General features: G+C 48.3%; 1 protein-coding gene across 2 annotated transcripts; it reads left to right on the plus strand.

Moving 5' to 3' along the window:
- Positions 1-23483: 23483 nt before the first annotated feature.
- TSKU (tsukushi, small leucine rich proteoglycan) lies at positions 23484-57379 on the plus strand. Of its 2 annotated transcripts, none has more exons than XM_081860641.1 (2): positions 23484-23883; positions 56190-57379. In XM_081860641.1, exon 2 carries the CDS (start codon positions 56199-56201, stop codon positions 57258-57260), a length of 1062 nt encoding a protein of 353 aa, XP_081716767.1. In that variant the 5' UTR covers positions 23484-23883; positions 56190-56198; the 3' UTR covers positions 57261-57379. The 2 variants fall into 2 exon arrangements, with proteins under 2 accessions (XP_081716767.1, XP_081716768.1); XM_081860642.1 differs by lacking the exon at positions 23484-23883 and adding an exon at positions 23977-24113.
- The last annotated feature ends 14058 nt before the right edge of the window (positions 57380-71437 follow it).

Consider the following 71437-nt stretch of genomic DNA (forward strand, 5'->3'; position numbering starts at 1 on the left):
AGCGCGAAAAGAGAAAAGGTGTCATTTTCATTTCTGCTATTGTCCCCCTCCCTTTCAGCATTTTCCAAAGTGTTTGCAATTAGGAAAGTGTGTTGCGACAGAAGAGGAAGCTACCCGCTGCGGAGAGCTCTCTATACCTCTTTCTGGGTTTTTATTGTTTGAGTCAGCATCTTCATTCCAGCTGCAAGCTTTTATTATTCCAAGAATTATTGTCCTTTGGCTCAGGTTCCTTGCGGGCTCAAGGGGGGACAGAGACTCTGAAGTCTGCCGTGCAGATGGAGTGCAGCCCAGGGGCTGGAGAGAACTGTTTGAACCAGAACTTTATGAATTTAACTCCGAAGGGTGGGGCGGAAAACAAAAGAGGAGCTGCGCTTCTATTCCGTTTGCAACTCATTGCGTTAAAAAACATGTAAGAGGAAGGCGACATATGCTGAGTCAGCGGAGGCTGGCAAAGCAGGTCTGACTCAGCATAAGACGCCTTCCTCTTACATGTTGTTTAGTCAGACCTAAAAAGCAGAGACATCACCTTGCCAACAAAGGTCCGCATAGTTAAAGCTCTGGTTTTCCCAGTAGTGATGTACAGAAGTGAGAGCTGGACCATAAAGAAGGCTGATTGCCAAAGAATTGATGCTTTTGAATTATGGTGCTGGAGGAGACTCTTGAGAGTCCCATGGACTGCAAGAAGATCAAACCTCTTCATTCTGAAGGAACTCAGCCCTGAGTGCTCACTGGAAGGACAGATCCTGAAGCTGAGGCTCCAAGACTTTGGCCACCTCATGAGAAGAGAAGACTGCCTGGAAAAGACCCTGATGTTGGGAAAGATGGAGGGCACAAGGAGAAGGGGACGACAGAGGACGAGATGGTTGGACAGTGTTCTTGAAGCTACCAGCATGAGTTTGACCAAACTGCGGGAGGCAGTGGAAGACGTGAGGGCCTGCTCTGGTCCATGGGGTATGCTCTGGTCCATGGGGTCACGAAAGACGGACACGACTAAACAACTAAACAACAACAACAACTTCGCCAGCCTCTGCCAACCTGCTAGGCCTCTCAGATGTTTGCACAACAACCCTCCATCCATCCCAAGCAGCAGTCATAGATGTGCTGGGCCCGGGGGTAACCCGTGAAGCGCAGTCCAGGACTGGTCCAGAATCCGAAGGTTCTGCTAGGAGCCAGTCCGACAGGCCCAAGGCAGGACACGAGGCAGGAAACCAGGCAAGGACAGGTTTCCAGCTTGTCTCCCTTTCTGGGCCGGACGGTGTATAATCCTGATGCATACCTTCTAAATCTAGGCGCAACCAATATCGCAAAAACATGGAGCAGCTGAGATTATGGCTGCTGGCCTCGCCCATGGTGACTATGCATTTGATCAGACCTTCCTAATCCTGCCTGCAACCAACCTCTCCTCGGCCTTTTCATGCCTCTTCTGGTTCTGGGCGTGTCAGGGGCTGGTCTGGATCAGAAGATTGGGGAATGCAATCTCAGGGAGATCAGCTCCTAACAGAAAATGAGGGGGGAAATTGGGAGGGGGGGCCCTGCTTCCAGCTTTTCCAGAAGCAGAGAGACAGGCAGACACAGAAGCTGCACAGTGGAGAGAGGAGCTGCACAGCTACGAGATAGTAGCTAAGCAACCAGCAGGGAGGGAGCAGGTGGGCAAGACATCAATCGAAAGTGGGGAGGCACCTCCTCCCTCCTCCTGAACTCGGAGGTCTGAGTGTCTCAGAGAACAAAGGAGACGCAGGGAAGAAGGGACTTCCTGTTGGCACGCTTCTTGCTGCGGAAGTGAGGAATCACAGTCTTCTTCTTTGGCGATCACTCGTAGCTGAGTAAGATTGTCTTCCATCAACATGGTTTTAACAATGAGTTCGTAAGTGACTGTGGAGGCCAATTCTGGATCCACACATCCTTCCACAGTGGGGACATTGGTTTCTGGGTGGGAGTTGATCACAGTGTGGATTTACCAAATGTGTCTTCCTCCTTGCACATTTCTCCCTTGCGTCCTGAGTTCAAGTGTCTTCAAAGCCCCTGACACCTTTGGTAAAGGCTGTTCTCCAAGTGGAGCGCTTGCAGGCCAGTGTTTCCCAGTTTTCAGTGTTTATACTACAGTGTTTATTCCTGTTTGTGCCTGCAATGAAGCAAGGGTTTTCTGATAAACAACAGACCAATAGAGTTCAAGGGAAATCACCTTTATTTCATAACTGCTGTTATGGTCCCCAGACCAGACAGACTGAGGCCATGTATGCAGCTCAGTCCAGGCTTGTATACATTTCGAAAGGGACGCCCACATGATATAAGAGCACTTTGAACCATCTCTCTTATGATACCAGATAAGCAACAGGTCAAGAAGGTCATTACAGCATGCAGGCATGTAGTGCCAATTTCTTACATGGCTTTCCATTCTTCCCTTAGATCAGCAGTTCTCAACCTGTGGGTCCCCAGATCTTGTTGGACTACAACTCCCATCATCCCTTAGCTCTGGCCTTGCTAGCTAGGGGTGATGGGAGTTGTAGTTCAGCAACATCTGGGGACCCACAGGTTGAGAAAGGCTGCCTTAAATCTCTTGCCAAAGATAACAATTGGCCAGCTTCCTAGCTTTTCTGGGTTACACTTAGCATGCAAGCATCCTGAATCACACTGACCGAACTCTGACCTAGCTCACATGGATTCAGTCACTCACTGTTCATTCCTTACAAGTTTCTAACCTGGGTCAGGCCTCATCATGGGACTGAAACTGCCTTGGTCGCACTGGTTGATGATCTCCGGCAGCTAGGGACAAAGGTGAGAGCTGTTTCCTAGTTCTGCTGGATCTCTCAGCGGCGTTTGATACCATCGACCATAACATCCTTCTGGACCGTCTAGAGGGGCTGGGAGCTGGGGGCACTGTCATACAGTGGTTCCGCTCCTTCCTCCTGGGCCATGTTCAGAAAGTGGTGGTGGGGGATGAGTGTTCAGACCCCTGGACTCTCACTTGTGGGGTGCCTCAGGGTTCTGTCCTCTCCCCCATGCTTTTCAACATCTACATGCAGCTGCTGGGAGAGATCATCAGAGGGTGTGGGTTGGGTGTCCATCAATATGCGGATGATACCCAGCTCTACCTCTCTTTCAAATCGGAACCAATGAAGGTCCTGTGTGAGTGTCTGGAGGCGGTTGGAGGATGGATGGCGGCTTACAGATTGAGGTTGAATCCTGACAAGACAGAAGTACTGTTTTGGGGGGACAGGAGGCGGCCAGGTGTGGAAGACTCCCTGGTCCTGAATGGGGTAACTGTGCCCCTGAAGGACCAGGTGTGCAGTCATTTTGGACTCACAGCTGTCCATGGAGGCACAGATCAAATCTGCGTCCAGGGCATCTGTTTACCAGCTCCATCTGGTATGCAGGCTAAGACCCTATCTGCCTGCAAACTGCCTCGCCAGAGTGGTGCATGCTCTGGTTATCTCCCGTTTGGACTACTGCAATGCACTCTACATGGAGCTACCTATGAAGGTGACCCGGAAACTACAACTAATCCAGAACGCGGCAGCTAGACTGGTGACTGGGAGCGGCCGCCGAGACCACATAACGCCGGTCTTGAAAGACCTACATTGGCTCCCAGTACGTTTCTGAGCAGAATTCAAAGTGTTGGTGCTGACCTTGAAAGCCCTAAACAGCCTCAAAGGCCCAGTAGACATGAAGGAGCGTCTCCACCCCCATCGTTCTACTGAGGTCCAGCTCCGAGGGCCTTCTGGTGGTTCCCTCACTGCGAGAAGCCAAGTTACAGGGAACCAGGCAGAGGGCCTTCTCGGTAGTGGCACCCGCCCTGTGGAACACCCTCCCACCAGATGTCAAAGAGAACAACAACTACAGATTTTTAGAAGACATCTGAAGGCAGCCCTGTTTAGGGAAGCTTTTAATGTTTGATGTATTATGGTATTTTAATATTTTTTTGGAAGCCTCCCAGAGTGGCTGGGGAAGCCCAGCCAGATGGGCGGGGTATAAATAATAAATTATTATTATTATTATTATTATTATTATTATTATTATTATTATTACCTCTTGGTGAACAGCAAATTCCTGCAGAGGGAATGTTCCCCTTTGTTTTCAAGCTTAGGTACGTCTGTAAACTTGGTTATTTTCTACTCAATTTGGTGGTTCAAAATAAATTCTGTTTGGCTCTTCCTTCAGCAACATAACGCTGTAATAAAAGGACTGCAAATCTACCAAATGCCTGTTAATTCTTATTGGTGAGCTACCAGAAGGGAGAGGGGAATCCCCGTACTTGACAGGGAGACAAGTGGGGAGGGGAGCTTGTCACAGCAGGAGGGGGAGACCCTCAGGACTCTTCACCCAACCTGACTCATCTCTTGGCCTCATCCCACACTCCTACTTCAGTTTCTGCCTCTGGACTTTTTTGTGCCACAGACTCCTGCTGTTGCCAGGGCTGGAGTCAAACCCACATCAGCAAAAAAAGGAAGCAGATCTCCATTGTCAGTGAAGTTAACTCTTTATTCAAGGAAACAGACAGACAACTCGGCCTAGTGGTCTCAGCAATGCTTCCCAGTAAGTGTTGCCCCTGTCAAAAATATCCCTGCATCCTTCAAAACCAAACGACTTCAGATCCAGTTTTTAGGCACACCTGAAACATTGTACAGGCGCAGCTTCAAACTGTGATGTAGCGTAGACCTACAGAATTTCTGCAAAGGGATCTTTTAGGCTCAGATTGAAAGAAGTTAAAATTTCACCACTCTTGCCTTCGGTATCTGGACATTATGGGAAACCAATGGCTGCCACCTCTGGGACAAACTAGCCTCGCAACTGAAAGTGAAAGAAGTCTGCTGGGTATTCGGCAGGATCGGTGATTGAAATTCCACTGAGAAGAACGGACGGTTTTGATGTGCAAGAAAAGGAACTCTTTCTCTGATGAAAACATCATTTTTTAACAGACAAGAGAAGTTATTGGAACACTTCTTAACAGGCTCTCAAATTTATGGCCTGGGTGGAAAAATTGCAGTGTCAGGCTTTATGGCCTGTGCTATGGATTTTATAGCTGGCAGGGACTGTTATGATAATACCATCTGACCTCCTGTACAAAACAAGGCGGAGAATATTACTCAACAGAGCTTTTATGGAGCCCGTAACGTCCGACTGCTCTGGAAACTGGGCTCAAAAGTGCCTCTCAGCTGTCACATTTAATTCCTTCCCTGTTGCCATTGTGAATCATTCCTTTTTCTTAATTTTTATTTGTGTTCAATCCAAACAGCAGAGAAAGTCTCAAGAATCATTGCAGGAAACCATTACTTTCCTTGTTCTGATACCGAGTAAACATGCAGTTTTGTCGATTATTAATCTCTATACTGTATAAGGGATGTTGGAAGTTTGGGGGCAACTCTGCTTTGCCAAAAAGGGTTTGTGTGGGGGTTTAAGCAGATCGAATAAGGGACCTCCAGATTCCCAGACCTTTAACCTCTATGCCAGGGGTCAGCAAGGTTTATCTCGCCTCCATGGGCTGGAGATCCCTCCATGGGCTGGTTCGCACGTGCACCCGTGATTTCTGGCGTCTGCGTGACACGAATTCCAGCACCATAGAAGCGCGTCCCCACGCAGAGCCACACCGGTTTAGAGCAGCGTGTGAGCGGGCAGCTCAGTTCGGGGGTGGCTTGTGGGCCGGTCAAACAACCTCTGCGGGCTGCTTCTGGCTCATGGGCCTTAGGTTGCTGACCCCTGTTCTATTCTGACCTCTCTCTGTCCTTTAAAGTTTAGACTGATACTACTTAGGTTTCATCCAGTTTACAATTTCCTCCTCCTCCTCACACTTTTCCTGGACCTCAAGGTGCAAAGTCATCTTGGATGTGAAATAAAAAATTTAAGATCTCTCATATATATACACACACACACACACACACACACACACACAAAGTGGTACCTCTAGATACAAACGGGATCTGTTCTGGAGCCCCGTTCGCATCTAGAGGTAAACGTAACTAGTGACGGCGCGTCTGCGCACGCACGCGTCGCTTTTCGTCGCTTCTGCGCATGCACGTGAGGTCATTTTGAGCGTCTGCACATGTGCACATGGCAAAACCCGGAAGTAATGTGCTCCGTTACTTCCGGGTTGCTGAGGAGTGCAACTCGAACGTGCTCACCTCGAAGCATATTTAACCCGAGGTATGACTGTATATATATAATGTTCATAAATGTACCAAACAAACACATACATAAATATATAAACCACATGTCTGAAGCAGCACAGGAAAACAGCCCTGGAACCATTTTGACTCCCAAACTGACCAAATGATTTCTCTGCAAAGCCAAGGAAAATGGAAAAGCCTCCCCATTGTCTTTTCATTCGCAAATCCTGTCTGAAGGGTATGTCTGTGTATGACTAGGGTGAGCCTGTGACCTGGACTCAGGAACTAAGTATTTGTCATTACAAAAGACTGGCCAGGCTCCCCAGGCAATCCAATCAAGTAAGCATTAACAGGTAACCTGCCAGACAGGAGGTAAACAATGCACTCAGATTTCTGTTGTAGACCGCCCTTTCTGTGATGTAGGTATGATGTGTCTGGGGGGTGGTCTTAAGACACACCCCTTCTGTGATGTATGTATGATGTTTCAGGGCTGGCAATTTAAAATGTCTATATAAGGGTGGACACACCTTGGTTCTGGGTCCCTCCTCTCTCCTGCGGGTGAGGGGAGCACCCTGTTGCAACAGTTCAATAAAGATCAGGCTTACGAGTTGCTTTGCTTCTCAATATTCTCTAGTTGGCCTCTGTTATTTTCTCCAACCGATGGAGAACCTGCAAAGGACTCTATAAGGGCTCTTGTGTCCCCCATAAGGGAATAAGGGTAGATTTACGTTTATTACAGATGTGTCTTCTGAAAACAAAGGGACATTATGGCTTCTCTGTTTCTCCAGAAAATTGGTAGCTCGTTGGGACTTTAGAACTCTTCCCTATGCAGAATGTATTTCTCTAAATAGGCACACTAAGTCTGGTTCTGAATTTGTTTCGAGTGAAGCTGGTCTCTGAGCAAGGATTCGTTTCCCTAACTTAACTTCTGCTGTTGCATACAAACTCTGCAGGGTAACAATGGGAGACAGGGCTCAAGGCAGACAGATCGTGGCTTGTTGGTAGGCTATTGGCCAAACCCTGGGGAACCACAAAGTTACTGACTGTGACTGCTGGATGCTGGGATTCTTGCTGAGTCAGACAAAGGATAGACGTCTTCACATAGCATATAGTTTAACTATGGCATTTGCTTCCTCAAGATAAGCTGATGTCTACTTTGATGACTTTAAAATGGGGCAAAGCCATGGAGGATAAAAACGCCATCAGTGGCTGCAAGTTGATATTAGGGATGGGGAGGAAAATTGATAATAATAATAATATTTTTTTATTTATACCCTGCCCTCCCCAGGCAAGGCTGGGCTCAGGGCGGCTAACAAGCAATAATAAAAACAAGTTGAATGAATACAACTTAAAAACAAGATTAAAATACAACATTAAAATATTGAAACATTAAAATATTAAAATGCAGCCTCATCACAGGAGAAAAAAGAAAAAAGAAAGAGGGGGAGGAATCAAATTGGCTCCAAGCCAAAGGCCAGGCTGAACAACTCTGTCTTATAGGCCCTGAGGAAAGAAATCAGATCCTGCAGGACCCTGGTCTCATGAGGCAGAGCGTTCTACCAGGCCGGAGCCAGTGTTGAAAAGGCCCTGGCTCTGGTTGAGGCTAATCTGACTTCCTTAGGGACCTCTAAGGTGTTGCTATTTATGGACCTTAAGGTCCTCCGTGGGGCATACCAGGAGTGGCGGTCCCATAGGTACGAGGGTCCTAGGCCGTGAAGGGCTTTAAAGGTCTAAACCAGCACCTTGAACCTGACCCTGTACTCCACCGGGAGCCAGTGCAGCTGGAAAAGCACTGGGTGAATATGCTCCCATGGCAGGGACCCTGTGAGGAGCCTCGCTGCAGCATTCTGCACCCGCTGGAGTTTCTGGGACAGCTTCAAGGGCAGCCCCGCGTAGAGCGAATTACAGTAGTCAAGCCTGGGGGTGACCGTTGCATGGATCACTGTGGCCAGGTTGGGGCGGGAAAGGGAAGGAACCAACTGCTTGATGCGGCGAAGGTGGAAAAATGTTGCCTTGGCTGTTGCTGTAACCTGCTCCTCCATGGAAAGGGGAGGCGTCAAGAATTACACCCAAACTCTTAACGGAAGACAATGGCACTAATTGGGCCCCTGCACGAGAAGGGAGTTGGTCCTTCATCCCCATGCTGATCCACTGGAACCTATTTTCACACTTTGTGCAGCGATTTGCGAACCGAAAAACAGCCGTCCTTCAAAAGCTGCAGTTTTCTGAATTTTGCAAGGACAGTTCCTCTGGCCAAGCAATGTGTACAGAAACTGCACACATCGCTAGGATAAGGCGGGCACAAAAATGTTCATGTTTGTGAAATGGCATTATAAATGCATGATGCTCAGGGAAATAGCTTTGCAGAAATGCCTTTGTTGGGCAAAAACACATACAAACCTGTATATGGGGAGAAATTTGTTGATAGGTTTTCATGCGTCCTGTTTTAACAAAATTGCAGATTGGTGCGAAAATGCTGAGAATGGGAGATTTGGGTAAATCAGAAACTGATAGGAACCAAAACTGACCACTTTGTCCATCCCATAACTGGTCCCATCACCTCCTGGCAAATAGAAGGGGAAGAAATGGAGGCAGTGAGAGATTTTACTTTCTTGGGCTCCATGATCACTGCAGATGGTGACAGCAGTCACAAAATTAAAAGACGCCTGCTTCTTGGGAGAAAAGCAATGACAAACCTAGACAGCATCTTAAAAAGCAGAGACATCACCTTGCCAACAAAGGTCCGTATTGTTAAAGCTATGGTTTTCCCAGTAGTGATGTATGGAAGTGAGAGCTGGACCATAAAGAAGGCTGATCGCCAAAGAATTGATGTTTTGAATTCTGGTGCTGGAGGAGACTCTTGAGAGTCCCATGGACTGCAAGAAGATCAAACCTCTCCATTCTGAAGGAAATTAGCCCTGAGTGCTCACTGGAAGGACAGATCGTGAAGCTGAGGCTCCAATACTTTGGCCACCTCATGAGAAGAGAAGATTCCCTGGAAAAGCCCCTGATGCTGGGGAAGATGGAGGGCACAAGGAGAAGGGGACGACAGAGGATGAGATGGTTGGACAGTGTTCTCGAAGCTACCAGCATGAGTTTGACCAAACTGCGGGAGGCAGTGGAAGACAGGAGTGCCTGGCGTGCTCTGGTCCAGGGGGTCACGAAGAGTCGGACATGACTAAACGACTAAACAACAAGTTATCATAACTATGTTCTGTCTTCTAGTTCTTCATCATCGTCATAATTTATTATTGACATGCCATTCCTCTGACTCGGTTGCCCCACCAACTCTGGATGGCGTCCAACAATAAAACAGTAAAAGCACAAAACAACATCACACCCTTAAAGCTTCCCTGAACAGGGCTGCCTTCAGGTGTCTTTTAAGAATCATATAGCTGTTTATCTGTTTGATGGGAGGGCAGTCCACAGGGTGGGCGCCACCACTGAGAAGGCCCTCTGCCTAGTTCCCTGTAACCTCACTTCTTGCAGTGAGGGAACTGCCAGAAGACCCTCGGAGCTGGACCTCAGTGTCCGGGCAGAACGATGGGGGTGGAGACACTCCTTCAATCTACAGCACATGAGCTTCCCTCCTCCCAGCCCGCCCTCCTTCCTGTTTGCTATTCTTGCCAATCACTGAGAAGATCTTTGTCTGGATGAGTGGCAATGATTCCCCGGTCTCATTCCTCCTCCAAGCTCACCAGAGGGCTCGAAGGAGGACCAAGCGAGAGAACTGAGGTTTCAGTTCATTTTGCAGATTTCCTTGCAGAGGCGGCTGAGCTCAGGGACACAGAAACTGCACAGTAGATCTTGACACACCTTGCAATGAGGCTGCGCTACCCTAGCCGACAGAGCTAGGGACTTGGCGCACAAGTCTCCTTACTTCCGACAGCTGTGCTTTTCTTCCAGAGATGTTTTGATATGCTAATCGGTCCCTGTCATATCTCATAAAGGCGTTTTGCAGATGGAGATGGCCCTTTGCTTGAATGTAATCTGTCTGAGCGGCGCTCCTTTTTTTTGCCAAATCGTTTTTATCAATTTTCCAAATTTTACCAAATCAGCCACAATTTAAGGCAAATCTAATACAATTTCCCCCCAAACCGGTTTCCTGCAATCCGTTCTTGATGCGTCCAAAGTTTCCTCTTGTTGCTGCTTTATTTTCCTAATTGTTCGCATTCCGTTCGTTACAGTTAACCTTATAGTACAATGGTTCTTTGTTGTTTTTATTTATCCTTAGCCATCAGCAATCCACTTGCCAATTCTGGCACGTACAATATTTTAACATTTGCAGCATCTGCAAGTGAGTTACTCTGCAAATTATCAATCCACAATAAACCAGTACTTATCATTTCTAAAATAAATTCCTTCCCTTCCTTCTGCATGCATAAAAGCCCATTCGTTCGCTTTTACTAGATGTTTCCCCTTCTTATCTGTGCAGTCCACTCTATCCAAGATCCTGTCCAGACCTTTTGCTTGGATGTAATCTAAGCGGCACTCTTTCCCCCTCTCTTGAAGATGAAAGGATTTGGCGGTCGGTAGTTGCAACTGTGAAATGGCTGGCATGTGTCATGGGCTGGCTGGACGCAGAGGAAAGGTGGGAGGAAGCAGCTGGGGAACACCTAAGGGAAACCCCAGAGGAGGAAGGCTCAGAGTTGGGGGATTGGTGGTGGGACACTGAGGAGAGATCAGAGGGAGAAGATTGGAAGGAGGGCCTGGATGCAGCAGGGGAAACAGGGTTTAGTGAGCAGGAAGAGCCTGTGATAGGGAGCAGTTCAGACTCTGGCACTGAAGCAGAGAGGGGACTTCTGAAGAATTCAGGGAGTCTCCCTCTCCTGCTGTGACCATCTCCCCTCTGCCCCGATCTCCAAGAACTCGCAGAGTAATGAGAAGAGCAGAACAAAGGTCAGAGGTGTGCAGGCACCGTTTGAGACTGCTTGGGAAACATCCAGAAGAGGAGGAGCCTTAGAAAGGGTGGAAGGCAGGGACCTTCTACAAGTTTTTTATTACTATTATTCATTTTCACTTTTAACATTTATCATCAGGCACAAATCTTAATCATTTTACAAGTAGGATTCCCGGAATCCCTGCACTTCCCTCCAGCCCTCCGTGGTTTCCCCAAATATTCTTTCCAAACTGCATCTTCTCATATTTTCTTAAATCTCAATTTTTATCATAATTCTTGCTTCATTGCAAGTGTTTTTAAAATGCTGCCCATGTTTCCAATTGTTTACAATGTTTTTTCAAGTAACTTATAAAATTTTCCCCCGTTCTTTCTTAAATTTACTGTCCTCTTGATCTCTGATTTTCTCGGTAATTTTCAACAGTTCGGAGTAGTCCATCATCTTTATCAGCCGTTCTTCTGCTGTAGGTAAATTGTCCTCCTTCCATCTCTGGGCAAGTAGCATCCACACAGCTGTAGTGTAGACCGCCTCCTTCTGTGATGTATGTATGATGTTTTTGGGGGTGGACTTCTTGAGCTACAGGGTGGGCAATTTCAAAAGTCTAGATAAGGGCTTGCAGTTGCACACCATTGTTCTGGCTTCCTCCTCCCTCCTGAGTAAGCACCCTGTTGCAACAGCAGTAATAAAGATCAGGCTTAATAGCCACTTTGCTCCAACTTTACTGTGGTTGATCCCTGTTTCCTTCTTCCGGCTGATAGGTAACCTTTTAGGTTCTTATATGGGTTTCCCAGCAAGCCTCCTACAAGCAGGGAAACGGGTTTGCTGAATTCCATTTTCAGAAGGGACCTCAAGGGACATCTAGTCCAACCTCCTGAAATGCAGGAGTCACAGCTGAAGCATTCATGACAGATGGCCATCCATCATCTGTTTGAAAATCTCCAACAAAGGAGAGCCCAACATTTCTTGTGCCACTCTGTTCCACTGTCATACAGCTCTTGCCGTCAGAAAGTTCTTCCTGATGTTGAGTTAGAATCTCCTTTCTTGTAACTTGAAGCCACTGCTTCGGGTCCTAGCCTCTGAGCCAAGAGAAAACAAGCTTGCTCCATCTTCCATGTGGCTGCCCTTGAGATATTTGAAGATGGCTATCTCCTCTCAGTCTCCTCTTTTCCAGGCTAAACAAACCCAGCTCCTTCAACAATTCCTCAACAGGCTTGGTTTCCAGACCCTTGATCATCTTGGTTGCCCTCCTCTGCACACCTTCCAGCTTGTCAACATCCTTCTTAAATTGTGCTACCCAGAACTGGACACAGGACTCTAGGTGTGTTCTGACCAAGGCTGAATAGAGTTGTACAATTATGTACAGTGGTACCTCGGGTTACATACGCTTCAGGTTACAGACTCCGCTAACCCAGAAATAGTGCTTCAGGTTAAGAACTTTGCTTCAGGATGAGAACAGAAATCGTGCTTTGGCGGCGTGGCGGCAGCAGGAGGCCCCATTAGCTAAAGTGGTGCTTCAGGTTAAGAACAGTTTCAGGTTAAGAACGGACCTCCAGAACGAATTAAGTACTTAACCTGAGGTACCACTGTACATCTAAGATGTCTTGCCAACAAAGGTCCGTATAGTTGAAGCTATGGTTTTCCCAGTAGTTATGTATGGAAGTGAGAGCTGGACCATCAAGAAGGCTGATCGCCGAAGAATTGATGCTTTTGAATTATGGTGCTGGAGGAGACTCTTAAGAGTCCCATGGACTGCAAGAAGATCAAACCTATCCATTCTGAAGGAAATCAGCCCTGAGTGCTCACTGGAAGGACAGATCCTGAAGCTGAGGCTCCAAGACTTTGGCCACCTCATGAGAAGAGAAGACTCCCTGGAAAAGACCCTGATGTTGGGAAAGATGGAGGGCACAAGGAGAAGGGGACGACAGAGGACGAGATGGTTGGATGGTGTTCTCGAAGCTACGAACATGAGTTTGACCAAGCTGCAGGAGGCAGTAGAAGACAGGAGTGCCTGGTGTGCTCTGGTCCATGAAGAGTCGGATACGACTAAACGACTTAACAACAAAAAGAAGATGTCTTCTGTCAGGAGTATGTGCAGGAGCCAGGCCTTGTGACCAGTAGGGCTTTGCAGGACTGGAGCCTTCCTAAGTTTGTTCTGAAGAGCCAAGGTGCGGCTGCACAGGTGAGGCTGCTTGGTAACTCACAGCACCTGGTGGCAAGAGCAGGGAAGGGATATAAGGTCAGCATTTCCCTTCGGCTCTTTGCCACAGCAACACGTTTCCTGCCTTGCTGCATTTGGCTTCTTGCTTCCTGATCCTCGGACCCTTGACTTTGTGACTTCCTGCTTCTTGACCCTCGGACCCCTGGCTCCTGAACTCTTGTTCCTGCTCCCACCCCGGTCCCGATGTCCTCAGCCAGGACTTTGATCACCTGTAGACCAGACCGTGACATCTTCCTTTAAAAAAACAAAAAATGAAACAAAACTGGTTTATAGGTTAATAAATAGTGCCACCATTTCCTTTCTTCTTCAGTCTTTGAAACTGAAATTGCTATTTACACTAATGAAGGTCTGCAAGGATTGAGCAACCTTTTCTCCATCTCCCAAGTGCTCGCCTGCATTTCCCTTCATTTAATCAGAGTTTACTCTTTCAGTGGAAAACCCAGTAAAACAACTTGTCACCAACGGGCATGGAAGAGATTTAAGAGCCTCGGACGTAAGACTACTAGGTTGATGGACTAAATGGAATGGACAGTAAGGACTGACATAACCCGAGACCAGGAAAAAGGGACGTTGGATGAAAATTGGAAAGTCTATAAAGAAAAATTTTTAATTTGGGGAATTAGTGTAAAATTAATGAACATTAGGGAAAATGTTGGAATGAAACTGTCTGGCTTTAGTAGAAATGATATAAGGAGTTATGTATAAATAAGTTTTAAGTTTCAAGGTGTTTTATGGCAAGATAAGGTTAAACAAAGTAATGCAAATTTTTAGCAGTAATGTTATAGAATAAGGTAAAATTGGATTATGAATAGGTGAGAATGTAAAGTTACAATATATTAAGATAAATTATTAAGATAAAAACAAAAATGGAAAGGATTTGCTGAAATTGTTAATTGAATTTGAATACAAAAAAGGGAGGTGTGAGGAGGTCAGGGAAACAAGTAAATGAAAGACAAGACATTGAAAGATTGAAATGTTTTTATAGAATCATAGAATCATAGAGTTGGAAGAGACCACAAGGGCCATCGAGTCCAACCCCCTGCCAAGCAGGAAACACCATCAGAGCACTCCTGACATATGGTTGTCAAGTCTCTGCTTAAAGACCTCCAAAGAAGGAGACTCCACCACACTCCTTGGCAGCAAATTCCACTGTCGAACAGCTCTTACTGTCAGGAAGTTCTTCCTAATGTTTAGGTGGAATCTTCTTTCTTGTAGTTTGGAACCATTGCTCCGTGTCCGCTTCTCTGGAGCAGCAGAAAACAACCTTTCTCCCTCCTCTATGTGACATCCTTTTATATATTTGAACATGGCTATCATATCACCCCTTAACCTCCTCTTCTCCAGGCTAAACATGCCCAGCTCCCTTAGCCGTTCTTCATAAGGCATCGTTTCCAGGCCTTTGACCATTTTGGTTGCCCTCCTCTGGACACGTTCCAGTTTGTCAGTGTCCTCCTTGAACTGTGGTGCCCAGAACTGGACACAGTACTCCAGGTGAGGTCTGACCAGAGCAGAATACAGTGACACTATTACTTCCCTTGATCTAGATGCAATACTCCTATTGATGCAGCCCAGAATTGCATTGGCTTTTTTAGCTGCCGCATCACACTGTTGGCTCATGTCAAGTTTGTGGTCAACCAAGACTCCTAGATCCTTTTCACATGTACTGCTCTCAAGCCAGGTGTCACCCATCTTGTATTTGTGCCTCTCATTTTTTTGCCCAAGTGCAATACTTTACATTTCTCCCTGTTAAAATTCATCTTGTTTGTTTTGGCCCAGTTCTCTAATCTGTCAAGGTCGTTTTGAAGTGTGATCCTGTCCTCTGGGGTGTTAGCCACCCCTCCCAGTTTGGTGTCATCTGCAAATTTGATCAGGATGCCCTTGAGTCCATCATCCAAGTCGTTGATAAAGATGTTGAATAAGACCGGGCCCAAGACAGAACCCTGTGGCACCCCACTGGTCACTCTTCTCCAGGATGAAGAGGAACCATTGATGAGCACCCTTTGTGTTCGGTCAGTCAGCCAGTTACAAATCCACTGAGTGGTAGCATAGTCAAGACCGCATTTTACCAGCTTCTTTACAAGAATATCATGGGGCACCTTGTCAAATGCCTTGCTGAAATCAAGGTAGGCTACATCCACTGCGTTCCCTTCATCTACCAGGCTTGTAATTCTGTCAAAAAACGAGATCAGGTTAGTCTGACATGACTTATTTTTCAGAAATCCATGCTGACTATTGGTGATCACAGCATTCCTTTCTAGGTGCTCACAGACTGTTTGCTTAATGATCTGCTCCAGAATCTTCCCTGGTATTGATGTCAGACTGACTGGGCGGTAATTATTTGGGTCCTCTCTTTTCCCCTTTTTGAAAATAGGGACAACATTTGCCCTCCTCCAGTCTGCCGGGACTTCGCCTGTTCTCCAGGAATTCTCAAAGATGACTGCCAGTGGTTCTGAGATCACATCTGCCATACTCTTGGATGCAGTTCATCTGGCCCTGGAGACTTGAATACATCTAAACTAGCCAAGTATTCTTGTACTATCTCCTTAGTTATTCTGGGCTGTGTTTCCTCTGCTGAATCATTTGCTCCAAATTCTTCAGGTCGGGCATTGTTTTCTTTATCGGAGAAGACTGAGGCAAAGAAGGCATTGAGGAGTTCAGCCCTTTCTGTATCCCCTGTTTGCATTTCACCATCTTCTCCTCTGAGCGACCCCACTGTTTCTTTGTTCTTCCTTTTGCTACGAACATACCCATAAAAGCCTTTTTTGTTGCTTTTAACCTCTCTAGCAAGCCTGAGTTCATTCTGTGCTTTAGCTTTTCTGACTTTGTGTCTACACGTGCTGGCTATTTGTTTGAATTCCTCTTTGGTGGTTTCCCCCCTTTTCCATTTTTTGTACACATCCTTTTTTAATCTTAACTCAGTTAAAAGTTCTTTAGATAGCCACCCTGGCTTCTTTAGGCACCTTCCATGTTTCCATCTCATTGGTATTGCCTGAAGTTGTGCTTTTACTATCTCCCTCTTAACAAACTCCCAGCCATCATGAACTCCCTTTCCTTTTAGTATTACTGTCCATGGGATCTCACCCAGCACTTCCCTAAGTTTTATGAAGTCGGCTTTCTTAAAGTCAAGAAATTGAGTCCTAGTATGCTTGGCTGCTCCTTTCCGCTGTATAGTAAACTTCAGAAGAGCATGATCACTCGCGCCTAATGATCCTTCCACTTCTACCCCACTAACCAGGTCATCAACATTGGTTAGGACCAGATCTAAAATGGCTGTTCCTCTTGTTGCTTCTCCAACTTTCTGGACAATGAAGTTGTCTGCAAGGCCAGTGAGGAATCTGTTTGACCTTATGCTCTTGGCTGAGTTTGACATCCAGCAAATATCCGGGTAATTGAAGTCCCCCATTACTACTATCTCCCTTCCTTTTGCATGCTTGGCCATCTGTTCCAGGAAGGCATCATCTATGTCCTCCGTTTGGCTTGGGGATCTATAGTAAACTCCCACAAAGAGGTCCCTGTTATTCTTCTCTCCCTTAATTTTGACCCAAATGCTCTCACTTTGGCTTTGAGGTTCTAAATCTTGGATCTCTTCACAGGTATACATATCCCTGACATATAACGCCACTCCTCCTCCTTTCTTGTCTGGTCTGTTTCTCTGAAATAGATTGTATCCCTCCATTATTACATTCCAGTCGTGGTACTTATCCCACCAGGTTTCAGTGATGCCTATTATGTCATATTTAGTTTGCTGTACCAAGAGCTCAAGCTCTTTTTAATTGTTTTTATTTTTCTGTATTTTGTATTTTGTATTTTTATTTTTTGCATTTTTGTAATATTTTTGAAACTTTAATAAATATTATTTTTTAAAAAAAACTTGTCACCAACATACTGTTTAGGATATCGAACAGCATTTTTGCAGCCCCCACCTGGAAACATCCCATTTGTCTTGAATAAAGCGACAAGATTCACATGCTTACACCTAATACAGAAGAAGCCTCTTGCCACCCTGCTCATTTTGCCCCAGAGACACGGCAAACAGCTTGACGGTCCATAATAATCCAGGCTGAAAGATACCAACCTTCTATCTCACAAGTCACAGGCACCCCAGATGTTTAAACGGCATCCTGGGAACAGGGCCTTCTCAGTAGTGGTGCCCACCCTGTGGAATGCCCTCCCATCAGATGTCAAGGAAATAAACAGATATCCTATTTTAAAAAGACATCTGAAGGCAGCCCTGTTTAGGGAAGTTTTAAATATTTAACGCTGTATTGTTTTTAACACTCGATTGGGAGCCGCCCAGAGTGGCTTGGGAAACTCAGCCAGATGGGTGGGGTATATAATAATAATAATAATAATAATAATAATAATAATAATAATATTACAGGGCTACAGTTCCTAGTGCCCTTAATAAACTACAGATCCCAAGATTCTTTGGGGGAAGCACTGTGTTTAAACGGATAATGTGATGGTGAACACAGACTGTGGATTGTTAGCAGTTCAGCTGAAAATGAAACCAAACCCAATGTCCCATATCTAAAGTTGTTGTGTTTTTGTTTTTGTTTTTAATCTACCAGAAACTCCAATTGTTGATGGTGAGCTTCCTATGAACCTCGGGGAAATCTCAGAAGTTGCTCCTTGTTTTTTGAGATACCAAAAAGCAGCTAGCCCTCATGAGGAACCAGGATGCAAATGCCTTCAGGCGCTTCACCATTCAGGTCAATTTTGCCATGGCTGAATGTGTTTTGTTGTTATAATTCATGTCAGTCCAACGCAGCAAGGAGGAGGAATGTAAGCTTACATCGTCGGGTGTGCCTCAGATTACAAAATGTCTCAGTGAAGTCACCAGGGTGGGTTCATCTGCGACAGTCTGGGCTGACTAATGTAATTTTCTGTAATGACCTTTCTTGAGGCATCAGCTAACCCGCAACCAGCTTAAGCGAGGGTGCAGAGCAGATGTGTTTGTAACAATGGCAACAGCAGTGTTAATATTTGCTGCTGCAAACTTTATTACAGGGATGCCCGGGGAGACTGAAACAAACAAACTTTAGTAAATCTGGTGCAACTGTTAGTACGACTCCAGATGGCTGCTGCCTGAGGCTTCGATACTCTTGCTGGTGTGCCCCTTGCATGCTACCTATTCACAGAACACTTTGGTCCCTGCCAAAATTACAAACACATTGGCAATAGGATATGGAAGGTGTGCAGAGGAGGGCGACCAAGATGATCAAAGGTCTGGAAACCAAGCCTGATGAGGAATGGTTGAAGGAGCTAGGTATGTTTAGCCTGGAAGAAGAGGAGATAGCCATCTTCAAATATCTCAAGGGCAGTCTCATGGAGGATGGCGCAAGCTTGTTCTCTCCTGCTCTGGATGGTAGAACTCGAACCCAGGGTCGTGTTTCCGTTGGGAATTCAGGCACATTGGAGACTGCTTATTTTACACATGGGTCTCGGTGGAGGAAGAGAATTTGCAGCATTACACCTTGACTCCCTCAGCACTGGAGTCCAAGACATCCTGCACACCATTTCTATGTCTCTCTCCCAGCCTGGCAAGATGGTTCTGCCCCCAAAAAGCCTATGCCATCTGTTCTGTTCTGGTCTATGGGCTATCCAAGTCCCAGCTAAGGACGTCGGGACCATAGGCAAGATGGCGGGGTGGGAGCAGGAACGAGAGTGCAGAAGCCACGGGTCCAAGGGTCAGGAAGCAAAGAGTCACAAAGTCAAGGGTCCGAGGGTCAAGAAGCAAGGAGTCAAGGTCCAAGGATCAGGAAGCAAGGAGCCAAACGCAGCAAGGCAGGAAACGTGTTGCTGTGGCAAAGCGTCGAAGGGAAATGCTGATCTTATATCCAGTGGTGTAGCGTGGGGGGTGCAGGGGGGCCGGCCGCACCGGGTGCAACATCGGGGGGGGCGCGCTCGCCGCCTCCGGAGTCGCCGAAGAGCCTCGGGCGCAGGCTGTAGCAGAGCCCCATGTCTCGCGGAACCGATGAGCTGTGCGCGCGTCCGGGCTGAAGGCGTACGGCAGGCAGCGGCTCTCAGCGCTCGCCGCGGTCCCTGCGCGTCAGGGCCGCAGAGGGCGCGCCAGGCAGCCCCTCCTCACAGCCCGCCGCCGTCGCCGCTGCTGCAGCTGCTGGGCCATGTTGCATTTTCCTCGCCTCTCTGCCCTCCTCCTCCGGGCAAGCGGCGTCGTTTGGGCGGCAGCGCCAGCGGCAACTCGCCTCAGATCACCTGACACGGACCCGCCGCCGTCGCCGTGGCTACCTTACCGTAAATACCCCAGCCCAGGCAGCAGCAAGAAGAAGCTGGCAGCGGCGGCAGGTTAGGGGTTAGGGGCGCAAATTACTTGCCTTGCCCTGGGTTAGGGGGCGCAAATTACTTGCCTTGCCCCGGGTGCTGACAACCCACACTACGCCGCTGCTTATATCCCTTCCCGGCTCTTGCCACCAGGTGCTGTGAGTTACCAATCGGCCTCACCTGTGCAGCCGCGCCTTGCCTCTCCAGAACAAACTTAGGAAGGCCCAATCCTGCGAAGCCCTGCTGGTCACAGGGCCTGGCTCCTACATGCACTCCTGACAGTCCCCTCCTTTCTCCTTCCCAAGAACTTTGGCTAAATGTTCCCTCTCCTTCTCCAAACCTTAAAAGGGACACATCTTTCCTGTGTGACGTCTCCTCCACTCTTTGCTGCAGGGAAAGATAGCTTTGGCATGGCCAGTTGGCCTTAATGGCCAATACCTAGCTCCCTATTGCTTCTCAGTGGCTCGGCACTTATCTCACCTGGCTGCGCTGGTCTGCATGAACTAACCCAGGAAATTATTTCCCGGCACCCGTTCTGCAGCCCCTAACCCCAGCTGTTACTGGGCACGAACAGGATGCACTTTGCACATGGTCAGAGTCTAATCGACCCTCATCCGTGTAGTGGAAGCCTGATCTTTTGCTACCCTGTACAGTGGTACCTCGGGTTAAGTACTTAATTCGTGCTGGAGGTCTGTTCGTAACCTGAAACTGTTCTTAACCTGAAGCACCACTTTAGCTAATGGAACCTCCTGCTGCTACCGAACGATTTCTGTTCTCATCCTGAAGCAAAGTTCTTAACCTGAGGTAATATTTCTGGGTTAGCGGAGTCTGTAACCTGAAGCGTCTGTAACCTGAAGTGTCTGTAACCCCAGGTACCACTGTACCAGTGGTGTAGCGTGGGTTGTCAGCACCCGGGGCAAGGCAAGTAATTTGCGCCCCCTAACCCGTGGATTTTAGCACTCGAGTGCGAGCGCGCCCCCCCAGATGTTGCGCCCGGTGCCGCCGGCCCCCCCTGCACCCCCCCACGCTACGCCACTGCACTGTACAGATCTAGGCTGAAAACTCCATTGAATTAGTTATGCTCGGGCGGAGGTTAGCCGGTTTAGGAATATTTAGTATAAATCCACCATTTCCAGGATAAAAAGAAAAGGTAAAGGACCCCTGGACAGCCACAATGGGTGGATTCAAACTGCCAATCTTCTGATCAGCAAGCCCAGTGGTTTACACCACAATACCACCCAGTTTGTGGCTGACTCAACCTTGGTCCTTAGCAAGTAACACCAAATTTATCACCAAAATGAAAGAAAGCTGGAATAATTGTTCCACCTCATCCCAACCCATCTCCCAGGACCTCCCTCTGTCCTCCACCAAGCTGTTACTCGGGGGGGGGGCTGGAAAAGAGCCCAGACCCTCCCCTCCCCCTCCCACAGATGTTCCCTTCTCTGCATCCATCTGCTGAAACTTTCTACCTCCCCCCCCAACCGCTCGCTACCTCCTCCTCATGTCCCTAACATACAAACCCACCCCCTCCGGAGTTGGGTGGGTGGAAAAGGAGTGGGAGCGAGCGCAATCCAGCCACCCCCTGTACAGTGGTACCTCGGGTTACATACGCTTCAGGTTACAGACTCTGCTAACCCAGAAATAGTACCTCACGTTAAGAACTTTGCTTCAGGATGAGAACAGAAATCGCACAGCGGCAGCAAGAGGCCCCATTAGCTAAACAGGTTAAGAACAGTTTCAGGTTAAGAACGGACCTCAGGAATGAATTAAGTTCTTAACCCGAGGTACCACTGTATCTCTGCTTTTGAAAGACTACACCCGCCCCCCCTTGTCCTTGCCTGCAGTACACACACACACACTTATCTCTCCTTGCAAAGTTGCACCCTCATTTCACTGGCATAGCCAGGATTTTTTTTAGGAGGGGGCCCAACAGGTTGATGAGCTGTTTTGGGGAAGTCTCCCCAAAAGCTTTTGGGGGTGGAGAGATGGGAGACAGGCTTCTGCTGTGGGGGGGGGGGAGCAGAACATCCGTTAATTAATTTTTTAATGCTCTCCAATACTTTTTGAGGAATATTAGTGCTTTTTTTCCTGGGGGTATGCATACTCCAAAACATTTCATGAATCTAAGTTTGGCCCCATTGAGGGGCAGTATTTCAATATGAGTAGGAAAATGAGCGTACCCCAAAACATTTCTTTTAGGAAAAAAGCGCTGCCCCTAAACATTTTGTGAATCTTAAGTTTGGCCTTATTGAGGGGCAGTATTTCAATAGGAGTAGGAAAATGAGAGCACCCCCTAAACATTTTTTTAGGATTCTACATATTCAACCATTTTTGTCTGCCACTCCACTAATGCTGGTATTTCCTGTGTTTTCCATTTTTGGGCTACTAATATGTAGAATTAGCAAAATTAAAACATAGGATCCTGAACCAAGAAGAAACAAAGTTCAAAAAGGAATGGAGTAAATTTGTTGCATATATAAGCAGCAACTGTAGAAGTTTAAAGACTGTAGTAGGACTAAAATAAATTTTGTGACGTGGATAGAATGTAATTAAGAATCTGCGGGAAAAGAGAGTAATACGGAAACCTGTTGAAGGGAGGGAGGGAAGTCCGCGCGCGATAGAGCGTTTAGTAAATAAGTAGACATTGGATTGTGGAATATTTAAGTATTTATTCTGTTTGTCTGCATTTTTTGAAAACTTAATAAAAAGCATTTTTTAAAAAAACATTTTTTAAGGAAAAAAACCCCACTGAGGATAATGGGGGACAGCTGCCCCCTTACACACACCCCTTGACTACAACCTTTCTTCCCCCCCACCCCACCCAGAGAGAAGCAACAGCCACCTGCAAAGTTGTGCATAGCCACCTTCCCATTGTCTTTGTCCATGGAGTTTTCTTGGCAGGGATACTGGAGTGGCTTGCCGGTTCCTGCTCCAGGTGGATCACGTTTGGTCAAAACTCTCCACTATGACCTGTCCATCTTGGGTGGCCCTGCACGGCAGAGCTCATAGCTTCTCTGAGTTATTCAAGCCCCTTCGCCACAACAAGGCAGTGATCCATGGAAGTGAGAGCTGGACCATAAAGAAGGCTGATCGCCGAAGAATGGATGCTTTTGAATTATGGTGCTGGAAGAGACTCTTGAGAGTCCCATGGACTGCAAGAAGACCACACCTATCCATTCCTAAGGAAATCAGCCCTGAGTGCTCACTGGAAGGACAGATCCTGAAGCTGAGGCTCCAAGACTTTGGCCACCTCATGAGAAGAGAAGACTCCCTGGAAAAGACCCTGATGTTGGGAAAGATGGAGGGCACAAGGAGAAGGGGAGGACAGAGGACGAGATGGTTGGACAGTGTTCTCGAAGCTACCAGCATGAGTTTGACCCAACTGTGGGAGGCAGTGGAAGACACAGTGGTGTAGAGTGGGGGGTGCAGGGGGGCCGGCCACACTGGGCGCAACATCGGGGGCGCTCGCACTCGCAGCTCTCTGCCCCTACTAAAATCCACGGGTTAGGGGGCGCAAATTACTTGCCTTGCCCCGGTGCTGACAACCCACCCTACGCCACTGGGAAGACAGGAGTGCCTGGCGTGCTCTGGTCCATGGGGTCACGAAGCGTCGGACACGACTAAACGACTAAACAACAGCAGCAGCAGCCACCCGCCCAACTCAGAGAGACGATCCCTGCGCGCCTCTCTCCGCGCGCGCAGCAACCTCTCCAAACCAGCACCCCGGGCAGCTGGCGGCCGCCTTGGTTGGGCGCGCGGGGCGGAGCTGCGCACTTTGGAGACGCTCCCCGCCCGGGGAAGGCAGGGAAAGAGGAGTTGCAGCCGCCGCAGCCGCCGCCGCCGTTCAGCTGGTGCCTTTGGAGAGGCAGCCGGCACATGCTAGCACAGAGCGCGCGCCCGCCCGCCCGGCCGCTGGAGAGGAGATGATGCGGGGAAAGAAGGAGGGATTAGTGCATGGAAGGGGGAAGAAGGAGGGGTTGCATCGAGCAGAGGTGAAAGGCTGATCCCAGAGGGGTGTGTTTTGTGTGTGCGCGCGGAGGAAAGAGATCCAGTTCGCCTGCTGGGGACTTCCACAAAAAGAGACAAGCCGAGCAGCCGCGATTTTGCAAAGCGCTGGCCGGGGAGGCGGCAGCTGCTTCGGCTACTTCGGAAAGCTGCTTTCCCTGTGGATTCCATTGCAAGCCTCGCTTTTTCCCCTCCCTTCCTTCTTGCTCCATTGCCAGTTTGGTTGTATTTTTCTTTTTGAAATTGCGTCTTGCCAGCCCCGGTCTGCTCCGTTTGGCGAGGAGCTTGGCTGCCGAGGAGGAGGAGGAGGAGACGGAAGCAGAGAAACCTCTCCTCCATTTCAAGTCTCCGAAGCCAAAAATTATAAAACAGGAAGGTGAGCGGCCGCCTGTGCTCTTCTTGCAAAACTTTCTGATTCTGGCAACGCTCCTTTGGAAGTCTTTTTTGTGAGGGAAGGGGTGGGGGTCGGCGCTGGCTTGCTCTGCCGGGGACCCGAACTTGGGAAAGGGCGGGCGCGAATGCGAATTGGATTCGCATCGTTTGCGGAGAGCAGGCGCGGGGAGGGACTCTTTCCAGGTTGCAAGAGCTGCAGCAAGGCAAACAAAGGTGAGCTTTATGAAAGTTGCGCCGCGTTTTCCCCGGAGCTCGTTTCCCCTGACGGGAAGGCAGGCTCGCCACATCTCCTCCATCATGGGCGCATTCAGACGTGCTGATGTCCTGCATCTTTCCCCCATTCATTCATTCATTTTTTATTTTTTTATTTTACTCGATGCTAAACTACCATGTTGGATACCTGGTCTGTTTTCTATCCATCCATCCGTTGGAGAGAGAGGTTTCTTACTTGGGGTGGGTTTTTAAAGCACCCATTTCTGTCCCCGGGGGTGGAACAAGCGTACACACACACACACACACACACACGTACACGTGCTTTGAAACTTAAAGGGTCGGTTTCCAGAGAAACTACGATGGAGTGAGCTGATCAAAACCGAGGGACGCCCTTGAAGCCGATCTGTTCAAGAGAGGTGTGTGTGTTTGTCTGTTTTCGCTTCCTGAAATCAAAGGCATTCATTATTTCCCAGGACTTTTGCAAAGTTCTGGCTTAAGAAAGGATGCTTTCAAATGGAACTGCTTTCTTGCCAGCTGGGTGAAGAGCTTGAAACATTTCATTGCGAAGAAACTATTATTATTATTATTATTATTATTATTATTATTATTATTATTATTAAATTGCCTTGTTTATTAGCCTTGGATGCCGCTAACACGTGTTAGTGTGTGGAATGAATTCATTGGATTCCTTTGGGCTGATTCCTTAGGTGTTTAGGTAGCTACATACTTAAGACATTTGAAGTGTACAAGTCAAACATTGTAAGGTGGAGAACGGGTCATTAAAACAAAGGGGCAAATGTGTGTTTGCATGGACACACACTGGCCTGTTGGTCTACTCTACACGCACCCAGCGATGGCTTGCACATGTGAACGGACCAGGAACAAAACTTCTAAACGCACTTACTTGCTTGTCAGCAGGGTCACTTCAGTCATGTAGCTGCGAGAAATCGAGACTTAGGCATGGTAGAATAAGGTGGTACAGTTCTGAAATGGGGAATGGACTGTACCACTGGAGGTCGGATTTCATTTTTGGACGCTCCCTGCTTGCAAGTTTCTGCGCAAGGTACAGGCTCACCTGGAACATTAACCCCCACGTGTATCTGTTTCCTTTTCACAAATAAGTGGGGTGGTGGGGGAATAATGATTTGAGCAAGCAGTTGAAATTGGCCCCTCCGTATTCCAGTTGTACAATCCGCTCTGCCACTCCAGGATTAGCAGAATTGAGTTTCATGTTGTCCATCTTTCACTAGCCTGGTTCCCTTCAGATGTTTTGGACTAACAGCCTGGAGAGCTCAGTTTGTGAGAGCTTGGTGCTGACAATGGCAACCTTGCAGGTTTGATTCCCATACTGGACAACTGCATATCATTCTACCTGGACACTGAGGTCCAGCACCAAGGGCCTTCTGCAAGAAGCCAAGTTACAGGGAAGCAGGCAGAGGGCCTTCTCGGTAGTGGCACCCGCCCTGTGGAACGCCCTCCCACCAGATGTCAAAGAGAAAAATAACTACCAAACTTTTAGAAATCTGAAGGCAGCCCTGTTTAGGGAAGCTTTTAATGTTGGATGTATTACAGTATTCTAATATTTTTTGGGAAGCCGCCCAGAGTGGTTGGGGAAACCCAGTCAGATGGGTGGGGTATAAATAATAAATTATTATTATTATTATTATTATTATTATTATTATTATTATTATTCCTGCATTGCAAGGGGTTGGGCTGGATAACCCTCAAGATCCCTTCCGACTCTAGGATTCTTTCATTCTGCAAACAATCTGGAAGTGGGCCTACATTGACTGGAAGGAGCTCCCTTCAGTGTTTTAGACGGGGCAATTCCCATCCCTACCTGGTAGTGCCAGGAATTGAACTAGGTGGCTTCTGCATGCTAAGCAGGTACTCCAGAACTATAAGCTCATAAGAATCCACCTTCGACTGAGTCAGACATAAGTGGGTCTCCTGAGCTTCAGACAGCTGCCCTTCCCAGCCCTACCTTAAGACTCTGGGACTTTCGGCACTCCAAACAGGTGCACTGCCTCTGAGTTGCTGGGACCCTTCTGTTGCCTCACTGAGCTGCACCTGTGGAGAAGTCCAGTGATACCAATGTGAACCAATTTCTTTCTTCTCTGACGCCCTCGTAGCCGAGTAAGATCGTCTTCCATAACAGGGTTTTAATAGTGAGTCCGTAAGTGACTGTGGAGGCCAGTTCTGGATCCACACGTCCTTCCACAGTGGGGACATTGGTTTCCAGGCGGGAGTTGATCACGGTGAGGGTTTGCCAAGCGTGCCTTCCTCTTAGCGCGTTTCTCCCTTGCGTCCTGAGTTCGAGTGTCTTCAAAGCCCATGACACTTTTGGTAAAGGCTCCATTAGGGAGGAGGTTTTGCCTCCTGTCAAGGCTGAAAAGGAATTCAGCTGGGTGAGGAAACCTCCCTTCCCACGGCAAATGAAATTGGCTATACCTTGGTTCTCAAACGCCTTGGTACTCAAGCAACTTGGAACCCAAACACGGCAAACCCGGAAGTAAGTGTCCCGGTTTGCGAACTTTTTTCGGAATCTGAACTTGCTCCGTTTTTAGTATTAACGCTTCCGATTTGAGTGCCACACTTCTGATTTGAGTGTTACGCTGAGGTCTGTCTGTTTTTGCTATTTATTTTGTGTTTTTGTTTTTGCGGCTCTTTTTGTTTTGTTTTTGTGACTCTATGGAACCCAGTCCAGCTACTGATTGATTGTGTGTGTGACTGCAGTACAGTGGTACCTTGGGTTGCATACGCTTCAAGTTACATACGCTTCAGGTTACATACGCTTCAGGTTACAGACTCCGCTAACCCAGAAATAATACTTCGGGTTAAGAACTTTGCTTCAGGATGAGAACAGAAATTGTGCGGCGGCAGCAGGAGGCCCCATTAGCTAAAGTGGTGCTTCAGGTTAAGAATAGCTTCAGGTTAAGAACGGACCTCCAGAACGAATTAAGTACGTAACCAGAGGTACCACTGTACATTGTTTATTGCTTTCATTTTACGGATCAATGGTCTCGTTAGATACTAAGATTCATGTCAAATTGCTGTTTTGGGGGTTGTTTTTAAAAGTCTGGAACGGATCAATCGGTTTGGCATTGCTTTCTATGGGAAAGCGCGCCTTGGTTTTGGAACGGACTTTTGGAACGGATTAAGTCTGAGAATCAAGGTACCGCTGTATTTCTAGAATCTTGAACTGCTCCTTTCCTTTTGCTCTCTCTCTCCACTTTCTGATCTGGGTTTCTCCTCTTCCTGGAAGTGTGCTAGCAATTGCCACGGTGGCTGCAAGTAATATGATCGGTGGCTGGCGTTCTGGTGCCTGCCTCCAGTGCCCAGTCTTTGCTTTCAAACATTGCCCCCTTCTCTGTTTTCATGACCACCTACCCACCCACAGCAATCCTCCACCTTGCAGTTCACCCTCCTCTCTCTCCCTTCTCCTTCCTCCCCCACCTCATCCCCCAAACAGGCCAAATTATCGGGAAAAGAGTTGTGTAAGTGAGTAGGAGCCTGTTTCTGGGACCTTTGCTGTAAAAACTTCCCTAGTAAGTTATGACAGGATTAAAGGGATTCCTGAATTGAGGGAGGGGGAACCCCCTTCTCTGAACACAAAGCTTGAGAGAGGTTAAAAAGTTTGCTCTTGGGAGATAAGCCCAGACATGTCAATTGCCCTGTCTGGTTTGAAATTCCAGGACGTAAAAATAGAGATCTTGGCTGGGTTTGGGTGCAATGCTTAAGTGTCTGCGCCAAAGAAGAAAGCAGGAATCGCTCGGAGTTTTAGAATATCCTGTCTTTGATGTAAGAAGAGATCATTGTTTTGGGTTTTTTACATGGCACATTCCTTGGAGGTTTTTAAGCAGAGGCTGGATGGCCATCCGTCATGGATGCTTCAGCTGAGATTCCTGCATTGCAGGGGGTTGGACTAGATGACCCCCATGGGTCCCTTCCAACTCTATGATTCTCTGATTCACTGCCTGTGGTGCTTTGCTGTATTGTGCCCAGACTAGGAGAGGTGGGTCCCTGCTCGCTAGGAATCTACAATCTGAAATTGTCATTGGGGAATGAGGAATAATAATAAATAATAATAATACAGTGGTACCTCTGGATGCGAATGGGATCCGTTCCAGAGCCCTGTTCACATCCTGAAGCGAACACAACCCGCATCCGTGTGTCTGCACATGCGCAGGTCGCAATTCGCTGCTTCTGCGCATGCGCGTGACTTCATTTTGACCGTCTGAGCATGCGCGAGCGGCAAAACCCAGAAGTAACGCGTTCCGTTACTTCTGGTTCGCCGCAGCGCACAACCTGAAAATACTACTTCAACCTGTGTTAAGACTGTACAGTGGTGCCTCGCAAGACGAAATTAATCCGTTCCGTGAGGCTCTTCGTATAGCGGTTTTTTCGTCTTGCGAAGCAAGCCCATTGACAGCTTAGCGGATTAGCGCTATTAGCGGTTTAGTGGCTTTTAGCGGATCCGCTGATAAGCGGCTTATCAGCGGATCAGCTGATTAGCGGCTTAGGAAAGGGGGGGGAGGGGGAAAAACCCGCAGGAACTTGCAAGACATTTTGTCTTGAGAAGCAAGCCCATAGGGAAATTCGTTTTGCGAAGCGCCTCCAAAACGGAAAACCCTTTCGTCTAGCGGGTTTTCCGTCTTGCGAGGCGTTCGTCTTGCAGGGCACCACTGTACAGTCATACCTCATGTTACGTCCGCTTCATGTTATGTTTTTTCAGGTTACGTTCCCGCGGTGACCCAGAAGTACCGGAAAGGGTTACTTCTGGGTTTCGCCGCATGTGTAGAAGTGCAAAATGATGTCATGCGCATGCGCAGAAGTGGCGAATTGCAACCCACGCGTTTGCAGATGTGCCACTGCGGGTTGCACTCTTTTCATGTTGCGAACGGGCCTCCAGAACAGATCCCATTCGCAACCAGAGGTACCACTGTAATAATAATAATATTTTATTTGTACCCCACCCTCCCCAGCCGGAGCCAGGCTCACGGCGGCTAACATAATAAAACTAACACAGTATACAGAGAACATAAGAACATAAAAACAGGCAAAGGAAGATGAACAGGCGTGGCTGTCAAGTGAGAAAATAGCATGGCATGTCCTTCCAGGTGGATGGCTCTGCTAGGTTGGACCAGCTGGGCCTTCTTAGTGGTGGCTCCCTGTTTGTGAAATATCCTTCCCAAGGAGGCCCACTTGGCAGAGTCATTGTCTATGTTCAGGCACCAGGCAAAGGCGTTTTTATTTACCCAGGACTTTTTTGCCCTCAACTTGGAGGGTTATTGGATAAGTGTATGGCCTCTCATGTGTGGGACGTGGGTGGCGCTGTGGGTTAAACCACAGAGCCTAGGACTTGCCAATCAGAAGGTCGGCGGTTCGAATCCCCGCGACAGGGTGAGCTCTTGTTGCTCGGTCCCTGCTCCTGCCAACCTAGCATTTCGAAAGCACGTCAAAGTGCAAGTAGATAAATAGGTACTGCTCTGGCAGGAAGGTAAACGGCGTTTCCATGCGCTGTTCTGGTTCGCCAGAAGCGGCTTAGTCATGCTGGCCACATGACCCGGAAGCTGTCTGCGGACAAACGCCGGCTCTCTCTGCCCATAGAGCGAGATGAGCGCCGCAACCCCAGAGTCGGTCACAACTGGACCTAATGGCCAGGGGTCCCTTTACCTTTTTTATGGCCTCTCATGCTTTCGGTGGCGTGAGTTGGATATGTTTTTTCGTGACTATTTACGCTTGCACTTTTTAGGTTCTGGTTTTATCCTTGTTCCTGAGCACGGTGATATTTTTTGCTAGTTCTTGTTTTGCATTGCAAGTCTCTTCGAGACACTTTGAGGTAGCAGATGATGGGAGCTGGTCAAGGGTCTGGCTGGGCAGCTAGCAGTGAGGGACGAGGACGCCGCTCCGGTTTCTGCGGCCCACGGGTACTAATATGGGTGCCCCCTGCGATCCTATTGCAAGGAGTTGCACTAGATCTGCCCCTCGGAGGTACCCAGCAACTCTACAGTTCTGTGATCCTATGCATGTAGGCGAGTCAAGGCCTAGATTTCCAGCATGGAGAGAATTCATGTCTCTGCAAGAAAAATAATAATAATCGTCATATTTAAAGAAAACCTCCGGTGAACTTTGCAACCAGGCAAGAAAATGAGGGGAGGTTTATTAGTCATGCCTTAGTCAAAAGGAAGTCTGAGACAGATGAATCGACTCTGAACCATTGTGCGTTTAGGGATTTTTTTGGGGGGGGGGGTATTTAAAAAAAATAAACAGACGGAAGCCCTATTCTGCTGATTCAGAAACTGAAAACAGGCTGTGCATACCTTTAATGCACATTCTTTCCCTCAAAGAGTTCTGGGCAATGTCAATTAGTCCTCTCAGGGTTAAGAGGTCCCAGCTGCCCTTAAAGAATTCTTTGAGGGGAAAACATATGGTTTAAAGATATATAAAGGTGTACACAGCTTTGGTCTGTGTTAGCCTTAATAGAAGCAGCAAGACAAATTCTGCACAGAGGTGCAAAACCACCACACATTTAGGGCTCCTTTCCATCCAATCTATGCATTGCTTCTGCATGGTCTGGAGGAGTCCAGGAAAGACTAACAGGAACAAGAACAGGCAGAATAAAATATATAAATAAAAAATGCATTAAAGCAATTATACTGAAACAGCAACGGGGGGGGGGGGCAGGTTCATGTTACTATTAGCATGTAAAGCCTGCCCGCTAAAAGCATTTTTGCTTAAGACAAGCCTACCCAGATATTTAGAAAGTTGGTGTGAGTTTTAATCTGTTTGTTGTTTATTCTTGTTTTAACTTTCCTAAAGTCTTACTGACGATTTTATTGTTTGGTGTTTATTCCTGCAAACCGCTTCGAGGTTTCTTTACAATCAAGCGGTGTATGAAATTGATGAAATGAATGAAAACAAACAGCAGCCGAAAATAACCCCCGCACCCATCCAAACAATAAAAAAAGGTAAAGGGACCCCAGACCATTGGGTCCAGTTGTGACCGACTCTGGGGTTGCAGCGCTCATCTTGTACAGCTTCCGGGTCATGTGGCCAGCATGACTAAGCCTCTTCTGGCAAACCAGAGCAGAGCACGGAAACGCCGTTTACCTTCCCGCCAGAGCGGTACCTATTTATCTGCTCGCACTTTGAAGTGCTTTCAAACTGCTAGGTTGGCAGGAACAAAGACAAAGAGCTCACCCCATCACGAGGATTCGAACCGCCAACCTTCTGATCAGCAAGTCCTAGGCTCTGTGGTTTAACCCACAGTGCCACCCGCGTCCCTTATCCAAACAATAAACCACCCCAAAATGGACTGTTACTTATTTCCCCAGGCATTTGGAGAGAAGCATGTATTTGTCTGTCATCCCTGAGGCTGTAATGTTTGCCAGGGAGGCTTTCCTGGGAAGAACATCCCACATTGGGGCCACCCCGGAAGAGACCTCTCATCTCACTACCCTCTGAGCATCTCGTGGGAGGCGGTGCCCTTGGTGAACGTCCCTCTTCCCCGTTCTCCTTGTGGCAACTGAGGATACACTTCAGACAAAGTTAGAGTCTGTCTCCCTTGGTCTAGTAGAGCTCTGTTGACCTTTCTCCTTCCAGACTTGGGGAGAGGCAGGTTCCCCATTCATGAATATTGTCTTCTTTGGTGATCCCTCGTAGCCGAGTAAGATTGTCTTCCATGAACACGAACTTAACAGTGAGTCCCTAAGTGACTGTGGAGGCCAATTCTGGATTCACACGTCCTTCCACAGTGGGGACATTGGTTTCCGGGCAGGAGTTGATCACGATGAGGGTTTGCCAAATGTGCCTTCCTCTTTCTCTCTTTCGTCCTGAATTCGAGTGGCTTCAAAGCACATGACACCTTTGGTAAAGGCTGTTCTCCAACTGGAGCGCTCGCAGACCAGTGTTTCCCAGTTGTCAGTGTTTATACTACATTTTTAAAGATTTACCTGGAGAGAGTCTTTGAACCTCTTTTGTTGACCACCAGCATTACGCTTTCCATTTTGGAACAGAGTACCGAGTACCGTGGGTTACATACGCTTCAGGTTACAGACTCCGCTAACCCAGAAATAGTACCTCGGGTTAAGAACTTTGCTTCAGGATGAGAACAGAAATTGTGCGGCGGCAGCAGTGGGAGGCCCCATTAGCTAAAGTGGTGCTTCAGGATAAGCACAGTTTCAGGTTAAGAACGGACCTCCGGAACGAATTAAGTACGTAACCAGAGGTACCACTGTAGTTGCTTTGGAAGCTGATAATCAGGCATCCGCACAACATTGAACTGAACGAAATTGATGTCGAAAAATCATTGCTTCGACATGGGTGATCTTTGTTTCTTCCAACACACTGGCATTAGTGAGCCTGTGAATGTCGTAGTGTTGGCTCACTGTGGGATTGTTAATAGCAGAGGATTCCAAGCCATGTTCCTTGGAAAATTCTCTGGGGGGCAATGAGATGATCAACGATGATGGATGGGCGTCCTTGAAAGGCCAGCTGCCCCACCCTGCTGAACTTCCTTTGCAAATGCGCAGCTACAGAGGAAGGATGGATGTGTCCTAAGATGCACTTTTGGTCAAAAGAGGGTGATGTCCTGCAAGCCTGGCTGGTAATTATTGCAAGTGGGACTTGCAACAAAATTTCTCAGTGCATCCTTTCCTCCTAACAGGAGTGCTCATCTTTGAGGTACCAGCCAGCTGTGCTCTTCTCCATCAGATCATCCCCCAGTCTTCTGTTTTTAGGAGAGCTTGCTGGATCAGGCCAGTGGCCCACCCAGTCCAGCGTCCTGTTCTTGCAGTGACCACCCAGATGCCAGTGAAAAACCAGCAAGCAGGTCCTGAATACAAGAACAACTCTCCACTCTGCCGTTTCCATCAACTGAAGTATTGCTCTAGCTGTGGAGGCAAAATATAGCTGTGCTGGTCCGGGGGGGGAAGTTACCATGGGGCGAGGTCCAGGACCTGAGTTGAGGGTCGGCAGACAGTCCTCCTCGGGCGAAGCAGGGTCCACAGCGGGAAGCCAGGCAAGGACAGGAACTCTGGGGGAAACAGGACTGGATGCTGGCCGAAACAGCTCATCAACGACGTTGCTCCCGCAACCTGGGACCGGGCTGACTGGCCTTTATCTTCTCTGAGGCCAGGGGTGGTCCCGGCCCCCAGGAGACCCGCCTCTCCTGGCCTTAAGGCGAGCACTCCTCCTGGGAGAAACCAGTTCCCTTCGCCTCTCTGCCCTGAGCCTCTGCAGTTCAGGAGAGGCTGAAGGGTTACTGGGCCCAGGGGGAGACTCACCTGTAGGCACTGAGTCCTCAACCACCTCTGGAGCCAGAGTGGATTCACCTGGTGCCTGCTCCTGAGGATCCTCAGAATCAAGGCCCTGCCCCAGTTCAGCCGGCCCTTGAGGCGGGGACTCCTGTACAGGCTGGGATTCCTCCGGTTCAGCCTCTGAATCGGATTCCCAGGCCATCACAGTAGCCACCATAAATGGTCTACAGTGTTCATCAGCTCGAGGCTCCGTACAAGTTGCAGCCCATGCTCTTGGCTGCTGTATTACACCATCTCTTTGCGGGGGGGGGGGGCACAACTAATATTTACATGCAGTCGAGGTCACTGTGGCTTCTAGCAACTGCTATTCTGAAGCAAAAGGTAAAGGGACGCGGGTGGCGCTGTGGTCTAAACCACTGAGCCTCTTGGGCTTGCTGATCAGAAGGTCGGCGGTTCGAATCCCCGTGACGGGGTGAGCTCCCGTTGCTCGGTCCCAGCTCCTGCCAACCTACCAGTTCGAAAGCACACCAGCGCAAGTAGATAAATAGGTACCGCTGCAGCGGGAAGGTAAACGGCGTTTCCATGCGCTCTGGCTTCCCTCACGGTGTCCCGTTGCGCCAGAAGCAGTTTAGTCCTGCTGGCCACATGACCTGGAAAACTGTCTGCGGACAAACGCCGGCTCCCTTGGCCTTGAAAGCAAGTTGAGCGCCGCAACCCTGTAGTTACCTTTGACTGGACTTAGCCGTCCAGGGGTCCTTTACCTTTACCTATTCTGAAGCCTCCAGCTGTTGCAGATTCGACACCTGAGTTTGCCGTTAAGAGGGAGTGATGATTTTGTTGCAGAGTTTCCTTGGTTCACCTGTGGCTGAAAAGAAAAGTAAGCATTAAAGCCAAATATCCCATAGCTCACGTCTTGATCTGGGAGGAGGATTTTTTTGGGTAACTTAAGTAGCCATGGCCTACTGTAAGCTATAAGGGTGCTGCAAACTCTACTTTCCCAGCACTGAAGGGTCGTCGTAAGCTTCTGTCTCAGCCCAGTTTGAAATGGGATACAGGCAATGGATAACAATGCACAATTGTACCTTCTCAGGGTGAGTGTAGTCCAGGCACCCCCAAACTCAGCCCTCCAGATGTTTTGGAACTACAACTCCCATCATCCCTAGCTAACAGGACCAGTGGTCAGGGATGATGGGAACTGTAGTCGCAAAAACATCTGGAGGGCTGAGTTTGGGGGTGCCTGGTCTAGTCTCTAGTGCTTCAGCACAGCACAGCAGCATTCTTGAAAACCACTCAGAGCCTGGCCTGCAGTTTCCCCCTGTGAACTACAGTGCAGGGGTCCTGTTAAGTCGCCTCTTCCTGTGACTGTTCCAATCTTCAGCCTGGAGCTGCATTTGCCTTGGCAGGGATTTTAGAAAAATTGCACCACAGAGTTACCTTGGTTCTCAAACTTTATCCGTTCCGGAAGTCCGCTCCAAAACCAAAAGCGTTCCAAAACCAAGGCGCGCTTTCCCATAGAAAGTAATGCAAAATGGATTAATCCGTTCCAGACACCTAAAACAGCAATTTAACATGAATTTTATTATCTAACGAGACCATTGATCCATAAAATGAAAGCAATAAAGGATGTACTGCAGTCACACCACCAATCAATTAGTAGCTGAACTGGGTTCCACACAGTCACAAAAAAGAGCCACAAAAATGCAAAATAGAAAGCAAAAACAGACAGACCTCAGCGTAACACTCAAAGCGGAAGTGTGGCACTCAAAATGGAGCACGTTCAGCTTCCGAAAAAAGTTCGCAAACTGGAACACTTACTTCTAGGTTTGCAGTGTTCGGGTTCCTAGTTGTTTGAGTACCAAGGCATTTAAGAACCAAGGTACCACTGTAAATAATAACTGAGTTGCAGAAGGAGCTCTTCTTCCTGCCGCTACATTTAGGGATTTTTGTGTTCGCAACAAAAAAAAAAAACACACATTACCGGTTCCAGCTGCATTAAAATCTTTACTTTTTCTAACTAACCCTCGTTGGTGCCTATAGCCAGCTCTCTTTTCCATCCCTGGGAACATTTAAAAATAGCCTCTCAATGTGAGCCAGGAAGTGAGACCTATCCAGACAATGAGATTGTTCTTTCCGTATATCTCTGTGTCTCTGTCCTCCTGTTCCAGCCACCGCAGGGAAGGCTTTGACTTCCACCAGTCTGTCTCATCCTCTTTTCAAACCACCTAACTTGGTGGCTATCCGTGAAGCACATTCTGCAGATTAACAATAGTCTGTGCCCTCCTTCCTTCTGTCTAGCCTGAATCATCCAACGTTCATTTTTATTATTATTATTGGATGTCCCTGAGTTCCATTGTTATGTGCGAGGGGAAAGAAATCTCTGCTTTCTCTGCACCATAATTCTATACACTCCCGGTCATGGTTCCCCCATCTTACCCTCCTTTCCCCCAACTTGAAAAGGGAGAATTGATCATTTTTGAGTGGCCATTTCTGAACTTTTTCCAGCTCTGCCGATTCCAACTGACACCATCTGAACTTTTTAGTGTCTTCCAAGTGTGGTTGCACAAGGTGGTTTCCGTTAGCGGTTTTTTGCTATTGCAATCAAAGCGGCTTGCAAAGGAGAAAAGGAAAGGAAAAGAAAACCAAATTTAAACGTCAAATAGCACTTTAAAATGATAGAAAGGACCACAGTGGCAGTCTTCTCTCTTTGGTGATCCCTCGTAGCCGAGTAAGATTGTCTTCCATGAACACGGTTTTAGCAGTGGGTCTGTAAGTGACTGTGGAGGCCAATTCTGGATCCATACGTCCTTCCACAGTGGGGACATTGGTTTCCGGGCAGGAGTTGATCACGGTGAGGGTTTGCCAAGCGTGCCTTCCTCTTAGCACGTTTCTCCCTTGCGTCCTGAGTTCGAGCATCTTCAAAACCCATGACACCTTTGGTAAAGGCTGTTCTCCAACTGGAGCGCTTGCAGGCCAGTGCTCCCCAGTGTTTCTACTACATTTTTTTAGATTTGCCTTGAGAGAGTCTTTGAACCCCTTTTGTTGACCACCAGCATTACGCTTTCCATTTTTAAGTTCGGAATAGAGTAGTTGCTTTGGAAGACGATCATCAGGCATCCGCACAACATGACCAGTCCAACGAAGTTGATGTTGAAGAATCATTGCTTTGACACAGGTGATCTTTGCTTCTTCCAGTACACTGGCATTAGTTGGCCTGTCTTCCCAAGTGATGTGTAAAAATTTTCGGAGACACCGTTGATGGAATCTTTCAAGGAGCTGGAGATGGCGTTTATAAGTGGCAAACACAGAGGTGTTTCGCTGCTCACGCATGTGCAGAAGCGCTAAACCGCACCACGCACATGCGCAGAAGCAGTGCTCTGGTTGCGAAAACTTCGGGATATGGCCGGACCTTAATTCGTTCTGGAGGTCCATTCTTAACCTAAAACTTTTCTTAACCTGAAGCACCACTTTAGCTAATGGGGCCTCCCGCTGCCGCCGCTGCATAATTTCTGTTCTCATCCTGAAAGAAAGTTCTTAACCTGAGGTACTATTTCTGGGTTAGTGGAATCTGTAACCTGAAGCGCATGTAACCTGAAGCGTATGTCACCCGAGGTACCACTGTACTTCCCTTGATCTGGATGAGGATTCACGAACCAGCCTCTGGAGAACTTGGAAAGCGTGTCATTAAAAAAGTGACCTGCGTTTTATTTAAAAGGTGCATCGGCGACAGGCAGCAGTGCTTCCGAACGCCAGCTACTGGAAACCTCAGGAGGAGAAGAGAATGCCTTTGTGCTTGAATCCTCCTTGCAGGTTTGCTGCAGTCGTCTGCTTGGCCAGGAACAGGACAGGAGGCTGGAGTAGATGAGCCGTTGGCTATCCATCTGCAGACTTCTTCTCCCGAACTCCTGATTCCATCTCCCTTCCATGCCACTGAACGCAAGCAGTTTTTCTATGAGGCGTGGGACTTTTCCCACTCTCCCTTAGCTGGTTCCTTTGGCTTTCCTCCTCCACTGGCCCTCCTGTGGATTGAGGAGGAGGCAGCATTTGTGCAAAGGAGCGGCCTGTGCACACTTTTTTGAAGACAAGTATTCCTTTTACATTTGTCTTCGCAGTTTCTTGAGAGTTTCAAGCCAAGCGAGGCAGGACACACAGAGAGAAGGCCGGCCGTGTGTCACTTTTTGGCTGGTTCTTTCTCTCAGTCAATTCCTCCCCAATTTTATATATATAGTTTTTTTAACATATTAAACAATGAAGTTCAAACTCGTTTATGAGAAAATGCAAAACACGATTGTATAGAAAAGGAAAAGAGAAGAAAGAACAGAGAAAGAGACCCTTTATCACATTATTTTGTGCCAGATTTTGGATGAAGTACAGTGGTACCTCGAGTTACATACGCTTCAGGTTACATACGCTTCAGGTTACAGACTCCGCTAACCCAGAAATATTACCTTGGGTTAAGAAGGTGGGTAGCAAGAGATTTTTCCCCTCCCCCAACCCCTGTCCTAGTACATTGGTACCTCGGGTTACATACGCTTCAGGTTACAGACTCCGCTAACCCAGAAATAGTGCTTCAGGTTAAGAACTTTGCTTCAGGATGAGAACAGAAATCGTGCTCCGGCGGCTCGGTGGCAGCAGGAGGCCCCATTAGCTAAAGTGGTGATTCAGGTTAAGAACAGTTTCAGGTTAAGAACGGACCTCCGGAACGAATTAAGTACTTAACCCGAGGTACCACTGCAAAATGATTTTGGAGCACCGAAACTTAGATATTTTGCGGGTGGGGGGGGCGGGGAATCGGTTTGCAGGGAGACAGACACTCCAAAGCAGGTAGGCAAGGATATAAGATCAGAAACATGAAATTCTGACTGCAGCGAGGCCCTCTGACAATCCGAGCCTTGCGACGTGCTTACTCAGAAGTAAGTTCCGCTCAGCAAAGTGAGGTTCCCTTCCTGGTTCGTCTGCTTACAGCCAAGGCTTGATATTTGTCTTATCTCTGTGGTTTTGCTGAGTGGCTGCACTGCAAGAGTGCCTGGCTGGCGGAATTTGGCTCAGCAGGCCATTTGAAATAACCCTTTGTTTGGGACTAAAATAGATGTGTGCATGGCTTGAAATGAAGGCCAGGGTCTGCCCTTCCCTGTCGATAAGCTTTAATGAGTCCCGCAGAGACAAAAGTTGCTGTTTCTCCGGTGGCATATAGTCATACGCTGGGCAGTACGGTATAGTGGATAGAGCAGCCTCCCTCTGTCCCGGCAACCTGGTGTACTCTAAAGGTTTTGGATCACGATCTCAGCCACAGCCAGGATGCAGAGTTAGAAATTAGCTGGGCGCGTTTTGCTACTGTCGCAGGTCCAAATGTGGAGATTCCTGGGCACCAGGTTTGACCCCAGTTTATAAACCCCTCTGCCTTAGTCCATAGTTAATATCATTTCCATTTCCACTGTGTGTGTCTCTCCTCCTTGCATACCGGACAAGTGGATTATTGTAAGAGCAAGTTGCAGTCAAGCAAGGTACATCTGTACAGTGGTATCTTGGGTTAAGTACTTAATTTGTTCCGGAGGTCCGTTCTTAACCTGAAGCTGTTCTTAACCTGAAGCACCACTTTAGCTAATGGGGCCTCCTGCTGCCACTGCGCCACCAGAGCATGATTTCTGCTCTCATCCTGAAGCAAAGTTCTTAACCCAAGGTACTATTTCTGGGTTAGCGGAGTCTGTAACCTGAAGCGTATGTAACCCGAGGTACCACTGTACCTTGGTTGATGAACGCCTTGCGAGTCAAATGCTTTGGCTCTCAAACACTGCAAACCCAGAAACGACTGTTCCGGTTTTTGAATGTTCTTTTGGAAGCCGAATGTCCGGCAGGGCTTCCGATTAGCTGTAGAAGTTTCCTGCAGCCAATCGGAAGCAGCGCTTTGGTTTCCGAATGTTTTGGAAGTCAACTGGACTTCCGGAACGGATTCCATTCGACTTCCAAGGTACGACTGTAGTTGAGATCATAGAATCGTAGAATTGGGAGGGACCCTGAGTTAATCCAACCCCCTGGTGAAACCACATTCTGCTGTGGCGACTGCAACCTAGTTTTCAGGTGCCATCGGGCACCTAGCTTACATATTTGAATTTCTAACACCGCCAGCATGCAATACCTAGGACTGATGGGAGTTGTAGTCCAAAACATCTAGCAGGCCCCAGGTTGGGGGAGATTAGGATATGGTGTTGAATTCATAACTCATGCCAGGATTGAGCTTGGATCTGGGCTCTTGAAGTGGCCACATTCCTCCTAAATCTCCTTGGACAATACATTGGGGAGCCAATTTCCCCAGTAAATTAGAGTAAAAAGGTAAAGGGACCCCTGACCATTAGGTACAGTCGTGACCGACTCTGGGGTTGTGGTGCTCATCTTGCTTTATTGGCCGAGGGAGCCGGCGTACAGCTTCCAGGTCATGTGGCCAGCAGGGCTAAGCCACTTTTGGCGAACCAGAGCAGCGCATGGAAACGCCAGTTACCTTCCTGCTGGAGCGGTACCTATTTATCTACTTGCACTTTGATGTGCTTTCGAACTCCTAGGTTGGCAGGAGCAGGGACCGAGCAACAGGAGCTCACCCCGTCGCGGGGATTCGAACCACCGACCTTCTGATCGGCAAGTCCTAGCCTCTGTGGTTTAACCCACAGCGTCACCCGCGTCCCTTCAAAATTAGAGTATTCAAGTATTAAAGCCTGTTGCCTTCTTGCCGAAGCCCGGGAAGCTTCCCAGCTTAGGGAGGGAGACGCGATGCTCATGCTTGTGATGTCAGGATGTCCCAGTGTTGCCCCCCCCCCCCCCCCCCCGCCAATCACCCTCGCAAGCTGGCGCCTCTGCCCTTACAAAAAAATTCACTGCATGCCACTGATCACAACCTCATTTGTGCAAGACCCGTGCAGGTGCTGGGGAACATTTGCAAGGGGCGATGTTCAGGGCAGCCATGCAATTGTCCTGTCATATGTTGCTTCCAGTGTTTTGGCACACAGACACACTCCCGTGTGTGCATCAGCCCCCACAAGCCCCTCGTGGCACCACAATAGTCCTTTTGTCTTTTTGAGACGGCGGACCAACGCTTCTGGAATCCTGCCCGGACACAGGCTGGCTTGTTCCACTTCCTTGCCTTGGCAGGTGGTAGCTGTAGGAATCTTTCCTGCAGGTTGGCACCTAGCCTGTGGTCAGCCAGCCGTGGTCAGGGCAGGCAGTTCAATTTTGGGCACGGACAGGCTCTGGAATGATGTCTGTGGGCTGAAGGCATCAGTGTCAGATTGGTTTGCAAAGCGGCACAGCAGATCCCCAATGGGGGCGCCTTGCAGCTGCAGCAATCTCACCCATAGATCTTGCATCATCTCAAACGGCCGTTTGGAAACCCTGCCCTCGGAACCGTTGAGGCTTCTCAACGGTTCCACGTTGTTAAGATCGCTTGCGGTGAGCAAGCATCCCTGCAAGCTTGCTTCTTGTTAGCAATGCCCTGTGATGCAACAGCCACAGGCGAGGGCTTGAGCACAACTCGAGGCATTCTAGCCCAGTGTTGTGGGCTGGTTGGAAGCAGTGGTGTAGCGTGGGTTGCCAGAGCCCATGGCTGCACAGAAGGGGTGGGTGGAAGGTAAATGGTTGGAATACACACGCACATTCAACAGCCTAATGCAGGCATGGCCAAACTTGGCCCTTCAGCTGTTTTGGGACTACAATTCCCATCATCCCTGACCACTGGTCCTGTTAGCTAGGGATGATGGGAGTTGTAGTCCCAAAACATCTGGAGGGCCTAATGGCCTAATGGAATCCATGTCACCTGGGAGATCTCAGTCACAGAGATAAGAAAAGTTGTTCCATTTTCTGGAGAGGTCATTTCCTGGTTTGCATGGAGAAGCCATTTTCTGTGGAAGCATGCAGCTATGTTGAGGTGGCACCAGGTGTTGAAATTTTGCATCCCTTTCAATTTTGTACCTGGAGCAACCACCCCCGTGGACCCCCCACCCCATGCTACACCATTGGTTGGATGCAGAAGAATGGTGGGAGGAACCAGCTGAGGGACCCCCAAGGGAAGAAGGTTCAGAGGCCAGAAGTGGGACAACGATGAGAGGTCAAAGGGAGAAGACTGGGGGTGTCAGAAGCTGAGGAGGCCACAGGGTTTAGTGAGCAAGATTTTTTTTTCTTGATTCCGCCCCCCCCCCCAAAAAAAACTAGGTGCGCGTTATGGTCCAGTGCACCTTATGGAGCGAAAAATACGGTAACTCTCAAGTTGATTAAGGTATGGGAGGAGTAAATCCACTGTTGAACAGGCCCTCCCCTCTGAACATTCTTCCTAATATTTAGTCAGAATCCTTGTTGCCTGAATCCATTGGTTCGGATCCTGCCCTCTGGAGAAGCAGAAAGCAAGCTTGCTCCATCTTCCACGGGGAGAGCCCTTCCCATATTTCAAGATGGCTCTCATATCAGTTTCCTTTTCTCCTGGCTAAACCTGCCCAGCAGTCCCAGCCTGCACTCCAAATAAACAAAAAATGCATCCCAGAAATAGAGACATTTCCTCAGTTTAATTAACCTGATTAATCGGTTAGAGCTGTGCGTAAATTGCAAAGCAGACTCCTGATTGTCCCTGAGGCCAGCTTATTTTATCTTGGAACATTTTGTCTCTGAGCTCTGCTGCGATGCTACGCCCCTCCTGTCAGAAACCGGGAGGCTGCAGAAGCCGCTTGAATGATCTGGAGAAGTTGATGGAGTGCCGTCTTTCTATCTCACTCCTGTGATCTGGGAGACCTGGGTTCCAGGAACTTGGTTGGGTAACCTTGGTCCAGCTAATCACTCTCAGCCTAGCCTACCTCACAGGGTTGTTTTCAGGAGAGAATGGGGAGGGGACAACCTCGGAGGGAAGGTGGGAGATAAATTCCCGAGGGGCTGGGAGCTGGGGGCACTGTCATACAGTGGTTCCGCTCCTTCCTCCTGGGCCGTGTCCAGAAAGTGGTGGTGGGAGATGAGTGTTCAGACCCCATGGCTCTCACTTGTGGGGTGCCTCAGGGTTCCGTCCTCTCCCCCATGCTTTTCAACATCTACATGCAGCTGCTGGGAAAGATCATCAGGGGGTTTGGTCTGGGTGTTCATCAGTATGCAGATGACACCCAGCTCTACCTCTCTTTTAAATCAGAACCAGTGAAGGCGGTGAAGGTCCTGTGTGAGTGTCTGGAGGCGGTTGGAGGATGGATGGCGGCTAACAGATTGAGGTTGAATCCTGACAGGACAGAAGTACTGTTTTAGGGGGACAGGGGGCGGGCAGGTGTGGAGGACTCCCTGGTCCTGAATGGGGTAATTGTGCCCCTGAAGGACCAGGTGCGCAGCCTGGGAGTCATTCTGGACTCACAGCTGTCCATGGAGGCGCAGATTAACTCTGTGTCCAGGGCAGCTGTTTATCAGCTCCATCTGGTACGCAGGATGAGACCCTACCTGCCCGCGGACTTTCTCGCCAGAGTGGTGCATGCTCTGGTTATCTCTTGCTTGGACTACTGCAATGCACTCTACATGAGGCTACCTTTGAAGGTGACCCGGAAACTACAATTAATACAGAATTAAGAACGGACCTCCAGAACGAATTAAGTTCTTAACCCCAGGTACCACTGTAGTCTGATCCTGCTAATGCTTCTAGTCGTTTACAATGATTTTTCATATATTCCACCAATTTCCCCTGTTCTTTCTTAAAAACATCCTTTTCGTGGTCTTGAATTCTACTTGTTAATTCAGCCATTTCGGCATACAGTGGTACCTCGGGTTAAGAACTTAATTCGTTCTGGAGGTCCTTTCTTAACCTGAAACTGTTCTTAACCTGAGGTACCACTTTAGCTATTGGGGCCTCCCGTTGCCGCTGCGTGGCCGGAGCACAATTTCTGTTCTCATCCTGAAGCAAAGTTCTTAACCCGAGGTACTATTTCTGGGTTAGCGGAGTCTGTTACCTGAAGCGTCTGTAACCTGAAGCGTCTGTAACCCGAGGTACCAGTGTATTCTGTCCATTTCATCTGCCAATCCTCCTTCCCTGGAACTGCTCCTTCCTTCCACTTCTAACTGGAGATTCCCTGGCCCTTTCTGGGTGCAAATAAAACCCCTCAAACCCACATCTTAGAATCATAGAAGAATCATAGAATCATAGAGTTGGAAGAGACCACAAGGGCCATCGAGTCCAACCCCCTGCCAAGCAGGAAACACCATCAGAGCACTCCTGACATATGGTTGTCAAGCCTCTGCTTAAAGACCTCCAAAGAAGGAGACTCCACCACACTCCTTGGCAGCAAATTCCACTGTCGAACAGCTCTTACTGTCAGGAAGTTCTTCCTAATGTTTAGGTGGAATCTTCTTTCTTGTAGTTTGGAATCATTGCTCTGTGTCCGCTTCTCTGGAGCAGCAGAAAACAACCTTTCTCCCTCCTCTATGTGACATCCTTTTATATATTTGAACATGGCTATCATATCACCCCTTAACCTCCTCTTCTCCAGGCTAAACATGCCCAGCTCCCTTAGCCGTTCCTCATAAGGCATCGTTTCCAGGCCTTTGACCATTTTGGTTGCCCTCCTCTGGACCCGTTCCAGTTTGTCAGTGTCCTTCTTGAACTGTGTTGCCCAGAACTGGACACACTACTCCAGGTGAGGTCTGACCAGAGCAGAATACAGTGGCACTATTACTTCCCTTGATCTAGATGCTATACTCCTATTGATGCAGCCCAGAATTGCATTGGCTTTTTTAGCTGCCGCGTCACACTGTTGGCTCATGTCAAGTTTGTGGTCAACCAAGACTCCTAGATCCTTTTCACATGTACTGCTCTCAAGCCAGGTGTCACCCATCTTGTATTTGTGCCTCTCATTTTTTTTGCCCAAGTGCAATACTTTACATTTCTCCCTGTTAAAATTCATCTTGTTTGTTTTGGCCCAGTTCTCTAGTCTGTCAAGGTCGTTTTGAAGTGTGATCCTGTCCTCTGGGGTGTTAGCCACTCCTCCCAGTTTGGTGTCATCTGCAAATTTGATCAGGATGCCCTTGAGTCCATCATCCAAGTCGTTGATAAAGATGTTGAATAAGACCGGGCCCAAGACAGAACCCTGTGGCACCCCACTAGTCACTCTTAGCTGTGATCCCTCTCCCAGTTGAGGTCAGACTACCGTTGGCTTGTGCAATAGCGAGTTGGCTGCTGTTGAAGCTGCCCTTCCCCTTTTCTGTGCCTGCTGAGGACTTCTGACAGACCCATCACCTCTTCCCACTCCTTTGTGTGTTGCAACATAACGTTCACAAGGGCTGCCAAGGGCTGTGGGGAGATGAGGCACTTTGGCTAAGGACTTGTGGCATTGTGGTGTTCAACCCAAGCTGTTCATCCTTCTCCTGTCTGGCGGCGAGGCTGCCTCAAACTGGCGGCTTTCTAAGATTTTCCTTCCCCTTCTATGGTTTATTTTCTTGGAACTTGACAGCAAAAGGTTCTGGCTGGCGCAGTCTGGGAGATGGGAGTTTAGAGGAGTGGCAGGTATGTCCTACAACCTACTGTTTATAGCAGGGGTAGGCAACCTAAGGCCTGTGGGCCGGATCCGGCCCAATCACCTTCTCAATCCAGCCCGCGGACAGTCCGGGAATCAGCGTGTTTTTACATGAGCAGAATGTGTGCTTTTATTTTAAATGCATCTCTGGGTTATTTGTGGGGCATAGGAATTTGTTCCTCCTCCCCCCCTTCAAAATATAGTCCGGCCCCCCACAAGGTCTGAGGGACGGTGGACCGGCCCACGGCTGGAAAAGGTTGCTGACCCCTGATTTAAAGCCTCATATGCACTGTACACTTAAAGTAGCATTGTAGCACTTTGAACGGGGTGAGGGTGGCACTGTGGTTTAACCACTGAGCCTCTTGGGCTTGGCAATCAGAAGTTTGGCAGTTTGAATCCGCACAGTGGGGTGAGCTCCTGTTGCTCTGTCCCAGCTCCTGCCAACCTAGCAGTTCAAAAGCTCACCAGTGCAAGTAGATAAATAGGTACCACTGTGGTGGGAAGGTAAATGGCGTTTCCGTGCGCTCTGGTTTCCTTCACAGTGTCCCATTGTGCCAGAAGCGGTTTAGTCCTGCTGGCCACATGACCCTGTAAGCTGTCTGTAGTCAAACGCCGGCTCCCTTGGCCTGAAAGCGAGATGAGCGCCACAATCCCAGAGTCGCCTTTGACTGGACTTATCCATCCAGTGGTCCTTTACCTTTTCCTCGCACTTTGAAGAGTCTGGGAACTGTAGTTTGTTAAGGGTGCCAGGAGTTGTTAGGAGACGCCCTGTCCTCCTCAGAGTTCCCTGGGAAGAGGAATTGATTGTCAAACCGCAAAATCCTAAACTGAATGGAGCAATGGTCTGACTCGGTATAAGGCTGCAGCTCAGGTGGCACAGTACAGGCAACACCCCTGAAGGAGCGTCTCCACCCCCATCTTTCTGCCCGGACACTGAGGTCCAGCTCCGAGGGCCTTCTGGCAGTTCCCAGACTGCAAGAAGCCAAGTTACAGGGAACCAGGCAGAGGGCCTTCTCGGTGGTGGTGCCCGCCCTGTGGAACACCCTCCCACCAGGTGTCAAAGGAAAAAACAACTACAGTGGTGCCCTGCAAGACGAACGCCTCGCAAGATGGAAAACCCGCTAGACGAAAGGGTTTTCCGTTTTGGAGGCGCTTCGCAAAACGAATTTCCCTATGGGCTTGCTTCGCAAGACGAAAATGTCTTGCGAGTTCCTGTGGCGGTTCCCCCCCCCCCCATTTTCTAAGCCGCTAAGCCGCTTATCAGCTGATCTGATAAGCCGCTAAGCCGCTAAAAGCCGCTAAGCCGCTAATAGCGCTAATCCGATAAGCCGTCAATGGGCTTGCTTCGCAAGACGAAAAAACCGCTAGACGAAGAGACTTGCGGAATGGATTAATTTCGTCTTGCGAGGCACCACTGTACCAGACTTTTAGAAGACATCTGAAGGCAGCCCTCTTTAGGGAAGCTTTTAATGTTTAATAGATTATTGTATTTTAATATTCTGTTGAAAGCCGCCCAGAGTAGCTGGGGAAGCCCAGCCAGATGGGCGGGGTATAAATAAATAAATAAATTATTATTATTATTATTATTATTATTATTATTATTATTATTATTATTTTACCTGGGCATTACGTTCCAAGGAGTTTAAGCAAAATTGTGTATATTGAAAAAGCCCACAAACACGACAGCTCCTCCTTCCAAACCTTCTTGCTCACACTCCCAACTCTCCACAAGCCACCTTAAACCTTAGGTTATGGTTGCCATAACAGAATGCCTAGGCGCCTTTTTTAAATAAGTGAGGTTTATTTTTTATTCATTTCCTTTTGATTCCACTTTATATTTTAAAGAAAAAAATCTCTTTTTTAAAAATATTTTTATTAGGAATTTCAACAAAACGTTTTATCAAAAAACATATCATCCTTAATTCCTCCCCCATTTCCCCCCCTCCCCATAAAGTAACCCGCCCTCCCCTCCCCCCCCCCCTCAGCTTCTCTCTCTGGTTTATCAACAAATGTTACAAAGTTGTATAGATCCTTAATTTGTCTGACTAGCTGTTGTCAATAAAAAGTTTGTGGTTGTTTATTCAAAACCTGCCAAGGAGTCCAGTTCACTTTGTTGTTTCTTTAAGTACTTTGTAAAGGGTTCCCATTCATCTTTGAAGTCACAGTTATCTTTGTCCCGTAGTTTGTGTGTCAGTTTTGCCAATTCTGCGTAGTCCATCAGTTTCTCTTGCCATAGTTCTTTAGTTGGGATTTCCTTGTTCTTCCATCCTTGTGCTATTAGGACTCTTGCCGCCGTTGTCGCACACATGCAGATATTTTTCACTTTCCTTGGCAGGTCTTTTCCTACAGTCCCTAACAGAATCTTTTAAGTGTTTTGCAAAACATTAAAAGGGCGGGGCAAGGGGAATAGAAATGCAACAAATAAGCTGTACCTGCTTCAGAAAGCTGGAGGGGCCAGGGAGATGGAGAGGTCCATCGTCCACCTGGCACCCAGAGGTCTCCATGTGGTCACAATTTGAACCTGTGCCAGTAGCAAAACGCGCCTAATTTCTACCCCTGTGCAAGGGCTCCTGGGATTGAACTCACAAAGGCTCGCGGAATCGCTAAATGACGTTTTTAGCGCTATTTTTGCCGTTTTTGTGGCAATGCGTGCAAAAGCCGGGCAAGGTTTTCCTGCGGAGACTTGAGTCAAACCAAAAGCCCCACCCGTCTGGTGGATATCGAGAGTCAGTGTGGTGTAGTGGTTAGAGTGTTGGACTAGGACCTGGGGGACACGGGTTCGAATCCCCACTCGGCCGTGAAGTTCACTGCGTGACCCTGGACCAATCACTATATCTCTTAGCCTCACAGGGTTGTTGTGAGGATAAAATGGGGAGACTTGTGTATGCCACGGGGGAAAGGTAGGATACGAATGCAATTAATAATAGTACTAATAATATTGTTTGAACTTGAGAGCCTTCTCTCCCTTTTAAGGTTCTTGTAAAAATATTTCGGCTCCTAACAAACCTGAATTTCAGCTCCCAACAGACCTGAATTTCAGCTCCTAGCAAACTGAAGTCTCAAACAGTGGGTGGTCTTTTTTTGTTCTTTACCTCCTGTTTATAAGACGAAACCTGTCATGAAGAGGTGCCAGGCCTGCAGGTTTAATCCCTTTCCGCTGTCTTCAGGACATTTTCACCCTGCTGCGACCTAAGTGCTTTCTCTAGACCTGCAAGTGTGTTAGAGAGAAGCTGTGTTATGTGTGTCTCTCCCCCCCCCCTTTTCCTGCCACTGAGTTCCTCTTGATGCACTCAAAGCCAATACTTTCAATCTGCTTTTTGGGGGGAGGCGGGAGTTTAAATAAAAGGCACTGCGTGCTGTGATAGGAATTTTGAGGTCTTAGATATATGGTAATGTTCATAAGCATACCAACCAAGCTCGTACATAGATCAGCACAGGAAGACCGACCTGAAGCCATTTTGATTCCTAAACTGAGCAAATGTTTTCTCTGCAAGGTCAAACTGGAAAAGCCTCCCCATTGTATTTTCCTTCACAAATCCTGTCTTAAGGGCACATTTAAGATATGAATAGGGTGTGAGCCTGTGACCTGGCCCAGGAACTAAGTATTTATCATTACAAAAGACTGGCCAGGCTCCCCAGGCAATCCAATCAATAACCTGCCAGACAGGAGATAAACAACAACAGGAGAAACAATATTCAAATTTCTGTTTTAGACCGCCTTTTCTGTGATGTAGGTGTGATGTATCTGAGGGGTGGTCTTAGGTTACACCCCTTCTGTGATGTATGTATGATGTTTCTGGGGGTGATCTACAGGGTGGCAATTTCAAAAGTCTTTATAAGGCCTTGCATGCCATTTTTCTGGGTCCCTCCTCTCTCCTGCAGGTGAGGGGAGCACCCTGTTGCAACAGATCAATAAAGATCAAGCTTACGAGCTGCTTGCTTCTCAATATTCTCTGGTTGGCCTCTGTTATTTTCTCCTACCAATAGGGAACCTATGTAAGGACTCTATATGGGCTCTGGGATACCCCATAAGGGAAAAGGGCAATTTTTGTTTACAACAGTGCGATGGGGCGACGTTCAGGTAGGAAAATGATTTTTTGGGTGGGTGGGAAGGCCAATCAGACACAAGCACAGGCAATCTGGGTCACTGCCGGATAGAGGAGGGAATGTTTTTGTGTCTTCCACAGTGGGGGATGGGGGAGATGAAAACCATGTGCTAGCTTTTGCAAGATATGTCCAAAAGCCCCTTTACAAATGATTTTTCGGTCGGTGGTGCCGGAACCAAGAGGGCTCGGTTGCCAACACGGTGCCCTCCAAAAGGTTATATAAATCTGGAGGTGGAGGAAATAAATCGGAGGCACTGAGGTTCAGTGCCGAGGGCCTTCTGATGGTTCCCTTGATGCGAGAAGCCAAGTTACAGGGAACCAGGCAAAGGGCCTTCTCGGTAGTGGCACCTGCCCTGTGGAACACCCTCCCACCAGATGTCAAAAAGAAAAACAACTACAGTGGTACCTCGGGTTAAGAACTTAATTCGTTCCGGAAGTCCGTTCTTAACCTGAAACTGCTCTTAACCTGAAGCACCACTTTAGCTAATGGGGCCTCCCGCTGTCGCCGCACAATTTCTGTTCTCATCCTGAAGCAAAGTTCTTAACCCGAGGTAATATTTCTGGGTTAGCGGCGTCTGTAACCTGAAGCGTCTGTAACCCCAGGTACCACTGTACCAGACTTTTAGAAAACATCTGAAGGCAGCCCTCTTTAGGGAAGCTTTTAATGTTGAATACATTATTGTATTTTAATACAGCGGTACTTCGGGTTACAGACACTTCAGGTTACAGACTCCGCTAACCCAGAAATAGTACCTTGGGTTAAGAACTTTGCTTCAGGATGAGAACAGAATCACGCAACGGCCGTGGGAGGCCCCATTAGCTAAAGTGGTACCTCAGGTTAAAAACAGTTTCAGGTTAAGAACGGACCTCCAGAACGAATTAAGTTCTTAACCTGAGGTACCACTGTATTCTGTTCAAAGCCGCCCAGAGTGGCTGGGGAAACCCAGCCAGATGGGCGGGGTATAAATAATAAATTATTATTAGTAGTATTATCTGAAGAGATATCCTGGCCCTTGGTGGGGCAGGGGGAGTTTGGGAAGACAGGTGGGGGTGACAGGTCTCTTTCCTCTCCGGAGATCCTCTCACAGTAAATCCCCCTCCATTCGGCCGCAGATGTTGAGTTATGGCTCTGCCAAGAGGAAAGCCGTAAGCCAAGGCACATCGGAGTATTATCCTTGCTCCAAGGACAGGCTTAAGAAATATAGGTGGGCAAGATTTCTTTAGGGGGGTGTATGCCAGGCAGGACAAGGACATGGGTGGCGCTGTGGGTTAAACCACAGAGCCTAGGACTTGCCGATCAGAAGGTCGGCGGTTCGAATCCCCGCAACGGGGTGAGCTCCCGTTGCTCAGTCCCTGCTCCTGCCAACCTAGCAGTTCGAAAGCACGTCAAAGTGCAAGTAGATAAATAGGTCCCGCTCTGGCGGGAAGGTAAACGGCATTTCCGTGCGCTGCTCTGGTTCGCCAGAAGTGACTTAGTCATGCTGGCCACATGACCCGGAAGCTGTACGCCGGCTCCCTTGGCTAGTAAAGCGAGATGAGCACCGCAACCCCAGAGTCAGCCACGACTGGACATAATGGTCAGGGGTCCCTTTACCTTTACCTTATGCCAGGCGGGGGGGGGGGGCAGGGGAAGCAGCAAGAGCCTCAGACTTCCTCTCTCCTCTCCCACCACCTGGGAGCAACCATTGTACCACACTGCCTCTGTGGGAGAGATTGGGAAAGCAGGGCTCACTCCGGCCGCTTAGCCAAAAACCCAGCTCCGTCAGACACTTCCTCGTCCCTCCTCGCCCCTTTTTTCCTTGCGTGCCAAGTTTATTTTAATTATTATTTATTAAATTTGTATAAAACCCTTCAGCTGTAGCTCTTGGGGTGGTTCACAACATAAAAATACATTTAAAAAAAAAAAACCACACAAAATATGTCTTGTTCTAGTTGATTGACTGCAAGCTGCTCTGGGAACCTTTTGAAAAAATGTGTTTATTCTTTAAATTCTTTTAAAAATGTATTCTTTAAATTTCCCCTGAACACTCCCCCCCAAAAAATACATTATGAAGACTTACCTTTCCATACATTCACCATGACTTCTGCAACATGTTCTTTTCAGTGATTCAGAAGTTAGTTTAAACCTTCAGGACTCGTCCTGGGGGTGGGGTTTTGTTTTGTGTGGAGAATTTGCCTGAGATTTCCTTGTTTTTCCTCTTCCCTCCCTAACCCTTTCCCCTTGTGTGTTGTGCGTTTCAGATTGCAAGCCTGCAGGCAGCGGCCATCTGGTCTGAATTGATTCTACTCGAGCCGCTCTGGGGGCCTTTTTGGCTGAAGAGCTGGGTAGAAACTCTCTAAATAAGCGAAGTTTTGTAGCTGCAGGGACTCGTTCTAGAGGAAGCAGGGATGCTGCCCGTTTTGGGCGCTAAAAAGCAGGCATCTGGGGTTAATTAAGGGCTGAGCATGAAGCTTTTCTTCCTCTTTTGGCGGCTGAGTCTGTGTTTGCTTTTGGTCGGCTTATTTGTCTTCATAGCTTTCTATTTGTTTTCTTGCAGGGATAAAATCACTCCCGTCTCTCCCCCCCCCCCCAAAAAAGAGCAGGCAAACTCAGGAGAACCGTAAATCGCCCTGAATAATGATCAGGCAGTGAAGGAGCTCATTTAGGGCCGTTTGCCTGGAATGGGTCGGAAATCTATTCTGAACACAGGACTTATTGATTTGTGGCTCAGATGCTGAGCTCAGGGGTGTCAGCAGGCAGGTCAGGATGAGATTTCACTGAGCTGAGCTTGGATCCTGACAAGACAGAAGTACTGTTTCTGGGGGAGAGCGGGCAGGCAGGTGTGGGGGATTCCCCAATCATGAATGGGGTAACTGTGCCCCTGAACGACCGGGTGCACAGCCTGGGAGTCATTTTGGGCTCACAGCTATCCATGGAGGCACAGGTCAATTCTGTGTCCAGGGCAGCTGTCTACCAGTCTGGTACGCAGGATGAGACCCTACCTACCCGCAGACTGTCTCCCCAGAGTGGTGCATGCTCTGGTTATCTCCCGCTTGGACTACTGCAATGTGTTCTATGTGGGGTTACCTTTGAAGGTGACACGGAAACTACAACTAATCCAGAATGCAGCAGCTAGACTGGTGACTGGCAGTGGCCACCGAGACCATATAACACCGGTCCTGAAAGACCTGCATTGGCTCCCAGTATGTTTACGAGCACAATTCAAAGTGTTGGTGCTGACCTTTAAAGCCCTAAACGGCCTCGGTCCAGTATACCTGAAGGAGCGTCTCTACTCCCATCGTTCTGCTCGGACGCTGAGGTCCAGTTCCAAGGGCCTTCTGGCGGTTCCCTCATTGCAAGAAGCAAAGCTACAGGGAACCAGGCAGAGGGCCTTCTCGGTGGTGGCGCCTGCCTTGTGGAACGCTCTCCCATCAGATGCCAAGGAAATAAACAACTATCTGACTTTTAGAAGACATCTGAAGGCAGCCCTGTTTAGGGAAGCTTTTTAATGTTTGATGCATTACTGTATTTTAATACAGTCATACCTCGGGTTGAAGTAGCTTCAGGAAAAGCATTTTTGGTTTGCGCTCCACAGTGACCCAGAAGTAACAGAGTATGTTTACTTCTGGTTTTGCTGTTCGCGCAGACGCTCAAAATGACGTAATGCGCAGAAGCAGAGAATTGCGAGCTGCGCGGATGCAGGTTGCGTTCTCTTCAGGATGCGAATGGGGCTCCGGAACGGATTCCGTTCGCATCCAGAGGTACCGCTGTATTTTGTTGGAAGCTGCCCAGAGTGGCTGGGGTATATTATTATTATTATTATTATTATTATATATTGTACCTATGTAAGAGGCTCGTTTATAATTATATTTTGGGAATGTTCTTATGTTTCATTCTTTCTGCATGCCCCGTGATCATATTATAAAGTTGCTTTGATCTGTGTTATAAATCAAGCCCTGCTAGGGCCTGCCTCTTTTTGATTTCCAGTGTATTTCTTATCAATAAGAAATTCAGCGCAGTGCGAACAAAGTGTAACCTGGGGGGGGGGGCACCGGAGATTGAGAACCACTGCCCAGGCATCTCACCGCTTTGAATGCTCACGGCTTCCCCCAAGGAATCCTGGGAACTTAGTTTCCAGAGTCGTTTGTTGTTGTTTAGTCGTTTAGTCGTGTCTGACTCTTCGTGACCCCATGGACCAGAGCACGCCAGGCACTCCTGTCTTCCGCTGCCTCCCGCAGTTTGGTCAAACTCTTGCTGGTAGCTTCGAGAACACTATCCAACCATCTCGTTCTCTGTCGTCCCCTTCTCCTTGTGCCCTCCATCTTTCCCAACATCAGGCTCTTTTCCAGGGAGTCTTCTCTTCTCATGAGGTGGCCAAAGTATTGGAGCCTCAGCTTCAGGATCTGTCCTTCCAGTGAGCACTCAGGACTGATTTCCTTCAGAATGGAGAGGTTTGATCTTCTTGCAGTCCATGGGCCTCTCAAGAGTCTCCTCCAGCACCAGAATTCAAAAGCATCCATTCTTCGGCGATCAGCCTTCTTTAGGGTCCAGCTCTCACTTCCATACACCACTACTGGGAAAACCAAAGCTTTTACTATACGGATCTTTGTTGGCAAGGTGATGTCTCTGCTTTTTAAGATGCTGTCTACTGAGAGTCGTTAGGAGGCCCCTATACCCACTCACCGAGCTACAATTTCCAGAGTGGTTTACCAGTCAATCCTTCCTCTGGGATAGCTCAGTTGGTAGAACAGGAGATTGTGGGTTTGAGTGCTACGTTGGGCAAAGCCCGCATTGCAGGGGGTTGGACTAGATGACCCTCGGGGTCCCTTCCAACTCTACAATTCTGATTCTATGATTCTCCACCCTCATCACTTATTCGCTTTTATGGATGAGCATGAAAGTTGGCAAGAAGGTAGGAGAACCAGCTTCTCGCTCCTTTCCTTGAAGTTTCAGCTTAAAACAGCTAAACGTCCGCCGCCATCCGTCAGTCCCCCCCCCCTTTTTTTTTAACATGACCTGTGTCGGAAAAACAAGAGCGGCAGCAAATCTGTGTGTAACTAGCTGTGGAGTCTTGACTTAAATGCAGGTGGACAGATTAATCAGTGCTTTGGGCTGGGGGAGAGAAACCCAACAACCCAGGAGTCTATTAAAACTTGACAAACAGCAGGTACGGTTTTTTGCGGGGGGGTTGAGAAGGGGGATGCTTTAAAGGGCTGGCAAAGAGAGGCTATTAAAACAACATCACTCGAGGTTTGATTTATTTCCTACAGCTTTTTATTCACTGCTGGGCTGCTGTCTCTCTCTCTTTCCTGTTTAAAAATAGAAGGCCCTAATGATTGTTCCTTTCCTCCCGAGGCTGTGGAATTTATCTCTATTGTCTGCCGTCATTTTCAAATAGCTCTCTCTCTCTCTCTCTCCCCCTGCCTTCCCTTCATCTCTTTTATTCTTCTGCTAAACTTTTCCACCTCTGTAAATTCACACTGGGGTCCGACTGCTTCGGTTTTTGAGATCAATCAGGCCAGTTCCAAAGTTTATGGCTGTTAAGGGCACTTGCCAGGGATATAAACTGCCTTTCTTCACCTCTCTCGGAGAAAAGAACAGAGCGCCGCGTGGCTATTAGGAAGTATTGACCCCGTTGGGTTCAATTTTTTGAAACGGGGAGTGCCATTTGTTTAAGAAAAAAGGGAGAGGAGCCTGATTTTATTTTATTGTCAAGCATGCAGAAATGGCATGTTTCAAAGTTCAATAGGCTTTAAAAATCCATCCGCTCTCATCAGGGAGCCCATGGGGGAAATGTGCCCATTATGGTCACCGCTTTCAGAGAAACAAAAACTTTGGCATGGAACCGTAGATTTGGAAGGGGTTCCGAGGGTCATCTAGTCCAACCCCCTACTGTTAAGTTGTGGGTGAACATATCAGACAACACAGCAATTTTTCAAACAGCTCTTCTTTATTCAGAGGCCAGAACAGAACTGAACTGAAGGGTTCAGCCAGCCTGCTTATATAGAGCTCCAGTACAACGTTACTGTAACAACTTTCTAAAACTATCCAATCACTGAACGTCACTTTCAATCCCTTATTTGCATAACTATCTACAGTATCCCCCTGCTGGCCCAGGGTGAGAACTTCAGTACATAACACCTACAATGCAGGAATGTTTGGTCCACAACCCTGAGATTAAGAGTGAGTCTCGTGCTTTGCTGACTGAGCTATCCCAGCTGAATCACCTTGGTAAGAGCATGAGACTCTTAATTTCAGGGTTGTGGGGTGGAAAATGGCACTTATGCCAATTCTGAGATTTGTTTCAGAAACTTGGAGGAAGTTGAATCCAGATGGCAGCTTGAGATGAACTCAGGAGAAAGGCACCCGACCAAACGATAGCAGAACCAGGGCAAAGATGCACCCAGCCCTATTTGCAAAGCTTGTTTAAATAAAGGAGTGTTTCACGGAGCGAGCACACGTATTTTCTCAGTGCGTGACACCAGCGCATAGGAGCGTGCTAGACTTTGGCAAGAAGGGCGCATGCCAAATTAATATTCCACCTTTCCCCCAGAACTGGGACTCAAGGTGGCTCACAGAAATTAAAACCAACCCCGATAAAATGCAGAAAGCTAAAAACGTATAAAAGATAATAGTTTTTAAAAAAGTTCGATCAACAGAACTGGCACTACTATTGCGCCACATAATTCCCGTTCCGCATTTGTTGGAACTCGTTAACATTGGAGTTACCTGCCTATTGAGATCAATCACATGCTTTCACTGTACTTTTTTTGGTGCCTACCAGAAACATTATTTTTTTTTGACAAGCCTACCCAGATGCGTAGGAAGTTGAAGGTAATATTAGTCGGTTTTAGTATTTTAACTTTTGTATGTTTTAAGTCGGGTTGTGAATTTTTCTCGTTTTTATTCTATCTTTGAGGGTGGCGGTTGTTTTCAATCAAGCGGTGTATAGATCTCATGAAATAAATAAAAAAACTACTTAAACAATTGGAACAAAAAGCAGATTTTGCCAGAAAATGCAATCGGTGGGTGCCTGGGCCTTCAGGTGAAAATTGAGGCAAGCAGTGGAGATGCAGGAGTCCGGACAGAGTCTGGAAACCAAATGGCATCTAGAAACCAGATCACTTAATTTGCAACCTCCAAATCAGGGTAATTTTGTAAGGACCACCCCTGATCTATTTGGTGACTCTTCCTGATGTTCCGCTTGTGTTTCCTCTTTGCAGATTCCAGCAATGCCTTTCTTAATCTGGTTCAACCTGCTACTGCTCTCCCCGAACGTTGGCGCTTCGAAGACTTGCTTCCCAGGGTGCCACTGTGAAGTGGAGAGCTTCGGTCTCTTCGACAGCTTCAGCCTAACCAAGGTGGACTGCAGTGGGATCGGGCCCCATATCGTGCCTGTCCCCATTCCTCTGGACACGACCTACTTGGATTTATCGTCAAACAACCTGGACTCCATCAACGAGTCCATGTTGACCGGCCCCGGATATACCACGCTGGTTAGTTTGGACTTGAGCTACAATAAGATCTCCAGGATCTTTCCCACCACTTTCTCCAGACTCCGCTATCTGGAATCTTTGGATCTGAGTCACAACTCTTTGGTGGCCCTTCCAGACGAATGCTTCTCGGGGTCGCCTTTGGGGGATGTCGACCTCAGCAACAACTTCATCCTGGACATCACCACCAACATCTTTGCATCCAAAGGTCAAGGGAAGCCCATCAATGTGGACCTCTCAAACAACTTGATCAGCCTCGTTTCAAGACACCAGGGCAAAGCCATTCCCAACATCCAGAGCTTGAACCTGTCTGGAAACAGGTTGAAGAGGATCCCCGACCTTCAAGGAATCCCTCTCCGGTTCCTCAACCTTGACGGGAACCCAGTGGTGGCCATTGAGAAAGGGGCATTTCAGGGGCTGAAAGATTTGATCCACTTGTCTCTCAGTGGGATTCCCGACCTGGCGGAGATTTCGCCGTACGCCTTCCAAGACCTGCCAGCTCTCCAAGTGCTCGATTTGTCCAACAACCCCAACGTCAAATCCTTGAACGCGGAGGTTTTTTACAGCCTCAGCTTTTTGCAGGAGCTCAACCTGTCTGGCACAGGGGTGGCGAACTCCGTATCCAAAACAATGCTGAAATTTCTGCCTTCCATCAAAAGCATCACCCTTGGGAAGGATGTAAAGTGCATTAAGACGATCCGGGAAGGCCAGTACCACAGACAGACCGGGCTGACCAAGAAAGAGATTCTAAGTTGTCACGACAGCCATGGGTCAGTAGCAGCAGCGCCCTATGCTTTGTGACAAGGGTCAAGGAGATTGTGTGGATGCCTGGACTTCAATAAGCCTCAAATGTGCCTTTTGTAAAAACTGTTAATTTATATATTTTGTATAATTCAATACTTGATTACAATGATTGATTGAAGACACAGGTGGTTGTGCGTGAGTTAATTTGATTTCTTCTTCCAGCTCCCAAATTTCTCCCCTGGCAATATCCCTAACTAGGAACGATGGGAAAGACACACGTCCTCCAATGGTTGCCTAGATGTAGAGGTCTTAGAGGACCACATGCTGAACATGAGTCAGCAGAGTGACACAGCAGCCAAAAAAGCTAATGGTATTCTAGGCTGCATCCACAGACGTCTAGTGTCCAGGTCAGGGGAAGTAATAACACTGCTCTATCCTGCCTTAGGGACGCGGGTGGCGCTGTGGGTTGAACCACAGAGCCTAGGACTTGCCGATCAGAAGGTCGGCAGTTTGAATCCCCACGACGGGGTGAGCTCCCGTTGCTCGGTCCCTGCTCCTGCCAACCTAGTAGTTCGAAAGCACGTCAAAGAGCAAGTAGATAAATAGGTACCACTCTGGAGGGAAGGTAAATGGTGTTTCCGTGCGCTGCTCTGGTTCGCCAGAAGCGGCTTAGTCATGCTGGCCACATGACCCAGAAGCTGTACACCGGCTCCCTCGGCCAGTAAAGCGAGATGAGCGCCGCAACCCCAGAGTTGTTCGCAACTGGACCTAACGGTTAGGGGTTCCTTTACCTTTTTAAGGAGTCTCAAAGCAGTTAACAACCTCCTTTTCCCTTCCTCCCCCACACCAAACACTCTGTGAGGTGAGTGGGGCTGAGAGACTTCAGAGAAGTGTGACTAGCCCAAGATCACCCAGCAGCTGTATGTGGAAGAGCAAGGAAGCGAACCCAGTTCACCAGATTACGAGTCCACCGCTCTTAACCACTACACCACACTGGCTCTGTGGATGCAGCAATGACCTGCAAACAAAACAAAACAAAACCCTGCTTCGCTGGATGCCAGGAAGAGACCATCCGTTCCCAGCAACTAGGGCTGAGTTTACATGACACAAACGGGAAATGGCCGTGCAGTTATTCCCTTGTGGGAAATGGCCTCCTCTTCCTTCTCTATCACGAAGCAGCAAACATCAAAATAGATTAGAAATCAAGGCTATGGAACAAAAATGGAGGGAAGCCCTTAACACACAGGGCTTTTGTCATGCACCTCTTTACTGTACCCTTTGACACCATACAGAGCCGGCCCTGGGGTTTTCCCCGAACCCTCCCTTTAATACGCCAGCCCTAATCCTAACGTCCTTCCCTACCAGAACATCAGGACAGGCCTTAAACAAGTAGGATAAATAAAAGATGACGTCCATTACATCCTTTTTAGCAAGGGAAGCTATTGGCACGTTCCTGTTAATTGCCGTTTTGCCACGCTGGGAGTTTCGGCGAGCATTCTGAAAGGACCATTAACCTTTCCTGTTCCTCTTTTGGGTCGCATCTCGGGACTAGGCCAGCTTCAAGGCAAACGTTACGAGCCTCCCTGTTACTCCTTCTCAAAGGCCTTTACGATGCCTGTTCGTTTTCAACTGAGCTGACGTTTACGCCCAAGCGCTTCCTGCCTCGCTGGTAATTGGCGTCTGGTTGCTAAATTCTCCACAGGCACACTTAAAACTCCAGCCACGAATTCAAACTCGCCGTGATGGCAGAAGTTCTGTGTGTGTCCAAACTGCCCCGATAACGCAAAGATGGGGGTGGGAGCGAGTAAAGCATGAGGCTCTTAATCTCAGGGTTCGAGCCCCACGTTGGGCAAAAGATTCCTGCATTGCAGGGGGTGGGCTAGATGACTCTCATGGTCCCTTCCAGCTCCACCATTCTATGATTCTGATGTATAGATTTTTTTAGGGACCACGAGTGTCTTGAAGATAAGATGGTGTGATGGCCTGGGACTCGGGCTCAGACTCGGAACCAAAGGAGTCTCAGTCCGCACCGGATCCTTTGCCTCAGGCATCACCTGTACCAAGTCTGGGGCCTGATCCTGAAGAATCCCAGTCTGCAGAGGTTCCCCTGCAACAAACACCAGCTGGGCCGAGTCAGGGGCCTGAGCCTGCCCTGGCTCCAGATGCGGGGATGACCTCGTTGCCTCCAGCTGGGCCATCACCTACAGCTGCTCCACTACCGGTTGGGTCAGGGGAGGCTGAGGCGGCCCCTGGGTCTAGTAACCCACCGCCGTCTCCCGAGCTGCAGAATAAGGTCTGAGAGAAGGAGAGACCTGAGTACTCGCAGGAGGAGTGCTCGCCTTCAGGCGAAACGGGGAGGTGAGTCGCCGGGGGATCAGGACCGGCTGCTACCCCGACAAAGATAAAAGGCTGTCGGACCCCACCCCAGGTTGCAGGAGCATCATTGCTGTATGCTGGATCCTGCCTGAGATCCTGTACCTGACCCTGCCTGGTTTCCTGCCTCGGCCCTGTCGGACTGACTCCCAGCGGAACCTCCGGATTCTGGACCGGTCCTGGACCGCGTTTCATGGGTTACCCTGGGCCCCAGCACACCACCACTCCCTAGGCTCTGAGCCTTCTTCCCTTGGGGGTTCCCCAGCTGGTTCCCCACACCCTTCCTCTGTGTCCAGCCAGTCCATGGCAATTCCACTCGCAGGACCTGTATGTGTTTTAGCAAGTACCATCTTACACGATGCGTTCCCTTCTGCATAAGAAGGAAATGTGCAGAATAGTGTAATTACATTGTTTTGTCACTAAAGTAGTGCTGGATTTAATGAACTTGGGAGTCTCCCATTTCTGCAATAATGCAATAGCACTGGGGAAGCACTGCAGAACCACTCATAATGTGGAAGGTCCACCGCTTAATAAGAATTAATAAATACACCACTAATGCACTAATGGGTCATGGGTGGCGCTGTGGTCTAAACCACAGAGCCTAGGACTCGCCGATCAGAAGGTTGGCGGTTTGAATCCCCGCGATGGGGTGAGCTCCCGTTGCTCGGTCCCTGCTTCTGCCAACCTAGAAGTTCGAAAGCACGTCAAAGTGCAAGTAGATAAATAGGTACCGCTCTGGCGGGAAGGTAAACGGCGTTTGAGTGCACTGCTCTGGTTTGCCAGAAGCGGCTTAGTCATGCTGGCCACGTGACCCGGAAGCTGTACGCCGGCTCCCTTGGCCAATAAAGCGAGATGAGCGCCAAAAACTCAGAGTCGGCCCCGACTGGACCTAATGGACCCTTTACCTTAATGCACTATTGCCACAACAATTACCAATTGCAGAACACACCCACAAAAACAGACAGGGAAAAACCCACCATCAGTCTGGAAGGGACCAATAATGTTCTTCCTTAACCTCCTGACCAAGGCTGGCGCAAGACATTTTGCCACCTGAGGCAAGAGAGAAAGTGGAGGATGCCCTGCTGCCGCTGCCACAAACTCCTGCCGCCTGACGTGATTGGAGATAGCCCATGGAAGACCCAGCGTGCTGAAGGCAATGGGAGAAGAAAAAAGGAGGCTGGAGAGGAGCAGGTGGTAGCGAGCAGCACGGTGTTTGGGGGCCCAAATCTGTCACACCACCCAACTGTCCCCAGCCGGCCACCTGAGGCTAAGGCGTGGGCTGGCCCTGCTCTTGACTGGTGTGTCTTCAAAGAGTTCTATGGCAAGAGTGGGTGCCTGTGTTAAATGTTAGCTGTCATGTGCATAGGTAAAGGTAAAGGGACCCCTGACTGTTAGGTCCAGTCATGGCCGACTCTGGGGTCGCGGCGGTCTTCTCGCTTTATTGGCCGAGGGAGCCGGTGTACAGCTTCCGGGGTCATGTGGCCAGCATGACTAAGCCGCTTCTGGCGAACCAGAGCAGCGCACGGAAACGCCGCTTACCTTCCCGCCAGAGCGGTACCTATTTATCTCCTTGCACTTTGACGTGCTGTGCTGGTCCCGGGGGAAAGGTTACCGTTGGCGTAGTCAAAGTCCGGTCCTGGGTCAATAGCCTGGAAACAGTTCCGAAGGAGCGGGGCGAGGTCCGAAGCAGGAAGCCGGGCGGGGACAGTAACACTGGAGGAACAGGACTGGATGCTGGCCAAAACAGCTCTTCATCGACGTTGCTCCCGCAACCTGGGACCGGGCTGACTGGCCTTTATCTTCTCTGAGGCCAGGGGCGGTCCCGGCCCCCGGGAGACCCACCTCTCCTGGCCTTAAGGTGAGCACTCCTCCTGGGAGAAACCAGTTCCCTTCGCCTCTCTGCCCTGAGCCTCTGCAGTTCAGGAGAGGCTGAAGGGTTACTGGGCCCAGGGGGAGACTCACCTGTAGGCACTGAGTCCTCAACCACCTCCGGAGCCAGAGTGGATTCACCTGGTGCCTGCTCCTGAGGATCCGGCACAGGTGCAGGCGCTTCAGAATCAAGGCCCTGCCCCAGTTCAGCCGGCCCTGGAGGCGGGGACTCCTGTGCAGGCTGGGATTCTTCTGGTTCAGCCTCTGAATCAGAATCCCAGGCCATCACACGTGCTTTCGAACTGCTAGGTTGGCAGGAGCAGGGACCGAGCAACGGGAGCTCACGCCGTCACGGGGATTCGAACCGCCAACCTTCTGATCGGCAAGTCCTAGGCTCTGTGGTCTAACCCACAGCGCCACCCGCGCCATTTGCATAGGTACTTATTAAAAACAATTAACATTTTTTAAAAAATGTGTTTCCCACTTAATCAGGGTTGCCATTTTAGTCAACCAATGGAGCTTTTAATCATGAAACAATTAAGTAATTTAGGTTTCTTAACCGACACAGAATTTTTCACTGAATAGTTTTGAGAAAACTATTCAGTGCTACTAAAAAAATATTTTGTTCTCCTCGTACTTTCCACAGAAAGCCTCTCGCTTTTGGGATATTTGAGACTCTCCTTCAACTTAAATAGAACTCGCCACGTGTGACACCTTTCCCTTCTTTTCTCGCCCCCTCCCCTTTCACAAGTGTTTCCTTTGAATGCTGTTTCTGTTCCAAAACAAATACAGGAAAGCCAATTTACTAGCTATAACCATTCTCTTCTTTATAGCAATGTAAATACTCTCTGGGGAATTCTGTTTCTTGGAAGGAAAAGTAAACGGCTTCCTTGGGTTTCTCTTTTGTTGTATTTCCACAGGAGGGGTGGGGGTGGGGTATGGATTTTTTCGTAATAAAGAACAACTAATACCCTTTGTTATAAGAATTTTAAGGTCATATATATATATATATATATATATATATATATATATATATATATATATGTGTTATATATATAAAGTAAATGTTCATAAATGTACCAAGTAAGCACATACATAAATGTACAGACCACATGTCTGAGACCCACAGAAAAAGTCCTGAAACCATTTGTCTCTTCCAAAATGACCTCAAATATTCCTCTGCAAGGTTGAAGGAAATGGGGAGCCTCCCCATTGTCTCTTTGCTCACAAATCTCAAGGGCACATTTAAGATATGAATAGGGTGAGCCTGTGACCTGGATTCAGGGATTGAGTAGTTATCATAACAAAAGAGTGGCCAGATGCCCAGGTAATAAAATCAGGTAACCTAGCAGACAGGATAAAAACAATGCACTCAGATTTCTGTTGTAGACCGCCTTTACTGAGATGAAGGTATGTATCTGGGGGGTGGTCTTGGGCTACACCCATTCTGTGATATACAGTGGTACCTCGGGTTAAGTACTTAATTCGTTCCGGAGGTCCGTACTTAACCTGAAACTGTTCTTAACCTGAAGCACCACTTTAGCTAATGGAGCCTCCCGCTGCCACCGCAGCACAATTTCTGTTCTCATCCTGAAGCAAAATTCTTAACCCGAGGTACTATTTCTGGGTTAGTGGAGTCTGTAACCTGAAGCGTATGGAACCCGAGGTACCACTGTATATATGATGTTTCTGGGGGTGGTCTTGACTCCAGGGCGGGCAATTTAAAATGTCTATACAGTGGTGCCTCGCAAGACGAAATTAATCCGTTCCGCGATTTTCTTCGTCTAGCGGTTTTTTCGTCTTGCGAAGCAAGCCCATTGACAGCTTAGCGGATTAGCGCTATTAGCGGTCTAGCGGCTTTTAGCGATCAGCTGAGAAGCGGCTTATCAGCGGAACAGCTGATAAGCGGCTTAGCGCTTAGGGAAAGGGTGCAAAAAAGCGGGGGGGAAAGCGGGAACTCGCAAGATTTTTTCGTCTTGCGAAGCAACCCTATAGAGAAATTCGTTTAGCGAAGCGCCTCCAAAAACGGAAAACCCTTTCGTCTAGCGGGTTTTTCGTCTTGGGAGGCGTTCGTCTTGCGGGGCACCACTGTATAAGGGCAGGCAGACCTTTGCCCTAGGTCGTCCTCCTTTCTCCTGGGTGTGGGGGGAGCACCGTGTTGCAACAGATCAATAAAGATCAAGCTTACTAATTGCTTTGCTTCTCAATATTCTCTGGTTGGCCTCTGTTACTTTCTCCTACCGATGGAGAACCTACAAAGGACTCTATAAGGGCTCTTGTGTACCCCATAAGGAAAAGGGAGCAGTTTTTGTTTACACCACCTTGCTGTGGTCTAGAATCTCCACTAGTTTAAACAAACTACAGTGGTACTTCGGGTTAAGTACTTAATTCGTTCCGGAGGTCCGTACTTAACCTGAAACTGTTCTTAACCTGAAGCACCACTTTAGCTAATGGGGCCTCCTGCTGCCGCCGCGCCGCCGGAGCACGACTTCTGTTCTCATCCTGAAGCAAAGTTCTTAACCTGAAGCACTATATCTGGGTTAGCGGAGTCTGTAACTTGAAGCGTATGTAACCTGAAGCGTATGTAACCCGAGGTACCACTGTATACAGTTACAGGAAAAACAGCAGCAGAAGCAGCTCTTGATGTTAAGTTGTGGGTGAACATATCAGACGACACAGCGATTCTTCAAACAGCTCTTGTTTATTCACAGGCGAGGACAGGACAGAACTGAACTGAAGGGTTCAGCCAGCCTGCTTATATAGAGCTCCAGTACAATGTAATTGTAACAATTTTCTAAAACTATCCAATCACTGAATGTCACTTTCGATCCCTTATTTGCATAACTGCAGTATCCCCCTGCTGGCCCAGGGCGGGAACTTCAGTACATAACACTTGACATCAGTTGAAACACTGTGCCATAGGTTAAACATTCAGAGTAAATAGTGCAATGACAGTTGCCACTCTGATTTTTTTCTGGGGTTTATTGCTGTGTAGATCATAGCATCGGTACAGTTGGCCCCAGTATGAACTATCTTTATGGAAGTGAGTCATGGGCAACTTACAACCTCTGGGAGTGATGATTTTTGCAAAGATTCACACATATTTTTTTAAAAAAAGAATTATAAATGCACAGGGTGGCTGAGTTAAGTTCTTAGCGAGGGAATGAGTTGAGCCCTTCCTACTTTGTCTCGAAACTGGCGCTCTGAAAGCCGTCCTTCCATGCAATCCTTTTGGGTAGATGCTTATACCATCCTGTGCCAGTTTCAAACCCTAACCTATGGCCTTGGTCTCCCACTATACTTCTCCTATGGAAATATGAAGCTTACATAATTATCAGCCGCATTGATTTTTGTCTGTTCCGCTCTTGTGACGCTGGTACAGTGGTGCCCCGCAAGACGAATGCCTCGCAAGACGGAAAACCCGCTGGACGAAAGGGTTTTCCGTTTTGGAGGCGCTTCGCAAAACGAATTTCCCTATGGGCTTGCTTTGCAAGATGAAAATGTCTTGCGAGTTCCTGCGGTTTTTCCCCCCTCCCCCCCCTTTTCTAAGCCGCTAATAGCGCTAATCCGCTAAGCCGTCAATGGGCTTGCTTCGCAAGACGAAAAAACCGCTAGACGAAGAGACTCGCGGAACGGATTAATTTCGTCTTGCGAGGCACCACTGTAGTTGAATCAGCAGCAAACAGGGTGCAAAAGGAGTCCATTAGCTTCGTACAAAATGCCGGTGGGTTGCCAGCTTCCTTTATTAATTTTGTTTAAGTTGATCATATTGCTCGATACTTCTTCGCTGAGTCAGTGACTTGGGGTTGCTCCTGAATGGTACTTGTGGGGCTGATGCACAAACTCCCCATGCAAGCTGGATTTTGCATGGGACAGCTGCAATTTGGATCAACCCTAGGTTTTGTTTTACCTCTTCCTCCCATAACTGTTCTTCGATCAAAGTCCATTCCCCCATTGCACATCCTGGTCAGATTCTGCACCATCTCGGAACAGTGAATTCTTGTCCGATTCAGGCAGCAAAATGCCTTGGGCAGGCCCTGCCCTTTTGTGACTGATTTCTGGAAGTTGCTGCAGCCAGGTAGAATGCTGCCACAGGTTTTTGGCTCAGGACAAGGACCGGTTCAAAGCAGAGAACATGGTGCACAGATAAGACAGAGATGTGCTGAATCAGGCGCAGCCCTCTCTACAGAGCAATTGGTGTGGGGTCTCTGGTTTGCAAAACACTGACAGCGTAGGTGCAGAATTTCATTTTAACATTCCAAACCAACCAAGGACTATAATAATAATAATAATAATAATAATAATAATAATAATAATAATAATAATAATTTATAATAATAATTTATTATTTATACCACGCCCATCTGGCTGAGTTTCCCCAGCCACTCTGGGCGGCTCCCAATCGAGTGTTAAAAACAATACAGCATTAAATATTAAAAACTTCCCTAAACAGGGCTGCCTTCAGATGTCTTTTAAAGATAGGGAGGGTGCTCCACAGGTTGGGTGCCACCACCGAGAAGGCCCTCTGTCTGGTTCCCTGTAACCTCACTTCTTGCAATAAGGGAACTGCCAGAAGGCTCTCGGCGCTGGACCTCAGTGTCCGGGCTCAACGATGGGGGTGGACATGCTCCTTCAGGTATACTGGGCCGAGGTCGTTTAGGGCTTTAAAGGTCAGCACCAACACTTTGAATTGTGCTCGGAAACGTACTGGGACCCAATGCAGATCTCTCAGGACTGGTGTTATGTAGTCCCGGCGGCCACTCCCAGTCACCAGTCTAGCTGCCGCATTCTGGATTAATTGCAGTTTCCAGGTCACCTTCAAAGGTAGCCCCATGTATTGGGGGAAATGGCATTTGACATGCAATAGAGCTGAGCATTCAGAGCTAGGCAAACTAGGTGAGGCTGGCCCTACCATGAGACCAAGGTGGCAGATATTGGGTTGGGGCTGAAGCAGTGTCAGTCGTCTGACTGCTCCTCCTAAGCACCCTCCACCCCCAGACCAGTCCTACTGTTGGTGTACACTACACTATATGTCCTGGCCATCCTAAACTAGCTTTGCTGCTGCAGAAGACGACTTACCTGATCATGAGTGTTGAAATAAGAGTTAATCTCCTGTCCAGTTGGCTTCCGATGTGGTGGAAGACAGTATCTCTTCACAGCTATTGAAATAAGAGGCAACTTTTATTCCAGCGGGCTTCTGAGCAGGCAGGAGACGCCATCTAAGTCCTTGGCCTCAGGCGGCAAAATGTTTTGAACCAGCCCAGATACCAGTTAGTTAAAAACTGCAACATCATAGCTAGCAATCAATGTGCTTCTTGTTGCTCAAGAGGACTTGAGCGGGAATCTGTTTTATCTCCCAAGAAAACGCAGAAAGTTTTCTCAGTTCCGGCTTTTGAAGGGAAGAATAAAACACTGGGATTTCTTTTTAAAAAAGAATTAATTACCTACATTTATTTACACCCTGGTTTGACGTTGCATTTCTCCACAGTTGTTAAATGAGCAGGTTTGAGTCTTTTCTTTCGCTTCCTCTCAGAAAATAGCTGCGTTGATTATTTCTGTCCCTTTGATTTCTCCAAAGGGTTCTGTTCACTCAGCCCATTAAAATTCTCCAAAGGGGAAGCATCTGAAACGTTTTAATATGCCTGCAAAGCGCGGCAGGAACAGATTTCACGGGGCCAAGCTGTTGTTTGGAAAGGGGCGGGAGGTCTGTCATGCGGAACTTGCAGGAATTTATCAAATTAATTAGAGAATATTTTCTGAGGGTAATCAGAATCATTCCGCGCTGAAACGGGTTGACAAAAAAAAATTGTAACAAGCAAATTAGGAAGTCAGAGATGAAAGAACAGTCTTTTGGGATGTTTAAGGGGTGCGGCTCACTGGAGGGACCCACAGCCGGCCCAACCATTAGGTAGAGTGAGGCCACCAGAGGCAGCTGAAAAAGACAGCAAATTGTTGATTACTGTCAGGGGTTCAGGGAGAGAGACGCAGATGAGGGAGGAGACAGAAAGTGAGGGGGAAGGATTCCAGACTGACGAGGAAGAGGATGACAATGACCCAAGATTGTCCATGAGTCCGTCCAGTGAATCGGAGGACTCCCAAAAGGGAGCCCCTCTGGTCAAGCCAAGGGGGGCTAGAGGGGGAAGCAGTCAGGAGCAGGGAAATGAAGGGGGAACCCCCAGTGGGAGTTGGAGAGCGAGACCGGCTGCTCCGCTGGAACGGAGTGAGGGGGGAGGAGTGACCAGTGTGTCAGAAGGAGCAGAACAGGAAGCAGAGAGGGGAAGGAGATCAGGGCAAAACGTCCTGCCGGAAGGGGAGGAAAGTAGTATCGAGGGCAGTGTAACTGTCGAAGGGAAGGTCAGGAGCAACGTACGCGCGCCAAGTTCAAAATGGGAGGCGCGCGGAAATGAAGAGAGTCCTGGGGAGGAGCCTGGTCCCAAAGCCCGAAGGAGAGGGGAGGAGGCGCCAGAGGATTCAGCCTCTGGGGAGTCCCGAAGGGAGAGAACACAGGGGGGCAGAAAGACCCTGCGGAAAAGGAAAGAGAGGAAGAGGTGGACCAGTACAAGCCTCTTAAATTGGTGTAGAGGCGGGACTGACTCAGAGGGGACTTCAGCGGTCTAAGCGTAACAGACGTAGAGTCACGGAGCTAGGCTGTGAAGCTACTAATGTTCTTCAATAAAAGCTTTTGTACATAAGCTGGAGTGGACTTTGGTCTCTTGTGAGCTGGGACCACGGGTGACTCTGACAATTACTTAAGATGCTACTATTGTATTTTAACTGCCAGGGAGACGGAGAGGTGCTTGTGGGATGTTAAAAATACCTTAGCTAGGTTTGAGTCCTAAATACCTTGACTCTGGGAAGGAGAAGATGTCATACGCTTCTCTGCTTCGGGCAGCAAAATGTCTTGGGCTGGTTAGTGGGGTAGGAGAGCTGAAAAGAATTCACATCTGGCAACCAATGTGCCCCTTTAGTTGCAGATAATACCTGGGTAGATGAGTCTAAAATGCCTGTAACAAACATTTTCACGGCCCTCTAGCCGCTATGGTGGCTCATTTACCAGAAGTAGAGTATTTAGTGTTAACTCTGGAAGTATATACTCAGTTCATGGAGGACCTTAAGGTCCATAAATAGCAACACCCTAGAGGTCCCGGGCCCTAAGGAAGTCCAATTAGCCTCAACCAGAGCCAGGGCCTTTTCAACACTGGCTCCAGCCTGGTGGAACGCTCTGTCTCATGAGACCAGGGCCCTGCGGGATCTGATTTCTTCCCGCAGGGCCTGTAAGACAGAGTTGTTCCACCTGGCCTTTGGCTTAGAATCACTTTGATTCCCCCTCTCCCCCTTTGTTTTTCCTTTCTCCTCCTGTGAAGAGGCTGCATCCTAATGTTTTAATGTTACATTTTAATCTTGTTTTTTAAATTGTATTTTAATCAACTTGTTTTTATTATTGCTTGTTAGCCGCCCTGAGCCCGGTCTTGGCTGGGGAGGGCGGGGTATAAATAAAATGTATTATTATTATAATTATTAGTTCTGACCATACTAAGCCTATGAGAGCAGAAGCTTAGTTTGGTCAGAATCGAATACAGTGGTACCTCGGGTTACATACACTTCAGGTTACAGACTCCGCTAACCCAGAAATATTACCTCAGGTTAAGAACTTTGCTTCAGGATGAGAACAAAAATTGTGTAAGCGGTGGTGCAGCGGCAGCAGGAGGCCCCATTAGCTAAACTGGTGCTTCAGGTTAAGAACAGTTTCAGGTTAAGAACAGACCTCCAGAACGAATTAAGTTCTCAACCTGAGGTACCACTGTATACACCAAGAGCCCTTCTTCGAGTACCCACAAATACGGTCAATCACAGCAGACCCAAGTGACAGGGCCTTTTCAGTGGTGGCACTCTGGCTGTGGAACTCCCTCCTACGGAACTACAAATGGTCCATTCAATACAGACCTTCAAATGTGCCTTTTAGACTCACTCATTTCTTCCAGTCTTCCTTTCTTTAACACCCCTTTTTTATGCTTGATGATTCCTGAGACTTGTGCGTGTGCTCACTAAAAGGTAAAGGGACCCCTGACCCTTAGGTCCAGTCATGACCGACTCTGGGGTTGCGGCGCTCATCTCGCTTTACTGGCTGAGGGAGCCAGCGTACAGCTTCCGGGTCATGTGGCCAGCATGACTAAGCCGCTTCTGGCGAACCAGAGCAGCACATGGAAACGCCATTTACCTTCCCGCCTTTGCGGTACCTATTTATCTACTTCCACTTTGAGGTGCTTTTGAACTGCTAGGTTGGCAGGAGCAGGGACTGAGCAACAGGAGCTCACCCCGCCGTGGGGATTTGAACCGCCAGCCTTCTGATTGGCAAGTCCTAGGCTCTGTGGTTTAACCCACAGCGCCACCCACGTCTAAATCAGATCTCTTCCAAGTCGTATGCCACTTAATGAGAGCTAACCCCAACAGCAGCACATAAATACTTCAAACAAACAAACAAACAAACAGATAAACAACAGCATCAAGGGACAGGGAAACTCCTCCTCCCTGGAAAAGTCCCATTCCAATGTAAAAGGATACATTCATTTAATAAGCAAATCCATTTGCAGACGAAGAGATGCAGTTGCTTCCTGTTCTCCTCCCTGAAAGCCAATGCATCGTGCTGGGTGGCGGGAAAGAAACGAAACGCTCACACCACCTATTTACTGAGATGGGAGATGATGGATTGGAAATGACAGCTCTGGCCAATCAAGTCAGCGAGCTGATTACATCCCAAGCCTTTTGCCAATCTCAATAATCCCTGCAGCTATCCTGGCTTAATTATGACAGGGCTTCTCCAGAGGTTCCTGCCCATTTGACTCCTGAAATGATATCAGAGGAGTTGCTATTGCTGTAGCTGTGACCGTCCCAAGCCAGGGGTGGACAGAAGGCTGATGAAGATCTACCAGTAGGAGTGGTTTGCAGTAGATTAGCAAGGGTGCCCCACCTACATTGGGCTGTGGATTATACTGTGTGAAAGTACAGGGACTGGACTAATGAGCCAGTTCTGAGCTTCTAATGAAAGGACGAGCTCAGCTCAGTTCTGGAATGATAAATCCCTAGGTTGCACCATCGCATTAGCTTTGCTGATTACGATCCTCGTGCCTCTATCCCATTTTGTGATGTTCCTTTCGCCCTGCAGCCCTCAATGGCTTACAGAGCTGTGGCTTTTCGATCAATATGCTGCCATGTCACGCTAAATTTCATCCACGCCAGTTGGCTTGGTGAGACGCAGCAGAGGACATCGTCAGACGTGTCGCCGCCCCTTGTGCACCCGTGTGCTTCTGTTCTCCCACGAATCAGCAAGAACTGCGAGCCGGAATGAGCCAATTTTTGCCACATGGCGTGATCCATGAAACGGCAAGGAAATTGCGGTGAGAAACTCCCACTACGTTATTTTCAGGGCTAAGAGAGGCAGCAAACAGTTTTCTTCTGGGAGTGACGCTCTGTTCCGCCAGACTTCCCGAAATGTCTTTTGTTGTTGTTTAGTTGTGTCCAACCCTTCGTGACCCCATGGACCAGAGCACGCCAGGCACTCCTGTCTTCCACTGCCTCCCGCAGTTGGGTCAAACTCATGCTGGTAGCTTCGAGAACACTGTCCAACCATCTCGTCCTCTGTCGTCCCCTTCTCCTTGTGCCCTCCATCTTTCCCAACATCAGGGTCTTTTCCAGGGAGTCTTCTCTTCTCATGAGGTGGCCAAAGTATTGGAGCCTCAGCTTCAGGATCTGTCCTTCCAGTGAACCCTCAGGGCTGATTTCCTTCAGAATGGAGAGGTTTGATCTTCTTGCAGTCCATGGGACTCTCAAGAGTCTCCTCCAGCACCAGAATTCAAAAGCATCAATTCTTTGGCAATCAGCCTTCTTTATGGCCCAGCTCTCACTTCCATACATCACTACTGGGAAAACCAAAGCTTTTACTATACGGATCTTTGTTGGCAAGGTGATGTCTCTACTTTTTAAGATGCTGTCTA

Source organism: Podarcis erhardii (genome assembly GCF_964252035.2).
Source record: "Podarcis erhardii genome assembly, chromosome: 4".
Lineage (NCBI taxonomy): Eukaryota > Metazoa > Chordata > Lepidosauria > Squamata > Lacertidae > Podarcis > Podarcis erhardii.

Coding starts and splice junctions, on each gene's coding strand:
- TSKU (XM_081860641.1), top strand. CDS start 56,199: ATGCCTTTCTTAATCTGGTTCAACCTGCTACTGCTCTCCCCGAACGTT.